Below are 72,089 nucleotides of genomic sequence, written 5' to 3' on the forward strand. Positions count from 1 at the left end.
GTTTTGAGTCCATAGGAAAGCCAATACTATTAACAGAGGGTGAGGTAGTAAAATGAACTGATTGCTCTAATGCTCAAACTTAGCCACCAAAACACTCAGTCATTTTTCCCACATATCCACTCTATCAATATCCACATACACAAATTTGGTGTCACCAGCATTTCCATATCGGACCCACGAGTTTGACCTCAGACAGAAACCCTAACCATTCCCACGAAATCAATGCAACCAAAACCAAGTCGGTGCTACTGAGTTCAGTGTGACCAACATTCTGTTGTCAAGATACACAAAATCAAAATTTCCGAGTTTAAGTATCGGTGCCACCAAGCTTGGCCATCTGACCATTAGTCACCTTTCCGGTGCCACCGAGTTTCACATATCGGTCCCACTGAGATTCAAAAGTTCACACTTATAGTGATAATCGGTACCACTGAGTTTTCATCTTCGGTGTAACCTTGTTTTCCCTTTTGTGTGTAACTATTGGATTTGGCTGCTGCCTATATATACCCTTTCACCCAACTCTCATTCATGGGAGAAGCATGCTGCCTCTTGAGCTTGCGTTGGTTTTCCCTTGAAGAGGAAAGGGTGATGCAGCACAGGAGCAGTAAGTATTTACCTCAGTTGGAGAACCAAGGTATCAATCCAGTAGGAGAATCGCGCCAAGTCCAAAGTACCTGTGCAAACACAAAAGAGCTTGCACCCAACGCTATAAAGGTGTTGTCAATCCCTTCAAGATTGATTGCCAAGTGAGATCTGAAGGCGGAAAGTGCAACGAAGTAAAAGTGTAAGGCTGAAAATATGGTGTGAAGTAGACCCGGGGGCCATAGTGTTTACTAGAGGCTTCTCTCAAAATAGCAAATAATACGGTGGGTGAACAAATTACTGTCAAGCAATTGATAGAACCACGCAAAGTCATGACGATATCTAAGGCAATGATCATACATATAGGCATCACGTCCGAGACAAGTAGACCGATACTTTCTGCATCTACTACTATTACTCCACACATCGACCGCTATCCAACATTCATCTAGTGTATTGAGTTCATGACGAACAGAGTAACGCCTTAAGCAAGATGACATGATGTAGAGGGATAAAGTCAAACCAATGATATAAACCCCATCTTTTTACCCTTGATGGAAACAACATGATACGTGCCTCGCTACCCCTTCTGTCACTGGGTGAGGTCACCAGACGGTATGAACCCAAAACCAAGCACTTCTCCCATTGCAAGAATCATAGATCAAGTTGGCCAAACAAACCCCACAATTCGAAGAGAATTACAAGGATATGAAATGATGCATATAAGAGATCAGAAGAAACTCAAATAATATTCATAGATAATCTGATCATAAATCCACAATTCATCGGATCTTGACAAACACACCGCAAAGAAGATTACATCGGATTGATCTCCATGAAGATCATGGAGAACTTTGTATTTAAGATACAAGAGAGAGAAGAAGCCACCTAGCTACTAGCTATGGACCCGCAGGTCTATGGTGAACTACTCACGCATGATCAGAGAGGTCATGATGTTGATGAAGAAGCCCTCCGTATCTGAATCCCCCCTTCGGCAGGGCACCAGAACGTGCCCTAGATGGGATCTTGCGGAGACAGAAGCTTGCGGAGGCGGAAAAGTATTTTCGTGGATCTCTTGCGCAGTTTTGGATTATTTCTGAATTTATAGGCGGAAGAGGTAGGGCAGACGAGCCACAGGGGGCCCACAAGCCTGCTAGGCGCGCCCCCCTGGCCGTGCCTAGGGGGCTTGTGGGGTCCCCTGGTGGCCCCTGCCTTGGTTCTCAAGTCTCGTGTGTATCTTCTGTTCCGGAAAAAATCTTTTCAGAAGTTTTATTCCGTTTGGACACCGTTTAAAATCCTCCTCTGAAAAGGGTCAAAAACACGGAAAAAACAGGAACTGGCACTTAGCACTAAGTTAATAAGCTAGTCCCAAAAAAGATATAAAAGGCATACAAAACATCCAAAGTTTGACAAGATAATAGCATGGAACCATCAAAACTTATAGATACGTTGGAGACGTATCAAGCATCCCCAAGCTTAACTCCTGCTCGTCCTCGAGTAGGGAAGTGATAAAGACAGAATTTTTGATGTGGCATGCTACCTAGCATAGTTGTCCTTTGTAACTTCTGTCATGTGACATGAATGTTCAAATCCGTAAGATTCAAAACAATAGTTTGCTATTGACATGAAAACAATAATACTTCAAGCAAACTAGCAAGGTAATCATGAACTTTCGAAATAACAAGGCCAAAGAAAGTTATCCCTACAAAATCATATAGTCTGGCTATGCTCCATCATCCTCACACAGCTAACTTAAATCATGCACAACCCCGGTATTGGCCAAGTAATTGTTTTCGCACTCTTACTTTCTCAAACCTTTTTCAACTCTCATGCAATACATGTGCGTGAGCCATGGACATAGCACTATGGTGGAATAGAGTGTGGTGGAGGTTGTGAGACAAAAAGGAGGAGATGGTCATATTGACTCGGCGTATTAAAGGGCTATGGAGATGCCCATTAATAGATATCAATGTGAATGAGTAGGGATTGCCATACAAAGGATGCACTAGAGCTATAAGTATGTGAAAGCTCAAAAGGAGAACTAGTGGGATTGCATCCAACTTGCTTGCTCACGAAGACCTAGGGCAATTTTGAGGAAGCCCATCATTAGAATATACAATCCAGGTTATATAATAAAGATTCCCACTAGAATATGGTGGGTTTGTGCACCGGCGAAAATTGCACGGTACTAGAGAGGCCAGCAATGGTGGAAGGTGAAAGTGCATCTATACCATGGACTCACATTACTCATGAAGAACTCACATAATTATTGCGAAAGTTTTTATTAGTAATCGAAACAAAGTGCTAAATGCATACTCCTAGGGGAAGGGTTGGTAGGTGTTAACCATCGCGCGATCCCGACCGCAAGACAAAGGATGACAATCAATAGATCAATTATGCTCTGACTTCCTAACATAGCGGTTCACCATACGTGCATGTTACGGGAATCACTAACCTCAACACAACTATTTCTAGATTCACAACACCCTACTAACATAACTCTTAATATTACCAAATCCACGTCTCAAAACTAATTGAGAGGAATCAAACTTCTCTTTCTACTCAATGCACATGAAGATGGAACTTTTTGTATCCTCTTTGGGTACCTATAACCTTTGGGACTACTTTCATAGCACAAGCCAACTACGAAGTCACGCATCGCCGTGCTCTAAAAAGATCTAAGTGAAGCACATAGAGCAAAATTATCTAGCTCAAAAGATATAAGTGAAGCACAATGAGCATTCTAGCAAATTCACGATGAGTGCATGTCTCTCTCAAAAGGTGTGCAGAAAGGATGATTTTGACACAAAAAAAGAAAAGACTCCTATGATACAATATTCTCCAAGCAAAACACATATCATGTGGTGAATAAAAATATAGCTCCAACTAATGTTACCGATGGATTGAAGACGAAAGAGGGGATGCCTTCCCGGGGCATCCCCAAGCTTAAGCTTTTTGGTTTCTTCAATTTGGCTTGGGATTCCTTGGGAATCCCCAAACTTGAGCTCTTTCCACTCTTTATCCATTTGCCCATGAGAGCATCACCCAAAACTTGAAAACTTCACAACACAAAACTTAAACAGAAACTCGTGATATCATTAGCACAAGAAAACAAACTACAACCTCTTTAGTTACTGCAGAAATCTTGATTTCTATTTATATTGGTGTTAGATTAATGTATTCTCACTTTTAAATGGCTAGTACCCCCCGATACTATCCATAGTTTCATCAAAACAAGCAACCAACTAAAAAAACAGAATCTGTCAAAAACAGACTAGTCTGTAGTAATCTGTATACTTTGTATACTTCTGGTACCTCACAAATTCTGAAACATTACGACTGACTAGGAAAAATGCATATCAACCATCACAAAAAATAATCAACACAAAATCTCTTTCTGAATAAAAATGAAAAATAATTTCGTGAGCCAAAACTTTCTGTCTTTTTCCAGCAGGATCAAACAACCATCACCAAAACTAGTCATAAAGGTTTTGCTTGGCTCAAACACAAAAAGAAACACAAAAGACACAATCATAACAGAATTATGATGGTGTGGACGCAACAAAACAGAAATAAAAAGATGAATTCATTGGGTTGCCTCCCAACAAGCACTATTGTTTAACGCCCTTAGCTAGGCATAAGGCGATAGAATCACGTATCGTCGTCTTTAGTGCTCAAACCATAAGTAGCGTGATCACTCATCATCTTAAGGTCTGCATCTCTCTTACTAGATGATTAACCACTATTTTTAGGAACAAAAATAGACTTGGTTGCCTTATTGTGGGCAAAGTTTGGAGTATTCTGCACAGCGGCAAAAGCGGAACCCAAGTTGGTTATAACATCCTCTAGTTTGCCAATCCTAGCGGAATCGTGACCTAGTTTTTGTTAACTGTGGGTTCCTTCTCCTTTAAATTTTTCAAAACCATTCCCGCCTTGGATCCGTACTGAGTGATTTAATTGTGGATCTTTTTATCCAAATTCTCAATGAGTTCGATTGTAGCAACTTTATTTTCAATGACATCCAGCCTACGCATCACATGTTCCAGAGGTAAGGTAGTTCCATTAACCATGAGTGGGGGTGAGCCTACCAAATTTGTTACAGCTCCGTAAGAATCAACGGTATGGCTACCTAAGAAATTTCCGCCTACGATGGTGTTAAGAATATACCTATTCCAAGGGGAAATACCCACATAAAAAATTGCGAAGCAGGACGGTAGTAGATTGCTTACGAGTGGATCTACTCTGAGCATTGCAAATCCTATACCAAGCGTCCCTTAAGTTTTCTTCCTCATTTTGTTTGAAATTGAGAACTTCGTTCTTGGGAGTATCATTCGAAGCGGTGGGTCTAGCTACGAGGACAGGTAGACTATCCCACACAAGCGAACAGAAAGCAGGCGGGAGAAAAGGGCGAACGAAAAAGGCAAATATTTTTGTACATTTTTGTTTTTCAGAAGTGTGGGAGAGGAAAACGAGAGGCAAAAAAGTAAATGCAAGAGATGAGTTTGCGACACTTACTTGGATGAGTTCTTGACTTGATCCTCCCCGGCAACGACGCCAGAAATCCTTCTGCTGCCTCTTGAGCTTGCGTTGGTTTTTCCCTTGAAGAGGAAATGGTGATGCAGCACAGGAGCAGTAAGTGTTTCCCTCAGTTTGAGAACCAATGTATCAATCCTGTAGGAGAATCGCGCCAAGTCCAGAGTACGTGCGCAAACACAAAAGAGCTTGCACCCAACGCTATAAAGGGGTTGTCAATCCCTTCAAGATTGATTGCCAAGTGAGATCTGAATGCGGGAAGTGCAATGAAGTAAAAGTGTAAGGCTGAAAATATTGTGTGAAGTAGACCCGGGGGCCATAGTGTTCACTAGAGGCTTCTTTCAAAATAGCAAATAATACGGTGGGTGAACAAATTACTGTCGAGCAATTGATAGAACCGCGCAAAGTCATGACGATATCTAAGGCAATGATCATACATATAGGCATCACGTCCGAGACAAGTAGAAGAATACTTTATGCATCTACTACAATTACTCCACACATCGACTGCTATCCAGCATGCATCTAGTGTATTGAGTTCATGACGAACAGAGTAACGCCTTAAGGAAGATGACATGATGTAGAGGGATAAACTCAAACCAATGATGTAAACCACATCTTTTTACCCTTGATGGCAACAACATGATACGTGCCTCGCTATCCCTTCTGTCACTTGATGAGGTCACTGCACGGTATGAACCCAAAACCAAGCACTTCTCCCATTGCAAGAATCATAGATCAAGTTGGCCAAACAAAACCCACAACTCGAAGAGAATTACAAGGATATGAAATCATGCATATAATAGATCAGAAGAAATTCAAATAAGATTCATAGATAATATGATCATAAATCCACAATTCATTGGATCTCGACAAACACACGACAAAGAAGATTCCATCGGATAGATCTCCAAGAAGATCATGGAGAACTTTGTATTGAAGATCCAAGAGAGAGAAGAAGCCATCTAGCTACTAGCTATGGACCCGAAGGTCTATGGTGAACTACTCACGCATCATCGGAGAGGTCATGGTGTTGATGAAGAAGCGCTCCGTATCTGAATCCCCCTCCGACAGGGCACCAGAACGTGCCCCAGATGGGATCTTGTGGAGATAGAAGCTTGCGACGGCGGAAAAGTATCTTCGTGGATATCTTGCGCAGTTTTGGATTTTTTTTTTGAATTTATAGTCGGAAGAGGTAGGGCAGACGAGCCACAGGGGGCCCACAAGCCTGCTAGGCGCGCCCCCTGGCCGCGCCTAGGGGGCTTGTGGGGTCCCCTGGTGGCCCCTGCCTTGGTTCTCAAGTCACGTGGGTATCTTCTGTTCCGGAAAAAATATTTTCAGAAGGTTTATTCCGTTTGGACACCGTTTAAAATCCTCCTCGGAAAAGGGTCAAAAACACGGAAAAAATAGGAACTGGCACTTGGCACTGAGTTAATAAGTTAGTCTCAAAAAAGATATAAAAGGCATACAAAACATCCAAAGTTTGACAAGATAATAGCATGGATCCATAAAAAATTATAGATACGTTGGAGATGTATCAAAGCACTCAGAACACACACACTTCATTGCCTTATCCATTTTCTAAGAGAGAACCACCTACTCATGTGTTGAGACCAAGATATTCCCATCCTATCATTTGAAACTTGATCTCTAGCCTCCCCAAACTGCTTTCCACCAAATCAACCTCTCCTACCCATGCATATTCTGTGAGAGAGTGATTTGTGTTGAGGAGACTATCTTTACAAGCACAAGAGCAAGGATTTCATTGATGTACCACATCTATTACCTTTTGGAGGGTGGTGCCTCCTATATTGGTTATGTGTCGCTTGGGAGCCTCCTACTTCGTGTTGTGGAGTTGAACCAAGATATTTGTAAGGGCAAGGAGATCACCTACTTCATGAATATCTACCGTGATTAAGGCTAGTCCTCCGTGGATGGAATCCATGGTGAAATAGACAAGGCCGCTTCTTTGTGGACCCTCTGTGGGTGGAGCCCTCCGTGGACTCTGGGAGCCCTTACCCTCCGGGCGTTGAAGTCTCCAATAACATGGATGTACGATAGCACCACCTATCGGAACCATGCCAAAAATTGCCGTGTCAACCTCATGCTTTTGATCTCCCTACCTTACTCCTCTACTTTACACTTGCATGTTTTACTTTCCAATACTATACTATTAGAATTGCATGTGTAGGGTGTACTTGACTTGTTATAACTGTCGTAGGTGCCTCTCAAGTAAAATTGGGAACAAGAATTTTTTTATCTTGTCAAGTAGTCTAATCACCCGCCTCTAGACATACTTTGGATCCTATAGCTAGGCATAAGGCTACGGCCAAGGATCTTACCAGGTGGAGCTACTCTTCCATTATCAACATAAAGGAATAATAATTGATGGCCAATGAGGTGATTCAAATACTCACGCACGGGATATCTGAGCTCTATCTGATGCTGAGTTCTAGCTTAGATGTCAACTAAAGAGGAAAGTGTTTGGATGGCATCATATGTTGGAAATATTCCCAAGACGCAATAATAAAATGGTTATTGATATGTCCATTTTTCCACAAGTTTTTCTATTGATATTTATTATATTTTCAGTCATTATTTCACTTTATTATGCAATCTTGATGCCTTTTCTCTCTTATTCTGCAAGATTTATAAAAAGAGGGAAATTATCGGAGTTGGAATTCTCGACTGAAGAAGGCTATAAAAGAGTGGATATTTTCTGTAACTCCAAATGACGTGAAAATTGATGGAGATTTGTTTTGGAATATATAAAAATTATTGGCAAAAGAGTCGCCACAGCGTGACACACTAAGTGGCCACAAGCCTGGTAAGCATGCCCTACCCCCAGGATGCACCCACCGAGCTTGTGGCCTCCCTAGCAAGTTTGTGGTGCCCATCTTCTCCTATATGATGACATTTAACCTAAAAAATCAAGGCATTGTTTTCGATATGAAGCACTTCTGTCTCGAGGCGAAAACTGGGTAGGAGCAGTTGTGCTCTCCGGTGGAGCGATTCCACGAGGGTAACTTCCCGCCAGGAGGGGGAAATCGAAGCCATGGTCATCATCAACGCTTCCTCCATCATGGGAGGACCAATCTTCATCAACATCTTTACTAGCACCATCTCACCTCAAACCCTAGTTCAACTCTTGTATTCAATCTTTGTCTCAAAACCAGAGATTGGTACGTGGAGGCTACTAGTAGTGTTGATTACACCGTGTAGTTGATGCTAGTTGGTTTAACTCGTGGAAAATTATATGTTCAGATCCTTAAGAATATTCATTATACCTGTGATATTGAACATTGCGATGATTTGTGAGTAGTTACTTTTGTTCTTGAGGACATGTGATAAGTCTTGTTATAGGTAATCTTGTGATGTTGGTATTCGTTCGATATTTTGATGATGTGTTTATTGCTCTTCCTTTAGTGGTGTCATATGAATGTCGACTACATGACACTTCACCATATTTGGGCCTAGGGAAAGCATTGGGGAGTAATAAGTAGATGATGGGAGTGATAGGAGATTAAACCCTAGTAGATGTGTTATTTTGTAAGGAGCTGATTTGGATCCATATGTTTCATGCTATGGTTAGATTTATATTAGTTCTTCTTTCATAGTTGTGGATGATGGCGAGAGGCGGTAATCATAAGAGGGTTGTTTATTCATGTAAGAACATCACCCTAGCACCGGTACACCCGCATATCAAATTATCAAAGCATCGAACACGAATCAACTAAACAATTTGAACATGACTAGACAACAATTCACATGTGTCCTCGAGAGCGCTTTACTTCATATAAGAAAATTTCAGGCTTGTCCTTTGCTATAAACATGATTGGGCCACCTTGGTGCACCCTTGTTACAATTATTACTGGCCACTTGTTATGAGTTATACTACTATAAAACTAGTTGTTACTGCTACTCTCACTACTTGTAGGAATTACCTTGCGAAAAATCACTTGTCACTTCCTTCTACTCCTCCTTGGGTTTGGCACTCTTACTTATCAAAAGGACTAAGGTTGATCCTTCATACATCTCCAACATATCTATAATTTTTCGTTGTTCCATGCTGATATATTATCATTCTAGAATACTTTTGGGATATTTATTTACTAATTTATATTATTTTTTAGCACTAACCTATTGGCCTAGTGTCCACTGCCACTTGCTGTTTTTTGCATGTTTTCACTTTTCAGGTTCTCCATACCAAACGAAGTCCAATTGACGTGAAATTTTTTGGTGATTTTTTCTGGACCAAAAGAAGAGCAAAAAGCATCAGAGGAAGGCTGGGGCCACACGGGTGCCTCATAAGCCAACCCGACGCGACCTGGGGGCACCCTGTTGGCTTGTGGGCCCCTTGAGGCCCTTAGGACTTTGTTCTATGGCTTATAAATTCTCATATACCCTAGAAACGCGGGAAGGAGTCCCAAAACACTTTTTACGTTGATTCAAGTCTTTTTCCGATGGGAGGCCATCTGGAGCTCCGTCCGGCTCCGTGCCTCTGATAGCCTGGCTTATTAGGGATGATAGACTATTCAAACAGAACTCCCAGGTTAAGCATGCTCGGCTTGGAGTAGTTCTAGGATGGGTGACTAATCGGGAACTTGATCTCGGGTGCGCATGAGTGAGGACAAAGTACGTAGAAAAGATTAGTATTGACAAGTGGGGCCAATCTAGATCCTGCCAGGAGTAACGACCGTCGGCGGGTGTGTCTGGGGCATTACAAGTTGGTATCAGAGCCAACCCTCGCGGTTACACGGATGTTTGCGGACAGCTGGGCGGTCATGTTTTTCATGACGTTTGTGACCCGTCGTGGCACACGACATGGCACATGTACTAGACTGGATCCACAACCATTTGTGCCAAGAGGTAACCCTCCTACTGCCGGAGGGGGTCGATCATGGAGGACCTCTTCATCAATCTTGCTTCTCTCACGATGATGTGGGAGTAGTTCACCACAGACCTACGGGTCCATAGCTAGTACCTATATGGCAATCTCTCTCTCTTGATCTTCAATACAATGATCATCAGATCTTTGCTTTGATCCACATGAAGTAATTCCTTTTGTCTGGTGCATTGGTTGGGATCCGATGAATTGTGAGTTTATGTTCAGATTAATCATGATAAATATATGAGTCTCTTCTGAATACTTATATGATTCTTATGTGCATGATTATGATAGCTTCGTAATTATCTCTGATGTATTGAAATAGTTTGTCCAACTAGATTGATATTTCTTTGTGAAATAGTTCACCATAGACCGGCTATGTTGGCCACAAGTCGGCTGGAAGAAGCTCCCATGTATGGAAAATGGCCGGCAAAAATAAAGTGTATGCAATGACTTAAAGCATCACACACATTCAAGATAAGCAGCGGGTGTGACATGCAGTGTTGGGGAGGAGTGTAGGTGCGAGTAGGGAAGGGAAGGGGGTGAGGGTTTTGTGAGGCGGGGACGGTGGTGAGGATTTTCTCGGCTAGAATAATACTGCACTTCACACGCGACGGTTCAGTACACACATCCGTGTGCAGTAAGTGCCACAATGGTGTGAGCGGACTGCCGTGATCCGTGTAAATCATATAGTTGCAAATGTGTGATCTGCAGGAATGTGTTCTTCACAATCAGAACATGCATGTCGTCGCACATTGTTAGTCATCGCACGCGGTTTCAATCCAGGAAAATAACCAAGTTTGTTAATGGGTTCTGAATTTCCTTTTTCGTGTGACACCTAATTTTTTTTACCATGTTCAACAGTTTCCAGGAAAGTCTATCATTTTTTACTGTAATATACATAGTGTAATAAAACTGCCAACACTCACACGTAGTTGTGCGTCTTGTGGGCAAAGGCGCTAGTCGTAAATTCCGTCAACCAAACTGATTGTAGCTCAAGACTGCCATTACATTGCTCTACGTACTAGTTCATAAAACAAAGTCTTACCAACATCTAGATCAACACATAATAAACATACTCAAGTAGAGATATACGACACACAACCTAGATAGCTAGAGTAGTGTTGGACACCAGGACATTTATATATAACTCAATCGTGACCGTAGCCACAAACAACGTAAACTTTCTCCAAGTACTCCGCGTACGAGGCGTGCGCCCAACTTCGAGAATACTTCTTCATGAAGGAGCCAATAGCTCGTTCTCTAGCATGTGCCACAACACTTGCAAACGCATATTTAAGCCTTTGGGCGTAGAACAGGCATCCGAAGCCCCCATTTCGGGTCCTGATAGGAAGATATGCTTTCCCACATAGAGCTCCCTAAGCTTTTGTTTCTTGTACCTCCTTTGGTCATATTTATGTGTTCCAACGTCATCACATAGCACCTATACATACAATAAAAAAATCATGACGTTGATGAATGAAATGCATAAAATGATATCACAAATAACTTAGTGCAACAAAATTATTAACTAATGACTATAAATGCATGAACCGATTATTGTCGAAAAAAACTAGGAACTATCACGTAAGTACTACTCCCTTTATCACTAAAGTAGTGATCTAAATGCTCATATATAGTTTTTACTTAAAAGGGGTACATCCGTAATCATCTATGTAGATGGATTATTAGCAAAATGATCATTTGTACAAATCAACCATTAATCACTATAACCTTTGATACGTCTCAAACGTATCTATAATTTTTATTGTTCCATGCTATTATATTATCATTCTAGGATACTTTCTAGGTATTTATTTACTAATTATTATTACCTGTGAGCACTAACCTATTAACCAACTGCCGAGTGCGAGTTGTTGTTTTCTGCATGTTTTTAGCTTTTGAGGTTTGTAGTACCAAACGAAGTCCAATTGCCCCAAAGCTTTTTGATATTTTTTTCTGTACAAAAAGAAGACCTGGAAGCTTTTGGAGGAGACTACAGGCTACACGAGGAGGCCACCACATATCAGGGCGCGCCTAGGGGGGGGTGGGGGGGGGGGGGGTTGGTCGTGCCCTGTTGTGTGCCCCCCGCGTAGCGTCTCCTAACATCCCTCTCCATCCTATAAATTCTAATAAATCCCAAAAACCCTGAGCAGCATGCCGAGACACTTTTCCCGCCACCAGAAGTCTGTGTTGTGTCGTGTGCCCATCAGGAACCCTTTTCCGGTGCCCTGTCAGAGGGGGGGTCGATCATGGAGGACCTCTACATCATCCTTGCTACTCCCATGGTGATGTGTGAGTAGTTCAACACCAACCTATGGGTCCGTAGTTAGGACCTAGATGGCTATCTCTCTCTCCATTGATCTTCAATACAATTATCATCGAATCTTTGCTTGGTTCGATCTAATGTAATACTCTTGTGCGGTGCGTTTGTTGGGATTCAGAGAATTGTGGGTTTATGTTCAGATTATTCATGATAAAAGATTTGAGTCTTCTCTGAATTATATATTTGATTCTTATTCGCATGATTATTGTAGCTTTGTAAATCTCTCCGATATATTCATTTAGTTTGGCCAACTAGATTAATCTTTCTTCAGTGGGGGGTGTGCTTGTAGTGGGTTCAATATGGCGGTGCTATATATCCCAGTGACATAATAGGGGACAAGACATATATTTGTATTGTCTCCACTAAGGATAAAATGATGGTGTTAATTCATATTGATTGAGTTATCTTTGTCTATATCATGTCACTGTTCTCCAAACATTACTTTGTTTTACTTAGTACTCTAGATGAATGATGGATTGCGGTCGATGGGCGGGGTAATAGTAATAGGTGCAAACAAGAGTCGGCCTATTTTCTTATGGACGTGATGCCTATATACACATGATCATTGCCATGAATATCACATAACTATAAGCTTTTCTATCAATTGCCCAACAATAATTTGTTTACCCACTTTATGCTTACTTTTTGAGAGATGCCACTAGTGAACTATGGCCCCCGGGTCTATTCAGTAATATATCTACAAAAGCTAGAATTACCTCGCTGCCTTCATTTACTTTATATGTATTTTACAATGATCAACTATCATCTACACACTTTACTTGCTTGCAAATAATGTGTCCAAGGGGATTGACAACCCTCTTGCCCACATTGGGTGCAAGTGTTTGTTTCTTTGTGTGATGTCACTGAAGAAGGTGGTTGTGTGTTACTCCTATTGGTTCGATAGCCTTGGTTCTAATTGAGGGAAATACTTATCTATGTTGTGCTGCATCATCTGTTCCTCTTAGGAAAATCCAATGAAAATAACAAGTATCAACCTTAGACAAAATATTAGCATAATCATTTGTACGCACGTCGCTTATCCAAGTCACTTAGCATTTACCTAACAGATAGTCAATACATACACTCCACAGATCTATCAAATCTTACTCTGATTACATGCATTGAAATAACATGATTTCTGGGCTCTCCATTCCAAAAAAGGCGGAAACAAAACTAATGAGAGATACCCTATGATATAGTTACCAAAATAGGGGGTCTAACTAATTCTCCATCATCGTCGGAGTCGTCGTCGTTGGAGTGGTCATCAGAGAGGTCATAGTAGTCTCTATGTAGCACTGCCTCTTCCTTGGGAGTCATGACGGGGCCTACGACGTCATGGCCATGCTTCTGTCCGTGCAATACCACATCGGCGGGAAGGGAAACCTCATCACCCAACATCAAGAGATGCTTAGGTGCTTCGCCGGCCCCGGCTTCGAACTCCGCGTCACCACTCCCTTCGATGGTGCGCTTGGTTGAAATCCGATACACTTTCAAAAGCGTTTATGACTGGGAATGGAGGCGAGGATGCAGGTGATATGTGGAGAGTGGGGAGTGCACCCACCTGTTATAACCAGCGGCACGAACGCGATTAAATAGTGGTTGGGAGCTAGGCGGGAGGCGGTTAAACGGCTCGCCTCCCGATGATCCTACGCAATGGTGTTCTCGCATGTCTCCCATTATTTTATGCCCCTGATCGCACGTCTCCTTGTGAGCCTCCGTAGATGACTCCTCGCACATATCCCATCAATTCATAGATCTACTCACACGTCTCCGGTGAGCCTCCGTAGATGACTGCTCACACGCATGTGATACGTCTCCAATGTATCTATAATTTTTGATTTTTCTATGATGTTATGTTATCATTCTTGGATGTTTATAATCATTTTATAGCAATTTATATCATTATTGGACTAACATATTGACATAGTGCCTAGTGCTAGTTGCTATTTTTTTCCTTCAGAGGAAATCCATATCAGATGAGGTCCAAGTGCCACGAAACTTTACGTAGATTTTTCGGACCAGAAGGAAACTTGGGGGGCCAAGATTGATCCACAGCCAAGGCCGAGAGTTCCCACTAGACACCACGGTACGCCAGAGGCGCCTCGTGTGGCCTGGTGTCTAGTGGGACCCTTTGGAAGCTTATACACTGGCTTTGAGCTCTATAAATACCCCAATATTCTAGAAACCCTAGAGGAGTTGAAGAAAATATTGTTTTAGCCGCCGCAAGTTCCACAGTCATGAAAACCAATCTAGTGCCTTTTCTAGAGAAGAACATGATCATGGAGGGGTTTACCATCTTCGTTGGCGCTCCTCCGATGATGCGTAAGTAGTTCATATTAGACCTACGGGTCCGTAGGCAGTAGCTAGATGGCTTTCTCTCTTGTTTTGTTTCTCAATACAATGGTCTCTTGGAGATACATATGATTCAACTCTTTCTTTTGTGGTGTGTTTGTTGGGATCCGATGAATTGTGAGTTTATGATCAGATCTATGAAAAGATATTCATGCTTTATTATTATAGCCTCGCATTTCTTCGCTGATATTTGGTTTTTGCCTAGCCAACTTGATATTTTATCTTGTAATGGGAAGAGGTGCTTTGTGATGGCTTCGATCATGCAGTGCTCAGTCTCAGTGATAGAAAGAGACATGACATGCATGTATCGTTGCCATTAAGGATAAAACGATGGGGTTTTCCTACATGAATAGATATTGTCTAATCACGTCATCGTGCTTAAGGCATTACCCCATTTATCCATGAACTCAATAAACTAGATGCATGCTGGATAGCAGTCGATGTGTGGAATAATAGAAGTAGATGCAGGCGGAAGTCGGTCTACTTATTTTGGACGTGATACCTGTATACATGATCATTGTCTTGAATATCGTTATAAATATTCGGTTTTCTATCAATTGCCCAACATTAATTTGTCTACCCACCGCTTGCTTTTTTCTCGAGAGAAGACACTAGTGAAACCTACAGCCCTAAGGTCCACTTCACATCATCTATTTGCAATCTCAACTTTGCTATTTGCTTTTCTACTTTATTTGCTCTTTTGTTTTTAGGTCTATATTATCAAAAAACCCAAAAATACCTTGGTGTGTTCTATTTTCTATCACTCCTATTTGCATCTATCAATTTCTCCTTACTTTACTCACGAGCGATTGACAACCGCTCTACGCCTTGGGTTGCGAGGATTTTCTATTTCTGTGGAGCTGCTACTTACATAGTCTTGTAGATCTTCCTACTGGATTGATTCCTTGGTTTCTTAACTAAGGGAAATACTTGCCGTCGCTGTGCTACATCACCCTTTAAGCTTGGAGGTAAACCAACGCAGTTGCAAGGAGTCCAGATTTTTGGCGCCGTTGACGGGGAAGATAAAGTCAAGAACTATTAGGTTCCTACATACAAATGTCATCTCCTTGCAATTACATTATTTGTCATTTTCCTCTCATTTCCTCTCTCCCACTTCGCCAAAAATTGCCTTTATATTTTCCATCTTTCCTTTGTTGTTTTCTTGCCGAATATTTTATGTACTTATTTCTATGGCAAACTCCTCCCTTACTACGAATACCCATGAGATTGAAGTTCTCAATTTCAAGCAAATGAGAGGAGAAAGTTTGAAATATGCTTGTTATAGGAATTGCAATGCTCATGATATATCTATTCACAAGGGAATTTACTTCCGTTCTTCTTTGAAACTTTTATGTGGGAATTACCATTTGGTATAGATTTATTCTTGATACTATCACCAGGGGAAATTTCTTAAGTTGTCCACCCCCCAATGCTCTCAATGCCATGAGAAGTTTATTGGGGTCTCCACCTATCATTATAAATGAAACATTTTTAACTCTTGATCATGTTATGAAAAGGATAGATGCTATTGAAAAGAAAATTCTTACCAAAGAACATGTGGAAAATTTGGATAAAAAGGTGCAAGATCTTTTTATCGTATTTTCTCAAGGATGGGAGACATTATTAAGATGCTAAAAGAAAAACAACCCATAACCAATGAAAGGCTAGTAGAGAGTCCCGCTCGTATTGATAAATTAGAAGAAATTTTTAGTAACTTGAGCACAACTTTTGCTTTTGTTGAAAATATTAAGAAAACCTCTTGCCAAGAAAACTACCCGAACTCCCAACAACAAGGGCACCTCTTCTAGCAACAATGTAGATCTTAAGATGATTAGGGCTCGCTTCAACTTGAATGAACCTCTTCATATGAATGAATTCTTTAACTTTATACCTAGGAATGTGATTTTTCATGCATGCCAAATATCTAATAAATCAAGGATGTGTGATTGAGGAGTTGGAAACTAAGGATAACGATACCTAAAATTATGCTATATGCCTAGCTAGGGGCCTACAATGACACCGCTTGTTGGGAGGCAACCCAATAAATAAGGTTTATTTCCATTTTTGTTTTATATTCTTGATTGTTTGCAAAATTATGGTACTGTTATAATTTTGTTTTGTTTTATTTAGTGTTTGTACCAAGCAAAACATTTAGGACCATGTGGGGTATTAGTTGTTGTAATCCTGCTATAAAACAATTTTTTTTGCATCCAGTAGAAAATTCCTAAAAATCACAGAAACTTCAAAAGTGTGCGAATTTTACACACAAGATTAATATAAAAATTCCCTATGTTTTCCTATTTTTTAGAATTTTTGAAGTTACAGAAGTATAAGTAAATTTGGAATCTTTACACACTATTCTGTTTTACTGATTCTGTTTTCTTTGTGTTATGTGCTTATTTTAATGATTCTATGGTTTATATCGGGGGCATAAGCCATCGTAGAGTCAGAATACAGTAGGTATAATGCAAAAAAAAATCATAATAGGTTTTCAATAATACCTGTAGTAAAGTTTGGTTTTCTTATACTAATGGATCTCACGAAATGTTGAGTTTTCTCTAATTGAAGTTTTCAAGTTTTGAGTGAGATCACGATGGATGATGGAATAAGAAGTGATAAAAGCCTAAGCTTGGGGATAACCATGGCACCCCAAGGCAATATCTAAGGAGTACCAAGCAACTAAGCTTGGGGATGCCCCAAAAGGCATCCCCTCTTTCTTCTAGAAACCATCGGTTATTTTACGTGGAGCTATATTTTTATTCGTCACATATCATGAATTTTGCTTGGAGAGCCTTGTATCATTTGTGTCTTTGCTTTATTTTCTGATTAGTTTTTATAATAAACCTTGCTGGAAACACCCATTTAAGAGAGCTAAATTATGCTATGATTTGTTAGAATCGCTCTTTATGCTTCACTTAATTTTTTTTGAGCTATGCAATTGCTCAAGTACTTCATTTATATACTTTTGAGCATGGTGGTGCTATTATTTTGAAAAGATTTACTCTCACGTTTCACTTAGATTATTTTGGGAGTTGCTGAAATTTTGAAGAAATCCTCTCTTGTTTCACTTATATAATTTTGATAGTTGAAAATTTTAAAGAAACTTTTGCTCTCGTGCTTCACTTATACTATTTTGAGAGCTCATTATTTGCATTGGCAATTTGCCTTAAATGAAAATTAGTCCCAAATGATGAATGTCGAGGAAAGATATAATAAAAACTTTCTTGAAGATCATTAGTTATTAAACTTGATTCTTTGCAATAGTTTTGCGATATGATGATAGTAATATTTGAGTTATGTTGATCAGTAATTTTGCTGTAGTAAGAATATTGTTGTTAAGGTTTGTGATTCCCTATGCATGCACATGAAGTCAATAATTATGCTATGAATTTACATCCTACTTGTGTTGCCTTATTTGGTGTTAGTTATGTTTAATGTTAGGTTATGATGATTTTTGTTCCTAGGTTAGGTGCTTCTCGATCTATTTGCTAGCCTTCACTTGTACTAAGGAGGAATGTTGCTTGTGCAACCAAATCCTAAATCGATAGTTGTGCCAAATGAGTCCACCTGTCACACCCTGTTTTTTCAGTATCAATTTTTCTGTAATTCAAAAATCTGAGTTTATTCAAAAAAAATTCAAATCTAATGTTGTGAGTGCCATGATTGTCATTGTATGCTTGTATGCTTGATTATGTGATATAAAAATGATATTTCACCTAACCTATTTATTTAAAAAACCTTTTTCTTATTTCTGGTGTTGCAAAACCCTGCTTTGGGTTGCGCTACAAGTACTTGATGGCAAGAAGTGCTCTTACCCAAAGTTGGTGATTTGGTTCTAAAACAATTATAGCTCACCAAAACCATAAAATTATTATTTATGAATTATTTCCCTATTTTATTTGCATGTCCATTTGTGAGGCCACAAATGGTATTCCTATATGGAAAAATACTTTTCTGCCTTAGAAAAATCTGAGAAAATTTGGAGATACTCAGAAGGACATATATTTTCCATACATACGGTTTTCAACCCCTATTTATATTATAATTAATTGAGTAAAACCCTGAAAACCTTTTTTTCTGTTTTAAACTTTCGAAATATTTCCAAAGGAAATATTCTCAATAAATTCCTAGAAAATTCCAGTGGTATCCTAAGCCATATTCGGTGCCCATATAATGTTTCACCTTGATCTAAGGTGGTTAAGGTCACCAAATAATTGCAAAACCCCTTCTGTCCAGAATGAAGTTAGAGTAACTCTACATAGCAAAGTTTATCCAATGGAGCTAAAACTTTGCACGAGTGTCTAATACCTCAAATGAAGACTCCATGCAAAAAATGGGATTTGTGGGACTTGATTTGCCTACACTCCCTTTGGAAGGAACACATCTGGACATGTAGGGATGCTTTCAAGTTTTCAAAGCTAAACTTGTTCAGTGGAGCTCAAACTTGGTGTAGCCCCATGTTTTAGCACCAAACCCAATCCTCTTAAGTTGCAAAGCGAGTGGTGGGGTGAAACCACCCCAAACCACTGTGGAGCACCTTCTGAAAAGTTTGGTAAAACCCCTCCTAACCTTAGCTAAACCCAATCCCTTTCTCCCAAACTCATAGATTAGGTGGCTGACATCACTGCCTAACTCCAGTCAAGTGGCCCCTCTCTGGTTCAAAGTAGATAAACCAAAATCTCCAATTTGAGCTTGAGTCCAAGGCTGACAACACCTGTTTCCATGTCTTTCTTTGACCAGCCGAGGCTCCCACGGGACTCCAACGGCTAGGCATCTCCAAGCCAGTGCCCTGGACTCGCTAGACACGTCCAAGGCACCCCAGAGCGCGCCAGCATGCCGTGGCATGCCAAAACTATGCTCTGGGCATGCTATAGAGAGCAAACGAGGTGGGGGCGACTCCCTCTGCCAGTTCCAGCCTCTAACGGTGTCTCTCCTCTCCCCCGACAGCCTCCTTGCATCAGGCAGCCCTCAGGGCCCCTCCTTTCCCGCGCTAAGAGCCGGTGTGACGCGTGCTGGCGCACACCAAAAGCGCCAGAGGAGCGGGGCCACCATAGCTTGCTTCCCCTCTCTCCCTCTCTCTCGCAACGAGTCCTGGAGGTCCAAAACCACGTCCCAAGACCGTGGTTTCAACCCCAGCCTCTCTCTGCAACCCCATACACGCCACAGTGGATCACCGGCACTGCCGAGTCGGCTCAATGTGGATTGCCCCTCCCCTCGCTCCAGAACCCCTCTCTCCACCTCACCGAGACCTCAATCACCTCCCTAGCCACCCCATTGAGCAAGGAGAGCCCGAGTGCTCGAGATCGACCGAGGCCCCTCCGCCTTGGAGCTCCGGTCGATCTCCGGCTACACATCGGCTCTTGCGTCCCTCTGCCCACTAGAACACTCCCCATGACCCTAGGAAGCTTTCCCCCTCTTCCCCAAGCTAATCCGTGCCCGTAGCATCCACCTCCACCTTCACCAGAAACCCGTCCACCGCGGCTACCTCGTCGCCGGTGAACCAGAGCCCCTCCTTCGTCGACTCGACCACTAGTACGTAGGCGACGACGAACCGGACCCATTCCTGTCATCATTAGGGCCCGAGGACATCGGTAGCCACGCCGGCATGCTCCTCCTCCTCTGTGGCCAGAGGTAGGAGACGACCACGACAGGTGTGCCCCACCTGTCGGTGGCCCATCTCTCTCTCCATCGCTGCCCGCATCCACTTACCAAAGGGGCCCGCGCGTCAGGTTCAAACCTGACGGGCGGCGCAGCTACCTCTTGAGCTTGCATTGGTTTTTCCCTTGAAGAGGAAACGGTGATGCAACACACTAGCGATAAGTAATTCCCTTAGTTTGAGAACCAAGGTATCAATCCAGTAGGAGTATCAAGATGAGGCACCAATGTACCTGCGCAAAACCAGACAAATTTGCACCCAACGCTATAAAGGGGTTGTCAATCCCTTCACGATTATTTGCAAGGTGAGACCTGAAGGTGAAAAGTGCAACAAAGTAATTTTGTAGATCTGAATATAGGATGTGAAGTAGACCCGGGAGCCTTAGTGTTCACTAGAGGCTTCTCTCATGATAGCAAGTATTACGGTGGGTGAACAAATTACTGTCGAGCAATTGATAGGATAGCGCAAAGTCATGACGATATCTAAGGCAATAATCATACATATAGGCATCACGTCCGAGACAAGTAGACCGATACTTTCTGCATCTACTACTATTACTCCACACATCGACCGCTATCTAGCATTCATCTAGTGTATTGAGTTCATAACAAACAGAGTAACAACATGATGTAGAGGGATAAATTCATGCAATATGATATAAACCCCATCTTTTTACCCTTGATGGCAACAACACGATGCGTGCCTCGCTACCCCTTCCGTCACTTGGTGAGGACACCGCACGGTATGAACCCAAAACCAAGCACTTCTCCCATTGCAAGAATTATAGATCAAGTTGGCCAAGCGAAACCCATAACTCGAAGAGAATTACAAGGATACGAAATCATGCATATAAGAGATCAGAGGAGACTCAAATAATATTCATAGATAATCTGATCATAAATCCACAATTCATCGGATCTCAACAAACACACGCAAAAGAAAGTTACATCAGATAGATCTCCATGAAGATCATGGAGAACTTTGAATTGAAGATCCAAGAGAGAGAAGAAGCCATCTAGCTACTAGCGATGGACCCGAAGGTCTATGGTGAACTACTCACGCATCATCGGAGAGGCAATGGTGTTGATGAAGAAGCCCTCCGTGTCCGAATCCCCCTCCAGCAGGGCACCAGAACGGTCCTTAGATGGGATCTTGCGGAGACAAAAGCTTGCGGCGGCGCAAAAGTATTTTCGTGGCTCTCTTCTTTGGTTTCGGAATTTGAGAGAATTTATAGGCGAAAGAGGTAGGGAAAATGAGCCACGTGGGGCCCACAAGCCTGCCAGGCGCGCCCCCTAGGCCGCGGCCAGGGGGCTTGTGACGTCCCCCGAGGTCTCCTGCCTTGGTTCTCAAGTCTCGTGCGTATTTTCTGTTATGGAAAAAATCACCCCGCAGGTTTTATTCTGTTTTGACTCTGTTTAATATTCTTCGATGAAAAAGGACAAATCACGAAAAAATGGCACTTGGCACTGAGTTAATAAGTTAGTCCAAAAAATAGCATAATCATGCATATAAAACATCCAAAGTTGACATGAAAATAGCATGGAACCATAAAAAATTAAAGATACGTTGGAGACGTATCAAACATCCCCATGCTTAACTCCTTCTCGTCCTCGAGTAGGGAAGTGATAAAGACCGAATTATTGATGTGGAATGCTACCTATCATATTTGTTCTTTGTAACTTCTTTCTTGTGGCATGAATGTTCAGATCCATAAGATTCAAAACAATAGTTTACTATTGACATGAAAACAATATTACTTCAAGCCTACTAGCAAAGTGATCGTGAACTTTTGAAATAACAAGGCCAAAGAAACTTATCCCTACAAAAGCATATAGTCTGGCTATGCTCCATCATCACCACACAACGAATTCAAATCATGCACAACACCGATATTGGCCAAGTAATTGTTTTCGCACTCTTACTTTCTCAAACTTTTTCGACTCTCGCGCAATACATGAGCTTGAGCCATGTATATAGCACTATAGGTGGAATAGAGTGTGGTGGAGGTTGTGAGGCAAAAAGGAGGAGATGGTCACATCGACTCAGCGTATCAATGGGCTATGGAGATGCCCATCAATAGATATCAATTTGAATGAGTAGGGATTGTCATGCAACGGATGCACTAGAGCTCACGAAGACCTAGGGCAATTTTAAGGAAACCCATCATTGGAATATACAAGCCAAGTTATAGAATGAAAATTCCCACTAGTATATGAAAGTGACAAAACGAGGAAGTCCCTATCATGAAGAACATGGTGCTATTTTGAAGCACAAGTGTGGAAAAAGATAGTAGCATTGTCCCTTCTCTCTTTTTCTCTCATCAATTTTTTTGGGCTCTTTGGCCTCTTTTTTTTATTTTTTTGGTGGGCATCTTTGGCCTTTTTTTATTTCCTCACATGGGACAATGCTCTAATAATGGTGATCATCACACTTTTATTTACTTACAACTCAATACTTAGAACAATGATGACTCTATATGAAATGCCTCCAGCAGTGTACCGGGATGTGCAAATGATCTAGCTTAGCGTATGACGTTAAAACATCTTGCTAGCTATCTTACGATCATGCAATGGCAATATGAAAGTGACAGCACATGTCATGAGACGGAACGGTGGGAGTTGCATGGCAATATATCTCGGAATGGCTATGAAAATGCCATAATAGGTAGGTATGGTGGCTGTTTTGAGGAAGGTATATGGTGGGTTTGTGCACCGGCAAAAGTTGCGCGGCACTAGAGAGGCTAGCAATGGTGGAAGGTGCAAGTGAAATTATACCATGGACTCGCATTATTCATGAAGAACTCATATACTTATTGTGAAAGTTTTACTAGTAATCGAAACAAAGTGCTAAATGCAGACTCCTAGCGGAAGAGTTGGTAGGTGTTAACCGTCGCGTGATCCCGACCGCCACACAAAGGATGACAATCAATAAATCAATTATGCTCCGACTTCCTAACATAGCGCTTCACCATACGTGCATGCTACGGGAATCACTAATTTCAACACAAGTATTTATAGATTCACAACACCCTACTAACATAACTCTAATATTACCATATCCATATCTCAAAACTAATTGTGAGGAATCAAAATTCTCTTTCTAATCAATGCACTTGAATATGGAAGTTTCTATTATATCCTCTTTGGATGCCTATCATATTTAGGACTAATTTCATAGCACACGCCAATTACCAAGTTACTAAGAGAGAGCACTGTCAAAAATATATAAGTGAAGATCGAGAGTTTTTATTTCTTCAAAATATGACACCACCGTGCTCTAAAAATATATAAGTGAAGCACTAGAGCAAAGTTATCTAGCTCAAAAGATATAAGTGAAGCACATGCGAGCTAAATTGCCTAACTCAAAAGATATAAGTGAAGCTCATTGAGTATTCTTGCAAATTCATAATGAGTGCATGTCCCTCTCAAAAACGTGTGCATCAAGGATGATTGTGACAAAACAAAAATAAAAGACTCATATAATACACGACGCTCCAAGCAAAACACATATCATGTGGTGAATAAAAATATAGCTCCAAGTAACGTTACCGGTGGATTGAAGACGAAAGAGGGGATGCTTTCCCGGGGCATCCCCAAGCTTAGGATTTTTGGTGTCCTTGAATTTGGCTTGGGATGACATGGGCATCCCCAAGCTTAAGCTCATCCCACTCTTTATTCCATTGTCCATGATAACATCACCCAAAACTTGAAAACTTCACAACACAAAACTTAAACAGAAACTCATGATATCATTAGCATAAGAAAACAAACCACCACTCTTTATGTACTGTAGTAAACTTGATTTATATTTAGATTGGTGTTATATTACTATATTCTCACTTTTCCATGGCTAGTACCCCCCGATACTGACCATATCTTCATCAAAATAAGCAATCAACACAACAAAAACAGAATCTGTCAAAAACAGACTAGTCTGTAGCAATCTGTATACTTCGTATACCTCTGTTATCCCAACAATTCTGAATAATTATGACAATTAGGGAAATTTGCATATCAACCAGAAGCAAAAATAATCAACTCAAAAGTTCTTTCTGGATTGAGACTAAAAATAATTTCGTGAGCACAAAGTTTCTGTCTTTTTCAGCAAGATCAAACAACGATCACCAAAACTGATCATAAAGGTTCTACTTGGCACAAACACAAAAAGAAACATAAAAAACACAATCATAACAGAATTATGATGGTGTGGACACAAAAAAACAGAAGCAAAAAGCAAAAATAAATTTATTCATTGGGTTGCCTCCCAACAAGTGCTTTTCTTTAAAGCCTTTTAGATAGGCATTGACAATTCAGTGATGCTCACATAAAAGATAGCAATCGGACACGAAGAGAGCATCATGAAACATCTGAAAAACATGTGTAAGTCTAACATACTTCCTATGCATAGGCATTTTATTGGAAAACAAATTATCAAGAGAACCAATAGCTACCATATGCAAGGAAGAAGAAAGAGACAATAGCAATCTCATCATAACGAGAGGTGATTTAGTGATATGAAAATTTCTACAACCATATTTTCCTCTCTCATAATAATTACATGTGGGATAATATTCAAATTCAACAATATAACTATCACATATGATATTCCTTTCATGATCCACATGCATGCAAAGTTGACGCTCTTCAAAAATAGTGGGATTATCATCAACTAAAGTCATGACTTCTCCAAACCCACTTTCAATATTATTGCAAACATTATTATCAATATCATATTCATCATGAGGCTTAAAAAAAATTTCAAGATCATAAGAAAAATCATCACCCCAATCATGATCATTGCAACAAGTAGAGGACATGGCAAAACTATCATCCCCAAGCTTAGGGTTTTGCATATTTTTAGCATGATTGACATTAATAGAATTCATAGTGAAACCATTACAATCATGCTTTTCATTCAAGGAGCCTTCATGAATCACTTCATAAATTTCTTCATCGCAATTTTCAGATTCATGCATCTCAAGAAAAACTTCATAAAGATAATCTAGTGCACAAAACTCACTAGCAATTGGTTCAACATAATTGGATCTCTTAAAGAGATTAGCAAGTGGATGAGGATCCATATCAATAGATTTTCAGCAAGCAAATATGCAAGCATATTGAAGGCACATAGCACACAAGCAAAGGAAAGGAAAACAAAAAAGGAAAATATTTTTGTAATCTTTGTTTTTTTAGAAGTGGGGGAGAGGAAAACGAGAGAAAAAGGCAAATAATGTAAATGCAAGATATGAGTTTGCGATAGTTACTTGGTATGCTTCACTTGAATACTCCCCAGCAACAGCGCCAGAAATTGGTACGTTGACAGGAAACTATTCTTGACATGATCCTCCCTGGCAACGTCGCTAGAAATCCTTCTTGCTACCTCTTGAGCTTGCGTTGGTTTTTCCCTTGAAGAGGAAAGGGCGATGCAGCACGGTAGTTATACGTATTTCCCTAACTTTGATAACCAAGGTATCAATCCAGTAGGAGTATCAAGATGAGGCACCAATGTACCTGTGCAAAAACAAACAAACTTGCACCCAACACTATAATGGGGTTGTCAATCCCTTCAAGATTATTTGCAAGGTGAGATTTGAAGGTGAAAAGTGCAACAAAGTAATTTTGTAGATCTGAATATAGGATGTGAAGTAGACCCGGGGGCCATAGTGTTCACTAGAGGCTTCTCTCATGATAGCAAGTATTACGGTGGGTGAACAAATTACCGTCGACTAATTGATAGAATGGCGCAAAGTCATGACGATATCTAAGGCAATGATTATACATATAGGCATCACGTCCGAGACAAGTAGACCGATACTTTCTGCATATACTACTATTACTCCGCACATCGACCGCTATCCTGCATGCATCTAGTGTATTGAGTTCGTAACAAACAGAGTAACGCTTTAAGCAAGATGACATGATGTAGAGGGATAAATTCATGCAATATGATATAAACCCCATCTTTTTACCCTTGATGGCAACAACATGACGCGTGCCTCGCTACCCCTTCTGTCACTAGGTGAGGACACCGCACGGTATGAACACAAAACCAAGCAATTCTCCCATTGCAAGAATTATAGATCAAGTTGGCCAAACAAAACCCATAACTCGAAGAGAATTACATGGATACGAAATCATGCATATAAGAGATCAGAGGAGACTCAAATAATATTCATAGATAATCTGATCATAAATACACAATTCATCGGATCTCGACAAACACACCGCAAAAGAAAGTTACATCGGATTGATCTCCATGAAGATCATGGAGAACTTTGTATTGAAGATCCAAGAGAGAGAAGAAGCCATCTAACTACTAGCTATGGACCCGAAGGTCTGTGGTGAACTACTCACGCATCATCGGAGAGGCAATGGTGTTGATGAACAAGCCCTCCTTGTCCGAATCCCCCTCCGACAGGGCACCAGAATGGTACCCAGATGGGATCTTGCGGAGACAGAAGCCTGCAGCGGCGGAAAAGGATTTTCGTGGCTCTCTTCTTTTGTTTCAGAATTTTAGAGAATTTATAGGCGAAAGAGGTAGGGGAAAGGAGCCACGTGGGGCCCACAAGCCTGCCAGGCGCCCCCCAGGCCACGGCTAGTGGGCTTGTGACCTCCCCCGAGGTCTCCTGCCTTGGTTCTCAAGTACCGTGGACATCTTCTATTATGGAAAAAATCATCCCGCGGGTTTTATTCCGTTGGGACTCCGTTTAATATTCTTCTCTGAAAAAGGTAAAAAACACGAAAAAAAACAGAAACTGGCACTTGGCACTGAGTTAATAAGTTAGTCCCAAAAATAGCATAATCATGCATATAAAACATCCAAAGTTGACATGAAAATAGCATGGAACCATAAAAAATTATAGATACGTTGGAGACGTATCACGCGCACGTGGGCAGGCTATTTGGGTGGCCACTAGGACGACCCAGTCCCACGCCAAGCCAGGCCGGGGCTGTAGCCTTTTTCTTTTTATTGAAAACCTGATTTTAAATGATTTTTGTAAAAAAGATTTATGCAGTGAAAAATTATAATTCTTCCACTGTTATTTTTATAAAAATGTGTAGCATTTAACAGAACCAGAGACTAATATTTTGTTTTTGCAACAACTATTTTGTTTTCTAATAATAAAAAGATATATTTGGAATAGTTTTGCTTCTGTTAAATTTATTTTAAAAATATTCTTTCACCAAATCCGGAGACTAATATTTTTAAAATAACAATATTGATTTACTAGAATTAAACAACATTTTTATAGTGACTTTGTTATCTGTTTTGGAGTGAGCCACTTATTGCTTTTTATTTATTACGATGATAGAAAACCTCTGTGACGAAGGAGTTGGACTTGAAAACCCCGAAGACCCTGGATACCTAGCTAACCAAGGCAAGCAGCCCTTTGACCATGTCTGAGCATATGTTATATGACATGCTAGTTAATTAAATATTTACGATGCATGTGATCATAAGTATCGGTAAATCATTGAAGTGATGTTACCGATGGCTCCTCCGGAGCACTTGCATTTTGAGCATGATCCTACCACATATGAGGGTCACACTAATATCATGTTGACAAATAGAGCTAAGCATAGTAGCATGAGCATGATGATGGTATTATCAAAGGTTTACGAAAACCCCGTCGGGTGCCACTAATGCCCGAGGGTGATGATGAGTTAGGTGTCCACTTTTGGTGAAGTGGTGCACCGGGTATTTTGAGTGTGTATGGTTTCGGAAATGGGAATAGATATATGATGTGTAGACCATCCGAACCTTACATGTACGACCACGTTACCCCTTTATGGGCTGGGCCTTTATTGATTACTCTGGTCGGTGCTAGCAAAGAGCCACATTACTGGTGGCGGGAGTGATGTGTGGTCACTCTCGTGATGGGGTCGTGCCAGGTAGGGCGACTATGCCATTTTTACGTGTTCCAGGCACACCGTTGGTCCCCGCATGGTTGATATTGTCCAGAGTCGGTGCTCGTAACATGTACAACATGTGGGCTCGGTACCAATCGAGTGGACCTCATTGTCTAGTATCGTCACGGGAAAGGCATTGATCAGGTACTTACCTCGGGTATGTTATATACCGTGAGTCGTGGATGACACATAAGTTTTTCGGATCTCGTGGGTCTAGCATACTACGTCTGCAGAGTGTAAAACTTTTATAATAGTTGTGTCCACGGTCAAGGACAGTTGGGTGGTGCTGCTTAAACTACGTCCAGTCGTTTCCGCGTAAACCAAGAGTGTGTGTGTGTTTAAAGGTGTTATTATGAAAGAGTTGATATGACCAAGTTTGGTGACTTGGCATATAGGGTGAACCCGGAGTGTTCAGCCCTTGACAGACGTGTTGATATCTGTAACCTGTTCTTCAAATTAACATGCAGTTTATGATGCATATCCATGATCAAGTTTATTCATAGATAAGATGCTAGCCACCAAAGATGCATATTACTTGTTATCCTTTCAATTGCATTGTTCGTATCATGGGCTATTTGCGAGTACATTCAAAAGTACGCATTGGCTTGCCACTGATTATATTATTGACCAGACAAGGAAGGACCGGAGTTTGGAGAAGAGTACGTCTTCGAAGACGGCCCTGCAAACTAGGACGCTTCCCAGTAAGAATGCCTGTTGGTGTAGGATGATGGCATGGGCACCCGCTTAGCCCCAAGATTTCCACCGCTAGTTGTATCTGTGTGAATTGGCCTTATAGGCCCCACCTTGTGAACTTGACCATTCAGTCACGTGATGTAATAATTCGGTACTTGGATGTAAGACTCTTAATATTTAGTATATGTGTGTTCGGTGAGCATTGATCTGTGGGATCACTGAGCACGTTTATTGGGAGATCTCGACTCGTAAGTCGGGGTCCCCACAGAGATGGTATCAGAGCCATCCTGACTATAGGAAGCCTTAGGTAGCATGGATGATAGCCGAGACGATTAGTGCACCTAGTCCTTTCCGTGAGATTTTCTGCACCCACTAAAACTTTCTAACCCTCTCCCTTACATCTTTGTAGATGGCAGCCGTACCTGAGATGCTTCTAGAGACGGGCTTTCCCCTACTTTTGGGATATAGCCTCGAGAAGTGTCAAGTACGCCGCACGCCCATCTTCCTCTTGCACGAGCACTAGGTCAACACCGTCACCAAGGAATATCACGTGGACGTGATAGTGAAGGCTAATGAGTCCCTAACTAGTTGGTTCTTTGAAGGACCACAAATGGAGGATCTAGTGTTGGCAATGGAGGCAGCCGCATGAGAGGCGCTCGTGTGTCTCTGCGACATCCTTCCCGAGATGTCTAATGAGCCAGCTACTCATCACCTACCTTTTTTTATTAAGGATGTGATTGACGGGAGTTGGACACTCAACCCATCTTCAGAGGACGGGACGCGCTAAGGTTTCAGACCTACTTCAGTCTCTCCTCTGACACTTTGACACACCTATTGATCAAGGAGTTGACAAAGATTTTCCAAGAACTGCACCAAGTCAAGGACCTACTTCGCGTGGAGAGGATGAAGACTCGCAAGGTCAAGAAGGATGGAGCACCCAGAGGGCGATCAACCATTGCCTTCCGAGGAGGAGTACCACCGCTTCAAGCCACTCCTATTCAGAGCCACCGCCTCACTGCGGAAGAGTACACTGAGCTCCTCACTTCTTTGCCTACTAAGAGACGTTGTGATGGACCGCTTCCTTCTCCTACTCCTCTGAAGGAGGAAAGCATCAATGAAGATGAAGAAGAAGACCCTGCAGAACCCGCGTACGAGACCGAGCAGTCCGCCGCTTAGGATTGCAGCTTAGGCAACTAGAAGTCTCCCTAAGCGTAGTGAGTTCATGTATCGGTTCATGCGAACCATGAGTGTTGTGTAAGCATGTTTGATGCAAGCCGCATTTTTTCCTTAGGCAGCTTGTAAGCGACTACATCACTTGTTTTTAATCTAATGCATTAGCTATAAAAATCTCACAGTAGCACGACACCAAACCCCCTTAATAGAGCATCATCCCTTATGTTTCCGGCCAATTCGGCATATTGACCTGTCTACTCCCGTGACAGGATGGTGATTTCAAATCGCACCAGCACCTTCGGCAACCCCGGCTCTGCCTCTTCAGGACAACAACAGGGAACCGGAGGAGACTCTCAAGCTGGAGATCACCACAAGCAGCAGCAAGGCGATATTCCATCGCCACCGCCGCCTCCATAAAGCTTAACTATGGCTCAGTTCCTTCAAGCTCTCCGAGAGGAACGTCAAGCCAGTAATGCCGCTATCCAGGAGCTGGCTCAAAGTTTGGTGAACAACCCACCGCAGAACGGGAATGGCAATGGTCGCTCTACTCTATTTGAGTTTATGCGGAGTACGCAAACCATATTCACGGAGACGACTGAACCTTTGGATGCCAATGAGTGGATCCGTACTATCGAAGACCTCCTCGTGCTGGTCAAATGCACTAATGATCGTGAGGAAGTCCTTTATGCTTCTCACTGTCTCGGAGGCACGGCGAGAGCTTGGTGGGATGGGTTCCAGATCATGCGAGAAGGACAAGTCATCACTTGGGCAATGTTCAAGGAAGGATTCCGCACGGCTCACATTCCTCCCGGAATGATGACCATTAAGTAGCGGGAATTTCGAGCCTTAAGGCAAGGTAGTGGAACAGTCAAGGAGTATTTGTAGATGTTTAACCTCTTGTCAAGATATGCACCAGAGGACGTCAACACTGAGGCCGCAAAAGTGGAGCGCTTTATGGAAGGACTGCAGCAGGCACTCCAGTATCAACTGGTTGTTTGTGAATGCCGAACCTTCTGTGACCTGGTTAATAAGGCCCTTATGTTGGAAGATAAGCGTCGTGCAATGGACGACACCCGTAAGCGCAAGATGATGGGTAGTGGAGGACCTAGTAATCTGAAGCCTCGACCATGGCAGTCAGCTCCAGCAAGACCCAGTTATCAACAACAGCGATATAAGGCTCTAACATTTCGCCAAAACTACCAGACTCAGCAGCAAGTCAACACCAAGCCAACATTCAACCCACCGAACAACATTGGAGTCAAGACCAACCTTCCAAGACAAGTTACCTGTTTTGGATGTGGACAGACTAGGCAATATTCCAGGCAGTCTCCCAACAAGAAGCCCGACGCAACGCGCCCCAATGCACCTCATTAAGGTCAAGGAGCACCAAGCAGGAACCAAGCTCCCCACAATCAGCAGTATCACATTAGGGGATGTATCAATCATATCTCCATTGAAGAGGCATAGGAAGACCCAGACTGCATCCTGGGTACGTTGCTCATCAGCTCCACCCCAGCAACAATATTGTTTGATTGTGGTGCTTTGCATTATTTTGTTACTCAGAAGTTTGCAGAAAAGTGTGGTCTGAAGCCTACCATGCTTAACGGGCAAATGGAAGTACATACCCCAGGAGCAGTGTTAAGAACCAACCTTGGGTGTAGAGGAGTCGGGATTGTTATCAATGGCATAAGCTTCTCAGCAAATCTCATCGTCAGTAAGTCGCAAGGCCTAGAAGTAATTCTTGGTATTGATTGGTTGGCCAAACACCAGAGAATCTTAGACTGTGCCACCAGGACCATTACCATGACAAGCGACCAAGGGGTCAAAGTCAAGTATGTCTCTGAGCCAATTTCCACTCGAGTACCGCAGGTTAATAGCCTGCGGGGAGAAGAGCTGGACCGAGTGCCGATCGTTTGTGAGTACCCGGACGTCTTTCCTGATGAGCTACCAGGGATGCCTCCCGACCGAGATATCAAGTTCATCATTGAGATCATGCCCGGATCAAGTCCTATCTATATGAATCATTATAGGATGGGATCCGAAGAGCTAGCACAGCTGAAGAAGCAGTTGTATGAATAACTCAGGAAGGGATTTATTCATCCGAGTGCATCACCTTGGGGATCACCTGTTCTGTTCGTGTCCAATAAGGATGGTACTATCCGACTATGTGTCGATTACCGTTCTCGCAATGAGGTCATGATCAAGAACAAGTATCCTCTCCCCAAGATTGAAGACTTGTTTGACCAGTTAAATGGAGCCAAGGTATTTTCCAAGATTGATCTCTGGTCTGGATATTACCAGCTAGAGATCCGACCTGAAGATATACCCAAGACATCGTTTGTGACTCGATACGGTCTGTACGAGTGCACTGTCATGTCTTTCGGGTTGACAAATGCCCCAGCTTACTTCATATACCTCATGAACAAGGTCTTCATGGCATACCTGAATAAGTTTGTCGTCGTATTTATTGATGACATATTAATCTTTTCCAAGTCCGAAGAAGAGTATGAGAAACACTTGAGGTTAGTGTTGGAGAAGCTTCGAGAGCACCAACTTTATGCCAAATTCAGCAAATGCCAATTCTGGTTGAACGAAGTTGGATTCTAGGGTCATACCATGATGACAAGTGGATTGGCGGTCGATCCCTCCAAGATTACTACGGTAACCAAGTGTAGTTGCCAATCAATGTGAAGGAAGTCAGGAGCTTCCTCGGACTCGCGGGATATTACCACAAGTTCGTAGGGGGATTCTCCCACATTGCTCGACCCATGACTCAGCTCTTGAAGAAAGCAAGAAGTTTGAATGGACGTCGCAGTGTGAAGCAAGCTTCCAAGAGTTGAAGAAGAGATTGACTACCGCCCCGGTATTGGCTACTCCAGATATCAGCAAGGAGTTTGTGATATATTGTGATGCCTCCAGAATCGGACTCGGTGGAGTCCTAATGCAAGACGGCAGGGTCATGGCGTATCTGTCACGACAACCGCGCCCGCATGCGAAGAATTATGCCACCAATGATCTTGAGTTGGCAGCAGTAGTGCATGCCCTGAAGACGTGGCGACATTACCTTCCGGGGAAGCGATGTGAAATATACACTAACCACAAGAGTCTGAAGTATATCTTTACTCAGTGGGAATTGAGTATGAGGCAACGAAGATGGTTGGAGTTAATCAAAGACTATGACCTCAACATTCAATACCACCCCGGTAAGGCCAATGTAGTGGCTGATGCCTTAAGCAGGAAGTCCAGCACCTTGAATGTTATTCTCAAGGAAAGGCTACCCACCTTACACGAAGAGATGGAAAGCTTCGAATTGGAGCTAGTTGAACCAGGATTCCTGGCTAATCTCAAAGTCAAACCAACACTGGCTGACGATATCAAGGAGGCCCAGAAAGGGCACAAGAGCATTGAAGGCATCAAGAAGAAGATCCAGGAAGGCAAGGCCCCAGGATTCTCGGTGGATGGGCAAGTAGTAGTGTGGTTTGGGAAACATTTATGTGTACCCAACAAGGTAGAACTCAAGGACTTGATCCTGCAGGAAGCTCATGACACACCCTACTCTATTCAACTCGGTGGTACCAAGATGTATCAAGATCTCTGAGAAAAATTCTGGTGGCATGACATGAAGAGGGAAATAGCATCTTATGTTGCCAAGTGCGACGTGTGCCAGCGAGTCAAGGCTGAGCATCAATGACCATCTAGACTGCTACAATCTCTCCAAGTGCCTGAATGGAAGTGGGACAAAGTCGGCATGGACTTCATCACTGGGTTGCCCAGGTCAAGCAAAGGGCATAACTCCATATGGGTTATTGTCGACCATCTGACCAAGGTGGCCCATTGAAAGTATGTTATATCGACTAGAGGGGGGTGAATAGGTGATTTTTAGAATTTCATCACTGAGGAAATTCCTTTTGAGGAAATTCCTCACGGATGACTAACTCACGGCGGAAACAATAAAGGATCAGGAGTGCAAAGTTTCACTACAATAGTTTTTCAGGATGAAGAATGTGAAAACAGATTGGACAGTAAGCAGGCACGCAGAAAATAGATGAGGATTAACTTGTGTGAAGAATTTGGGGTTGAGGAATTTTAGAGAAAGTCTTCAGCAAATTCTTCAAACAGTGACAGTGAAAATCATCAACACATAATTTGAGGAATATAAAGAGTTGAGGAATTAGAACCCGTTTCACAGCGAAGACAGTAGTTGATGACCCAGTTCCAACTGCTGTGACAGTTGTACATCTGGTTTGGAACGGCTTGGTATTTAAACCAAAAGACACATAGTCCCTACCGTATTCTCCTTGGGCTAAGAACACACAGTCCTCGCCCAACACTCGTGGTAAGTCTTTAGGGCAGACTTCCAAACACTCACAAACTTGGTCACCCGGCGATCCACAATTGACTGCTGGATTGCTCTAGACCATGACGCCTAACCGTCTGTAGGATGCACAATCCTCAAAGGTAAAAGGCTTCAGTCCCACACAAGAACAACTTCTTCAGTGATGCTCAATCACTTGGTTCTCGGTTTGTGGTTTGGTGTTTGGGGTATTTCCTCACTGATGAATTACTCTCGAAGACTCTGAGGAATTTGGGTTGCTGTTATGACAAGTGTCAGTTTCTAACGGAGCAACCAACCAACTAATGGTTGTGGGGCGGCTATTTATAGCCTGGGAGCATCCCGACATGATTTGACACTAATGCCCTTAAATAATATGACCGTTGGTGTGGATAAGACCAATGATGTGGCGTGGCTATCGAGACGGTCGGGACCCTCAACTGTGAGAGTCCACATGTCACTCATATTCCTCACTTTAGGCTTTTGGTAGGATTAGGCTTGGGTTGAGCATCATGAGGAAATTCATTCCAATGTGTTACCTCGACCCCCTTTAACAGTACGGTGTTCCTATTAGTCAAGTGTGAAGAAAACAAAAAAAAGAGTAAATCTTCATGCTTCAAAGTCTTCAGAATGATTTTCTTCAGGACACACCGAATTCCTCAATTTCAATATCTTCATGAGGAATATCAATTTCATCGCAGATTCTTCACGATTCAAATCTTTAGCTTCAGACCAATTTCTTCAACCGAAGATGTACATTTTTAGGGGTCTATATTCATCGAATATTTCAAACTCCTCATCTACTTATAGGTCCTGTGTACACTCATGAACACATTAGATACTTAACCTATAAGTCTTCAAACCACAAAAATCACTAAGGGGCACTAGATGCACTTACAATCTCCCCCTTTTTGGTGGTTGATGACAATTAGGTTAAGTCTTCAACAGGGATAAAAATATGAAGTGTAAGTACTCATTTGAGGAATTTGAAATCAAGATTCAGAGAGACTCCCCCTGAAGATGTGCATATCTTGAGGATTTTGCTTTTCACAGCAAATGCACATTGATGATTTATATCATGGAGATCTCCCCCTGAGTCTTGTAAATCACGCATACATATGGCATATAGTATGAAGAAATTGAAGATGCATGATGACAAATGTTATCCGACGAATTCCAGCATGCGTGCATTAAAATTTTGAGGAATAAGCATGCGAAGAAAAACATTCAAAAGCGTCAGAGTACCATCGGGCTTAAGTTACAACTTATTACATAAACACTTCAGAAGAGCCAAGAGTTTGTAACTTAAATATAGTTCATAAGCCCCCAAAATATCCCACGTGAAGACTTTCACTCCTTGGCAGTTGATGAAGACGCATGAGGATTCTTGGGAGCAGTCTTCTTCCTTGGACCGGTGGCAATGTCTTGTTGTTCTTCATAAGATTCAGCAGTGTGGAATGAAGAAAAAGAACTATCCTCAAGGTCTGGAACTGGAATTGTCCTGAATTTCTTCTTGGGTGGCCACGACTAGTCAAAGTCTCGCTCAAACTCCAATTATTCAAGTTCTGCCGGAGTCTTCAGATGAGCAAGTGTAGCCCAGGTGCGATCAAAAACCTCATGAAGATAATGATGGTTAAGCTTCACATCATTCTGCGTTTCATTGAGGGTTTTCACAATGGCGCTGAGCTGGCGTTTGACCCACTTGTGATTTCGATCCACCTTCTGGTGAAGACTGAGAAGAAGTTCTCTGGTATTCAGCACACGAGGAGCAACAGTACTAGGAGGATGAGTCGCAGTATCATCCCATGAAGAATATGCTTCAGGCTCTCTAAACTGGCCATCAAGGGGCCTACGGCCTTCATCAATGACAGACTTGCCTTTTCCTTCAACAGGCTCGAAAGTCTTCTTGTTGACCCTGATAGGAGGCATATAACCAACATGGTTGTTGAAATCAGCGTGAAAGTTGATGCCTGTCGTTGTCCTGATGAATCTCATGATCCATGGAGCATATATCTTGTGGTCAAAAGGACACATTGCATTGTCGGCCAAAGTCCTCAAGAAGAAATCATGGATGTTGATAGGAATACCATGGATGATGTTGAAGAGGATATTCTTCATGATGCCTACGACATCTTCTTCATCATCATGGCCCTTGATCGGCCCAAGAACACTGCAGAGGATTCTGTAAACTATCCTTGGTTCATATTTGAGCTCATGGATGAGGAAAGTCATTCTTGGTGGTTTCCCTTTATCCAAAGGCTTCATGAGGACTTCCATCATCTTGTTAGGCAGCTCACATTCATCATAAGCCTTCACGGCTTGCTTTCAGGGAATTGGCACTGGTAGTTCACGCAGGAGCTCAATGGCAGGAGCCTTGTGGTGTGTGTTTTGCGTCATCCCGTCAACCACCCAGGTGTTGATATTTGCAGGATCTCCAGATATGTGAAGAGTGGCATAAAATTAAAGAATAAGCTCACTGTTCCAGTCACAGATATCTGAGCACATTGGGAGGAGTCCAGCATCATGAAGGACGTTGAGGACTGGAGCCATGCATGGTATTTCTTAAAGCTCAACATGAGGAACATGCCTGTGCTGGAAAATCTTGTTTCTTCCACACAGCACAGAGGCATAGTAATTGAGATGTGTCCTCGTCCAAAACTTCAGATGCCTGATGCGAGGCTTGTCATAGGGATTTTCTCCGATGAAAAACATGCGTTCTTCAAAGAAGGACTCCTTTTGAAACATTGGCCGCTTTGAGAGCGGCTGACGCTGCATGGGCTGAAGGTTTGGTTGTTGGACCTGAGAGGAGACAACAATTGCCGACTCTGGGTTGAGGACGACGAAGGCATTGTCTTGGTCGGGTGCATTTTCCTCAGCATGGTCCTCAGTGTGAGGAATTTCATCTGCTTTAGCTTCAGGCTGAGGAGCATGCTCTTGTTGCGCTTCAGGTTGAAGAATGGGATCTGGCTGATCTTCAGGCTGAGGAATGTCGTCAACTGGAGCACCTGCTGAGGGTTTTGCTTCGGAGGAGGAATGGGTTCATCCTGAGCCTCAGTTTGAGGATCTTGCTGAAGAGGAGTTGGGTCAGCCTCATCCTGAGGTTGAGGATTTTGCTCAGGACTCTGACTTTCATTAGCTTGAGGATTTTCACTTTGTTCTTCCTGAGCTTGCTTGGTGACGGAGCCTGATTCATCAGCCGGTGCAGCTGATCCTTGTGCAATTTATACATGAGGAATGGAGGGCTAAGGACTGTCGTTAATGCGAATTTCTTTGTCAGTATGTTCCTCAGATGCAGCATACTTCATTTCCACATCAGGCCCTTGCTCCTAGTCTTCTCTTGCGAAGGTAACCATTTCAAAAGATGGAGCGCTGTTAAGTGGCACAGGATCCAATGGAGCATTTTCTTCAAGTGCTTTGAGGCGCTTAGCCTCAGTGTGTTCTTCTGCTGAACAAGCCTTTCTCTTCTTGGCTTCCTTTTCAGCAGCCCTTGTCTTCTTCACGTCTGATGCAAATGGAGTCATCTTCTTCACCTTTGAAACTTTTGGTGAAGGTGTTTTCTCAGAAGATTCATCAACTGGCTTTGAGGAACCAGCTGGAGCAGAGTCATCAGCTGGCTTTGAAGCAGCAGCTGACACAGATTCATCAGCTGGCTTGGAAGAAGCAGCTGGAGCAGGGTCTGTCTCACCAGCTATAGCAGATTCATCAGCTGGATTTTCAGTGGTGATTTCCTCAATTGCCGGTTCATCCACACGGCTTCGTTGAGGGATTTCCTCACCTTGAGCAGTTTCATCAACTGGTTCTTCAATCAGAGGCTGAGGAGTTGGTACTGGAGGGGCAACTTTCTTGTTGTAGTCGTTAGCAGCTTCAGTAGCAAGTTTGATGAAATTGCTTTTGAGACTTTGATGGTCAGAAAGCTTGGAGTACTTATCTCTCAAAGTCTTCAACTCTGCCTGTGTTGACACAAGGTCATCAGGGGTCAGGTTGAGGAGATTCTGCTTGAGGAATTTCTCCTTCTTGAGCTTAGCCACCTTGTCTTGTTTAGCTTGCTGCACCTTCCACTTGGCCTCGTTGATGAATGTGGACACCATGTGTCTGATGCCTGGGGGAAGTTTCAAATCATCAAGTGGAGTGTTGGGGTCATCATACCAGATATTGATGTAGTCGAGGAGGACTTTTGGGTCCATGGCCAGAGGAATGGAGCTGCGAGATGCTTGAGCTACCCTCTCTTGCTTGTCTCTGATCATTGCTTGCAGAATTTCATCATCAAATTCATCACTACCCTCTGATGCAGAAGGAACCGTGATGATTTTGCTTCGGCTGGGTCTTGTTCCTCTCCCAGCGGTCACCTTAGTCTTCAGGGGAGTTGGTGACGACTTAGTCTCCGATCTTGTTGCCACTAGGAGTGAGGAGCTGGAGGTAGCGAGCAGTGGCTTCACTTCCGGCTTCTGTTCAGGTTTTGAAGCCTATGGTGGTGCTGAGGATTTTGGTGCTGAGGGTTTTGGCGCTGATGGTTTTGGAGCTGATGCTGGAGCTGGTTTCTCTTGAGGCTTTGAAGCCTTTGGTTTTGGTGGCACAGACTTTTGTTGAGGAATGGCCGTACCAGAGGTCTCAGCAGCAGAGGAAGTAGCTGCAGTTGATGCAGCAGCAGATGATTCGTTGAATTTCCTCACAGCAGCCTTTGTCTGCTTCTTGAGCTTTGCCAAGTGTTTTTCCTTTTCATCAGGATAATCATCAAGTTTCTTGAGGCTTGAGGGATGTGCTTCTTGATAATCCTCAAGTGGAGCCCGTTTGCCAGGAGGCTTCAAAGCGAATTTCTTTACATATTTGGGAGTGACAAATTTGTACTCCTTCCACTCCTTAGCCCATCGGCGTTCTATCTTCCGAAGCCGAATCTTTCTCTTGGGCATAGTTTCATTTTCATCGGGAGTGCAGTAATCCAGGTATATATCCTCAAGGATATCTGCGGCTGTATTCTGCTCAAGTTTCGTGCCTCCCTTTTGCTTCCTACCATCCTCCATTTTCTTCAGCTAAGGATTTTGCTGATGAGATTGAACTCTTGAGGACTCTGATGAGACTTTAAGATTTTCTTCAAGAAACGCTGATAATGAGTTAATTTGATGAGAACCGAGAGATTCATCAGCTGACATGTGTGTACCTGTGAACAGAGTATAGTTGCGAGGAATTTGGAGAGGTCATATGCGTTCTCAGATTTGAAGAAAATGAAAAAAAATTGACAGTTGAGGAATTTGACCAGTGGTTGAGGAATTTGCCTAAGCATATTGTTCTTGGGTTCCAGAGTTGTACAGATCCGAAAATTCGCACAACTGAGGAATCTAGTGAAAATCTTAGATGCTTAGTGAAGTTCATCAATAGTGTGGTGATAGGCAGTGTTTGAGGAAAAGAAACGGATGAATTCTTGAGGAAAAACAGATTTCACATCTCATAGGTAAAATAGTAGATAAAACTTGCTGTAAAAACAGGGTTTTTATTTACCCTAGATGGCGCGCACGAAGAACAGAGAAGAGTAGCAGGAGAAGCTCTTTCAGTGCGTGTCCAATGCGCCCTCACTTGGCAGCAGAGGACGTCTACGGCGGCGGCGGACGAGGATGGTCCGACTCCGGCGTGGTTTAGGCAATGGAAAATCGAGGGGCAGTGAAGCTTTTCTTCGCCGGCGTCGAGACTTCCCGCGGTGGCGCTAGGGTTTGGAGCTTTGCTGTTGCAGGAGAGCGATGGAGCGAAGAAGTGTTTACCGAGGGGGATGGGGACATATTTATAGCCAGGCAGTTACTGTTGGCGCGAGGAAATCGGACCAAATAGCCCTTGCCTCCACGTCTCCGCAGGACACATGTAGCTCACGAGAGAAGCGGTGGAGATCGTGGTTATCCGAACGAGGAAAGTGGGGTTCAATTAGTGTTCATTAAAAAGCATTTTTGAAGATTTGAGGATTTTGTTACAAAATCATCAGCTGACAAGGACGCAGTGAGGATTTCGAACAAAGTTTCAAGTAGAACGCATATGAAGAATTGAATAGACTAGATGAGAATAGCATAGAGGGAAAGTAGGGCCCGATCACATTCACTTAGATGAAATATCAACTTGAAGAAATAGCTATAAGTGAATGTTGTTGAGGACTTGAAATCACAGTCTATCTAGGTAAACAAAAGTCATCAAGTGTTTATGAAGATTTGACTAACTTGAGGGTTTTGTGATAACTCGTCACAATGATGAATTTCAATTTTGAAGGAAAACTATTTTGAAGAACAACTGATTTGAAGAAAATCAAATTTTTTTAAGAAATGATACTTTGAAGAAATTCAACTTGAGGAATTTCACGTTGGGCGGTGGCGTGACCCACCATATAAGAATGTTGATTACAGATGCCGCGTACAATTATTGTAGGGCCGTGAGAATCAATTTCTTCGTTGATTTCTTCACACTCAGAGTGATATTCTTCATCATTTGAAGAAAATCGATTCATCATGTGTTGCACATCTAAGTCATCAATTTTGCATAAGTGTTAGGATGTGTGCATGTTTTTACAAAACATTTGAAAATTCTAAGATATTTAGCTCACACCGCAAATTGCAAAACCTTTTCTCATCCAAGGGCTTAGTGAAGATATCTGCCAGTTGATCATCAGTCTTCACATGGTCGATGAGGATATTGCCCTCGAGGACATGGTCCCGAAGAAAATGATGATGAATCTGGATGTGCTAGGTCTTCGAGTGTTGTACTAGGTTGTATGCAATCTTGATTGCACTCTCATTGTCGCAGTAGAGAGGCACATTATTCATGTTGATGCCGTAGTCCTTGAGGGTTTGCTTCATCCACAGCAATTGAGCATAGCATGAACCAACAGCAATGTACTCATCTTCGGCAGTGGAGAGTGATACGTAGTTCTGCTTCTTTGAGGACCAGCAAACTAGTGATCTTCCGAGGAAATGGCATGTGCCAGATGTTGACTTGCGATCCACACGGTCACCAGCATAGTCAGAATCGGAATACCCTAACAGATGATGATTTGAGCCCTTGGGGTACCATAATTGAAAGGACACGGATGTCGCCTAGAGGGGGGGGGTGAATAGGCGCTTTAAAATAATTACGGTTTAGGCTTGAACAAATGCGGAATAAAACTAACGTTTAATATGTCAAGCACAAAACCTCGAACAACTAGGCTCACCTTTGTGCACCAACAACTTATGCTAAGCAAGATAAACAACTAAGTGATAGCAAGATATATGACAAGAGACAATATGGCTATCACAAAGTAAAGTGCATAAGTAAAGGGTTCGGGTAAGAGATAACCGAGGCATGCGGAGACGATGATGTATCCCGAAGTTCACACCCTTGCGGATGCTAATCTCCGTTGGAGCGGTCTCGAGGCACAATGCTCCTCAAGATGCCACTAAGGCCACTGTAATCTCCTCACGCCCTCGCACAATGCAAGATGCCGTGATTCCACTAAGGGACCCTTGAGGACGGTCACCGAACCCGTACACGTGGCAACCCTTGGGGCGGTTACCGGTACCCATACAAATTGCTCGGGGCAATCTCCACAACCTAATTGGAGACCCCGACGCTTGCCCGGAGCTTCACATCACAATGATTGAGCTCCAAGACACCACCAAGCTTCTAGGACGCCAAAGCATCCACGAAGAACAATATCTAGGGTACTAAGTACCAAAGGTAGTAAGATTCTCAACTTCTCACTTCCACGTATCACCGTGGAGAACTCAAACCGATGCAACTAATGCAATGGAAAGAACACACGAAGTGGTCAAGTCCCTCAAACTCAAATCCCTCCACAACAACAAAAGCTATGGAGAAATATGAGAGGAAGAACAAGGAGCTCACAAAGAACTCCAAGATCTAGATCCAAGGGGTTCCCCTCACATAGAGGAGAAATTGATGGGTGGAGATGTGGATCTAGATCTGCTCTCTCTTTTACATCAAGAACAAGCAAGAATTATTGGAGGGATTGAGAGTAAGCAAGCTCTAAGAATGACAACAATGGAGGTAGAACAAGAGCTCAACGGATGGATAAGACCAAGGGGGAAGAAGACCCCCTTTATATAGTGGGGGAAGGAATCAGACCGTTACCCCCACTTACAGCCCGAGCCCAGCGGTACTACCGCTGACCCTCCGGGGGTACTACGGTTGGCTGCAGCGGTACTACTACTGACCCTCCCGCGGTACTACCGCTGGCTGCAGCGGTACTACCGCTGAGCCCATGGTAGCACAAAGATACTACCGGGCCAACCACCGCCAAGAAAGTCTTCGCAAAAATGTCCGACGCAGTACAACCGCAAAGATGACGGTACTAAAAACTTGGAGCGGTACTACCGCTGGCCAGGGGTGGTACTACCGCTGGGACAGCGGTACTACCGCTAGCTCTAGCGGTACTACCGCTAGGGCCAGCGGTACTACCGCCAACTCTAGCGGTACTACCGCTAGGTCCAGTGGTACTACTGCTAGGTCCAGCAGTACTACCGCTCGCCACTGAAACAGCCATAACTTTCGCATACGAGCTCCGAATCGAGCAAACCCAAGCTTGTTGGATTCAGGACGACAAGCTTGTTGGAAATCTTAAGACCATGCAGATATGAAAATGCCAATGATATAGAGATGTGAGTCCTCTATGAATGAAGAACCGGCAAAAACTCCAACATCGAAAACATCATAGTAGATGCATATGGACTCCATTTTTGATGAACTCGAGCTTGTCACGAAGATGACCATAAGCTCTAAAACTCACAAAGAGAAACACCAAACAGGAACCAAGAAGTATGATGCAAGGATGAAAATGGTTTGGGATCTCAACGAACGATACGATCAAGCTACTCACTTGAGAGCCCCCCTTGATAGTACAACAATCTATCCTAAACAGAAAACCTATCAAGGGCAAACCTATACCTGGCACCTCGTCCTCTTGAGCTAGATGATGATGATCTTGGCTTCCTCAAGATGGACCACCTTTCTTGATTGCGTTGGCTTGATGAAGACTAGTTGATTGCTCCCCCATACTCACTATGGGTGAGCCACTCTTCAACATATCATCACAAGTCCATTTCCACCACAATGGACGGCAAGTTTCAATCATGATATCTTCGTGCTGATCCACTTGAACTTGCACATCGCAATCTTGATGACGATCAAAACTTGACGTCATACTTCATGGGTTGTATGAGATCTTACCTTTGACGCAAGACCATGGAAACACACCTAACCCCCACATAGAACTCTCACGAAGACCATGGGTTAGTACACAAACACGTAATGGACAATTCTTACCATACCATGGGATCACTTGATCCCTCTCGGTACATCTTGTATGCTGTGTGTGTTGATCATCTTGATTTACTCTTTGTCTAAGATCTTGATCAACCATGTGTCTCTATGACCATTCTTTGGATAATACCTTGAATACCATCTTGGTCATCATATAAACTCCTTGAACCCAACAGATGGACTTCAAGAAGTGCCTATGGACAAATCCTATAAATGTAACTTAAGGCAACCATTAGTCCATAGGAATTGTCATCAATTACCAAAACCACATATGGAGATATATGCTCTAACAATAATCCTAGTGTTGGTGTGTGAGCTAAGTATCAAACAATATGCTTCACAGCATTATGGTCTGATTCCTACGGTTTTGCTTGAAACGTGCACACATGCAAACACTAAGCATTATATCTGGCCTAGATGCACATAGATACAATAAAGATCCAATCATAGAGTGATATACCTGCTGATCGAATTATTTACCATTTTCGTCAGTGTCGAGGTGGCCGTTGGTAGGCATTGGAGTCTTGGCACCTTTGCATTCATGCATGTCGAATTTCCTCAGAACATCCTTGAGGTATTTCTCCTGTGATATGAAGATTCATTGCGTTGTTGAAGAATTTGAAGACCTAAGAAGAATTTCAGCTCCCCCATCGTAGACATCTGATATTCTTCACTCATCATGTAAGAAAATTCATCACTTTATCGTTTGTCAGTACATCCAAATATAATATCATCGACATATATCTGGCACACAAATAGCTCATTATCATAGGATTTAGTGAAAAGAGTTGGATCGAGTGAACCAGGTTTGAAGCCTTTCTTCATGAGGAATTCCTTCAATGTATAATACCATGCCCGAGGGGCTTGCTTGAGACCATAGAGCGCCTTTTTGAGTCTCAAGACTTTGTCTGGATTCTTTGGATCCTCAAAACCTGGGGACTGAGCAACATATACTTCTTCCTCAAGCTTACCATTCAGGAATGCACTTTTCACATCCATTTGATATAAGATGATGTTATGATGATTAGCATAAGCAAGTAGTATTCGAATAGCTTCAAGCCTAGCAACAGGTGCAAAAGTTTCACCGAAATCTATTCCTTCAACCTGGGTGTGAACCTTGGGCTACAAGTCATCCCTTATTCCTCACCACTTGACCGTCCTCATCTTGCTTGTTTCGAAAAATCCACTTGGTTCCGATGATATTGTGCTTGCGAGGATCTGATCATTTGACGAGCTCCCATACGTCATTCAGTTTGAATTGAAGAAGTTCGTCTTGCATAGCTTGGATCCACTCCGGTTCCACGAAAGCCTCAGCAAATTTTGAGGGTTCTGTGGTAGATACAAAGGAGAAATGCCCACAAAATTTAACTAAGTGTGAAGCTTTTGAGCGAGTGAGAGGACCTGGCGCATTGATGTCATTGAGGATTTTGTCAAGTTCCACTTCATTTGCAATCCTCAGATGAGTTGGTTGAGGATTTCGTCTGGGCTGAGGAAGTGGTTCTGGAGCAATTTCCTCAGGAGCACCTTCTTGATTTTCATCAGTGATGGGGATGATTTCTTGATCAGTTTCCTCAGTGGGAACAATGTCTTCAGTAGGTTTGAGCTTTATTGCTTCCTCGGGAGACATCTTATCTTGATCAGAAGGCAATTGCTCTCTTTGCGAGCCATTAGTTTCATCGAACCGCACATCTATAGTCTCAACAACTTTGTTGTGATAGTTGTTGAAGACTCTATAGGTCTGTGAGTCCTTTCCATAACCGAGCATAAAACCCTCATGTGCCTTAGGTGCAAATTTTGAGCTATGGTGAGGATCTCTAATCCAAAATTTTGCACGGAAGACTTTGAAATAACTTACATTGGGTTTCTTATCAGTGAGGAGTCATATGAGGTTTTCCTAAGGAATTTGTGAAGATATACCCTGTTGATGATATGGCATGCAGTGTTGATTGCTTTAGCCCAAAAGCGACGAGGAGTCTGATATTCTTCAAGCATGGTTCTTGCCATCTTAACCAGAGTCCTGTTCTTCCTTTCGATGACACCATTCTGTTGAGGAGTACAAGGAGCAGATAATTCGTGAGTAATACCAAGTTCATCAAGATAATCATCAAGACCAGTGTTTTTGAACTCTGTTCCATTATCACTCCTGATATGTTTGCTCTTGATGCCGAAGTTCGTCGAGGCCCTTGAAGAAAATCGTTTGAAGATTTCCTACACTTCAGTTTTATATAAGATGATATGCACCCATGTATATCTGGAATAATCATCAACTATAACGAAGCCATATAAAGATGCTGCATTTGTTAGTGTGGCATAGTGAGTAGGTCCAAATAGATCCATGTGAAGCATTTCGAATGGACGAGTAGTGGTCATGATAGTCTTCGAGGGATGCTTGGATCTGGTCATCTTCCCAGATTCACATGCACCGCAGAGATGATCCTTGAGGAATTTGACTGATTCAATGTCGATGACATGCTTCTTCTTCGCGAGCGTGTGGAAATTCCTCATGCTTGCATGACCGAGTCTTCGATGCCACAGCCATCCTTCTGAGGTTTTTGCTAGTAAGCAAGTGGCTGGTTGAGAACCTGTAGAGAAATCAACAATGTACAAATCCCCTCTTCTGACACCTTCAAATACTTTGGATTTGTCAGATTTCATGATGACAACACATCTATATCCACCAAAGATAACAATCATATCAAGATCACAAAGCATTGAGACTGACATAAGGTTAAAACCAAGGGATTCAACCAGCATCACTTTGTCCATATGCCTATCCTTGGAAATACCCACTTTGGCAAGTCCCAATACCTTGCTTTTACCTTTGTGAGCATATGTAATTTGCTTCAGAGGTGATGGAGTTAGTGGCATATTCATCAGCAAGTTTTTATCACCAGTCATGTGATGTGTGCAGCCACTATCAAGAACCCACTCAGTACTCTTGGGTTTGTCATTCTATAGATGAATTAGTACAGCTTACTATCTCATATGCTTCAGAGTTGAAGAATATGATATCAATTTCATCAAATAGGAATTTCATAATAACAGAATTATAAGGACGTGTGAAATATTTCTATTTCATCAATATTAGCTTGCGTCCTATCAAGTATTCCCTCAGGTCTCCAGCAACTTCTTCAGATGATGATTTTCATCTCGAGACCTGACTTGCAGAAGTGATTAGTTCAATTTCTTCACCACCCACATCTGAAGGGGTGGTAAAGCATTCATCATCCTGCGAGCACCATATGAGAAAGGAGGCATTGAAGCTAATGCACTTATCTTAGCAGTAGGGGGTTAAAGTACTCATATGAATATGCAGAGAACTGGTTTGAGGATTTATGAACATAATGATTTGAAGAGTACCGCTCATATTCAGATTCCTTATAGTTTCCCTGCATGTTAGAAGCATTAGCACGGGTACGAGCATAATTTTGACCAGTTGAGGATTTTGATCCTCTTGAGGACTTTGGTCCTCCTGAGGAATTTGATCTGGGGTTCATATTCTTCATTGGTGGTGTCATGAGGACATTCACCTGAAGATTTTCAAGACAACTTTTGGGAACCCAGATTTTCCTCAAGGGAGGGCCATTCCTGCAGTTAGTTCCAACATATCGAGCAAACACTTCACCAAATTGATTTTTGAACAGTTTATAGTTGGAGTCAAATGAATCATCTGAGGAAGAGGATAATTCACATGAAAAGCCAGTTAGATTGGATGGATCAAAAGGAGGCCCAGTAGCAGCAACCCATGAGGTTTTGGGATACTGCTCAGGTTTCCAATAAGATCCATCAGCATTCAATTTCCTCTCAAAGGCAATTCCTTCTTTCCTTGGGTTCCTGTTCAAGATCTGCTTTTTGAGCACATCACAAAGGGTTTGATGTCCTTTGAGACTTTTGTATATGCCTCTCACATACAATTCCTTCAGCCCTGCATTTTCATCAGTGACATTTGTGTTTTCCTCAAGTGAGGAATTTGACACTACAGGAGCAGTTGAAGAATTTGTAGCAATAGAAGCATTTGATGATTCTGGTGAAGAATTAGCAGTTTCACATTCAATGCATTTCAGACATGGAGGAATGAATTCAGCTTGAGCAGCGCTGATCTGTTGAGCTAGTAATGAATCATTTTCCATACGAAGATCATCATGAGAAATCCTCAACTTCTCTAGATCAAGCTTCCTTTGAAGAAATTCATAGGAAAGTTTCTCATGATCAGCGAGGAGTGTGTCATGATGATCTTGAAGATTATCAAGTCTAGACTGAAGACTTTTCACATCTTCAGTGAGGATTTGGGTAAGATTCATTTCATCATTCAACAGGTCATCGCTTCTATCTAGCAGTTTCTGAAGCTTTTCCAGGGCAGTTTGTTGTTTAGTGGCAATGATAGCAAGTTTATTGTAATTGGGTTTTTTACAATCATCAGGTTCATAGTCACTTGAATCAGAGGAGGAAGCATCATTTGGTACCTTTGAACCTTTTGCCATGAAGCAATAGGTTGGAGCAAAGTCATCAGCGTAGTCATCAGTGTGGATGGTGTTATCATCTTCTTCAAGGTTGAAGATTGACTTGCAGACGAAAGTGGTTGCAAGTGCAAGACTGGCCTGTCCGGGTTCTGAGTCTTCATCAGAACCCTCCTCTTCATCACATTCCTCTGATTCTGCCTCAGAATCCATTTCCTTGCCAATAAGTGCCCGAGCCTTTCTGAAACTAGTCTTCTTGTGCAATGAGGGCTTTGAAGATGAGGATTTTGAAGATTTCTTCTTCTTCTTCGAGTCATCAGAACTATCATCCTTGTATTTCTTCTTCTTTGATTCCTTTCCCCAACGGGGACAATCTGCAATGTAGTGACCTGATTTCTTGCGTTTGTGGTAGGTTCTTTTCTTGTAGTCCTCAGATGAAGATTCTGATTTCCTCATATCTCTTCTTGAAGATTTACCAAACTGGCCACGTCGTGTAAACCTGTGGAATTTCCTCACGAGCATTGCAAGCTCCTATCCAAATTCTTCAAGATCACCAATGCTATCATCCGAGTCTTCTTCTTCAGATGAGGAAATTGCTCTAGCCTTCAGTGCACGTTCTCTAGAATAGCTTGGTCCATATAGATCTTTCTTTTCTTCTTGCTGGAATTCATGAGTATTGAGTCTTTCGAGTATATCAGCTGGATCAAGCATCTTGTAGTCTGGTCTTTCTTGAATCATCAGGACTAAAGTATCAAATGAAGATTCCAAAATCTTAGCAGTTTCTTCACAACTTCGTGACCAGTAATGTCTCGAGCTCCCAGTGCTTTCAGTTCATTTGATATGTCAGTGAGGCGATCAAAGGTATCTTGGTAGCTTTCATTGTCAAGCCTCTTGAAGCGATTGAAGAGATTGCGAAGAACATCAACACGAGAATCATGCTGGGTTGATACTCCTTCATTTACTTTGCACAGTCTCTCCCAGATAAGTGTCGCTGAGCCCAAAGCACTCACTCTTCCAAACTCGCCTGGGCTCAGATGGCCACAGATGATATTCTTTGCTTGAGAATCAAGTTGCTTTAATTTCTTAACATCAGCATCAGAGATACTAGCAGAGATGATGGGGACACCATGTTCCACAATATACCAGAGATCATTGTGAATAGCTTGTAGATGCATCTGCATCTTGGTCTTCCAGAAGGGAAAGTTATTTCCTTCGAAAGTAGGACATGCTGCAGTAACCTTAATCATGCCTGCAGTTGACATAACTAAAACTCTAGGTGGTTAAACCAAAATCACACCGAACAAGGGACTACCTTGCTCTGATACCAATTGAAAGTGCGTTATATCGACTAGAGGGGGGTGAATAGGAGATTTTTAGAATTTCATCATTGAGGAAATTCCTTTTGAGGAAATTCCTCACTGATGACTAACTCAAAGCGGAAACAGTAAAGGATCAGGAGTGCAAAGTTTCACTACATCAGTTTTTCACGATGAAGAATGTGAAAACAGATTGCATAGTAAGGAGGCACGCAGAAAACAGATGAGGATTAACTTGCGTGAAGAATTTGGGGTTGAGGAATTTCAGAGAAATTCTTCAGCAAATTCTTCAAACAGTGACAGTGAAAATTATCAACACATAATTTGAGGAATATAAAGAGTTGAGGAATTAGAACCTGTTTCACAGCGAAGACAGTAGTTGATGACCCAGTTCCAACTGCTGTGATAGTTGTACATCTGGTTTAGAGCGGCTTGGTATTGAAACTAAAAGACACACAGTCCCGGGACACACAGTCCCTACCGTATTCTCCTTGGGCTAAGAACACACAGTCCTCACCCAACACTCGTGGTAAGTCTTCAGGGCAGACTTCCAAACCCTCACAAACTTGGTCACCCGGCGATCCACAATTGACTGCTGGATTGCTCTATACCATGACGCCTAACCGTCTGGAGGATGCACAGTCCTCGAAGGTAAAAGGCTTCAGTCCCACACAGGAACAACTTCTTCAGTGGTGCTCAATCACTTGGTTCTCGGTTTGTGGTTTGGTGTTTGGGGTATTTCCTCACTGATGAATTACTCTCGAAGACTCTGAGGAATTTGGGTTGCTCTTATGACAAGTGTCAGTTTCTAACGGAGCACCCAATCAGCTAATGGTTGTGGGGGGCGGCTATTTATAGCCTGGGAGCATCCCGACATGATTTGACACTAATGCCCTTAAATAATATGACCGTTGGTGTGGATAAGACCAACGATGTGGCGTGGCTATCGAGACGGTCGGGACCCTCAACTGTGAGAGTCCTCATGTCACTCATATTCCTCACTTGAGGCTTTTGGTAGGATTAGGCTTGGGTTGAGCATCATGAGGAAATTCATTCCAATGTGTTACCTCGACCCCCTTTAACAGTACGGTGTTCCTATTACTCAAATGTGAAGAAAACAAAACAGAAAGAGTAAATCTTCATGCTTCAAAGTCTTCAGAATAATTTTCTTCATGACACACCGAATTCCTCAATTTCAATATCTTCATGAGGAATATCAATTTCATCACAGATTCTCCGCGATTCAAATCTTCAGCTTCAGACCAATATTTCAAACTCCTTAGCTACTTATAGGTCATGTGTACACTCATGAACACATTAGATACTTAACCTATAAGTTTTCAAACCACCAAAATCACTAAGTGGCACTAGATGCACTTACACCCATTTCATTCCAGTCAACGCCACTTATGATGGAAGCCAGTTGGCTAGTCTGTACATCTTCATCGAGGACCTATCGAACCCATTAGGTGGAAGATTTGGAACTCAAGGAGCGCTTGTGTCTTCCTTAACAAAGACCAACCCTTTGGCCTCACTTCACTCTGTAGTCCTTGAATCTCGTCGAGGTTGTGGGCTATGGTGTTTGGAGTTCGACCGACGCTAGTTGGTGGAGGAGCAAGCCTTGTCCACTTGCCAAGCACCATCCGGCCTTCTTAATTGTGAGACATCACGATATTGTTAGCATTGTCATCGATGGATGACGATGTAGTGACATGAGGGCCATCGGGTGATGGGGCATTGGCTTCAACCCCAATATCTTCAGTAGGTTGGGTTTTAGGAGGGATCAACTGGTTCAGCATGAGTGTCTTCAACAGATTTAGTTTCAACTTTAGTGTTTTAGCTAGAAGTATCTTCATCCATTGTTGTGTCCGTGACTGATGCAGATGGTTTAGCATGTACTACCTCCCCTGGAATGCTTGTCATGGATGAGACTGAGGGCCTAGGGCCTTTTGCGAAGCCTTTTCAGAGGCGACACATGTTCATGGGTGTTAGCCTCCATGTCTTCAAAAGGAGATCCCGATGACTCAAGCAGGGTGTTGCAAGGGAGACATGAGAAGTGCGGGGAATGACTTCATACAATGCAGAATTTGGATGGGCTTGTTCCCAAAATGCACCTTGGACAATTGGAGTTCCACGTGAACCAATGTCCACATGTTCACTGACCTCGTACAGTAGCCATGATACAGTAGTTGCATTAGTCCGAGGAACACGCACTGGGTCTAGTTTCACATTAGCTTCAGGAATGGCTTCATTTGGAGCAATGTCTTGAGCTGCGGTTGGGTCAGCAGTTGTAACCTTTTCAGTAGCATGAGCATCTGAGGAAGCAGGCTGACGTCTCCATCAACAAACCATTAATCAATGAAATGGTTGAGGATGTCTCCATGAAAGAGAGGCTGATCTTCAAGACGTTTGTCCTCTTCGTCCTTTTGTTGGATGAGATTTTTAGGAGTTTCGTCATTAGATTCATCATCACACGGGTCAATTATGTCATCGCCATCCATCGGGGTGATGGATGGCTTCGCCCCTCGGGCAACAGCTTGCTTTCTCCTAGCCTTGGGAGAATGATGAGATTCATGCTTAGTTTGCACACTTGTTTCACGAGGTTCTTCTTGGTCTGGACGTGATCTCGAAGACTTTGGTGTAGTTAGGACATGCCTAAAAGTCATTGCTTCTTTTGGATGGAGAACCTTCTTTCCTTTCTTGTGGTTTTTACTTGAAGCAAGTGCTTTATGATCAACGTCTTCAGCGGCAGCAACCCTGGTAGGATTGACTTTAGCCTGATGATCCAGGTAGACTTCATAGTTCTCCCATTGCCTTGTAACATTTGGGTTGGCCTGGCAAGAGCCATTAGGCCTCAAAGCAGCAAGGCCGTAGTTGAAGTTGACACCCAAATCTTTCTTGTTCATCTCAGCAGAAGCGTTTGCTTAGGCATAGTTGGCTTCAAACAAATCATCTTCACGACACCATCTAATGATGGGTCGGGGTGTTCGGGCAATGCATATCTGACCATGCAAGGATAGAAGCCAAGAGCTATGGCTTCAACTTTTTTATTCGGGTGCATATTACGGTATACTATGTCATTCCAAGGAGACTGGACCACATTCTTATGTAAGAATTCTCTCATGACAAAACAATAAAAAAACATTCCTCTGCCCAATATCTTTGAATCCATTGGATTCGGTTCTTGCGATGTGTGTAAATCTCATCAGGATCTGACTTGTAGATTTAATACTAGTGGAGTATTTGAATGCCTTTGTTTTCCTCCCTTCTTTGGGGTAGGATCATGTTCTTTAACCATTGTACTCAACTATTTGAATGGCTTCGCAGAATAGGCACTCGTGCAACGACCTGTTATACAAACAGTTTTTAACCCCTTTTTATGACGTAGTTTTAAATTAATGTCTTGCATGTGTGGGCGATAGGGGGGTCCATCCCACACGACACGGAAATTGTTTCAACGATGGTGACCAATGAACGCAATTTTTTGGCAAAACTAAGCGTATGGGATGCCCGCATCTATGACAAATGAGAGTCATCGGTCAACCATTTGAGATTAATCATACTTCCCATACGGCTCATCTTTGCTACTCGTCTGAGATTGCATTACCAAAGCATGGGCTAGTCTGTATTGTGCCATTTACGATACATGTCTTATCACAAACAATTCAAGATTGGAAATCATGTAGGATAAGGAGTATATCACAAACACATACATTTTCTGACCTGCTTGCGATTTGTAGCTGAGAACATAATGGAACCATCGTATGAGTCTCAGAAAAGTTTGAGAAACGTCTGGATGGCGTACTCATGTTGGACAGGATAAATATCGCACGCGCAATTCTGTGGTGCAACATTTACGATGCGTATTGCATCATAGACAATTTATAATTGTGAATTGTCTACGATAGAGATTCTATCACTGATGTTGAATTTGGTTGCACCGTTTGCGATATTGTATTTCACCACACACGGTTTGCAAACGGCAATCGAGTTTGTGGTCACACGTTTTCTATTTGTGAAACATGTCAAATCATGAGGTATTTCACAAACATTGAGATTTATAAAGGTGTGTGGTGTAATGACCCAAAAAGCATCTTTTTTTATTATAATCACTCCAATTTAAAATTGTACATAATTTGAATTTGAAAGTAGGGAATACCATTTTGCGTATCCATCATATCCATAGATAGATAGGTTCAACAACCAATGCATTATTAAATTCACAAGTACAGAGTTCAAGAATTAAGTCAATAATAGAATTACATAAGCACCAAATAAATAATGATGAATGACGGTTGAATCCTTATATTAAAGACGATAAAAAAAAGAGATAAAAGATATTCGGGTTGCTATAAAAGGTGAAGTGGAATGCTCGTACTGTTCCCTCCTCCATGTCGAATGCACACATGACTCTAGCCCATCCTTCAATATCTTCATGAGGACTTCCACATAGTCATTGTAATCTGGTAAAAATACATGTACATTCGCATGTCCAACAATCATGTAGTTTGAGAGGTGGTCTTGGGTAAACTGCATTCGGAACCACTGTAAAGGAAAAATGTACATACATTGTGAGCTAACAACTCATTATGGGCAGTAAAAAGGCTACACAGTTCTCAGTTCATATACTGCAAATCAGTGTTGTCTTGGACAAACTATAAATAAATAGTTTAATTGCCACATTTTGGCCCATTGTCCTATCAATCATTATTACTTACCTCGCACAATGCTGGTTCATGAAGATCTTATTTCCCCATACTCAAAAAGGGTCTAAGCACGGATATTACGAGTGAGATATGTACCTACAAGCACCAATTAATATTAGAAGCTAAACTGCAATTGCATAATGATGCAGTACAATACTCTCTCTGAAACACTATATAAGATCTAATTACATCAAACATACAAACATATTGGATGTATTAACATCTTATGTTATGGGCGGAGGGAGTATAACATGGGAAACAAATATAGCAATGGAACCAAACACCAAAATAGGCATATGCTCACTACAATAGGCTTAACAACAACCAAATATAGTCATTCATAATGGTATTGTAGAGATTGCATAGAACAAAGCTTGTACTTAAACATCAAATTTTACAATTGAACATCACAGTGTGGAAAAAACAAGCAAACTATGCAAGAAAAAACAGGATGATGGGATGGGATGCTTTCATGGACCATTGAACTAGTATTGACCAAATTGTACTGCACATTATGAATAACTAAATAAACAAGGCATACTAAAATCAACCAAATATAGCAATTGAAACTGGACAAATACTAATCACAAACAAGCAAAAAACCTTTTAAGGGGGGCATATGCTCACTACAACAGAGTTAACAGCAACCAAATAGTCATTCATATCGGTATTGTTGAAACTGCATAGAACATACCATGTGCTTAAACATCAAATTGTATGATTGAGCATCACATTATGAGAAAACTAAAATAAACACAGACGTTTTAACTACACCAGCTTTAACAAGAACCAATTATATGAATGCAGAACCAAATCTAGCAATTGAAACTGAACATATGTTTAGTACAAACAGCAAAAAATAGCTAAACAATGTATATGCTCACTACAGACAACCAAACATACGCATTCGTGGAATTGAATTGAATAATTCATACTCCAGCATATCAAATTGCATTATGCATGACCGAAAAAGTTTAACACGACATAGTTAAAACCTAGTATAGCAAAAGCTACTAGCACGATCAATTGAAGTTCCCCCCTTTGAGTATGCACGGCAAACAAATCATGGGTTTCCTCAATTGTCACATATGGGCTCATTCCCCTTGGAAGATCCCGAATGGTGGGTGCACACCGTTCTCTCCCTGTCCCTGTTCTCCAGCTTGGCTCCTTCCCTTTGGAAGATCACGGCTGCAGGGTGTCGTCCCTAATATCGTGGATGGGCTATTTCCCCTTGGAACATACCGATAGGGTGCCCTTGTCGTCGTTGTCATCGTCGTTGAGGCATGACTTGGCCGCTGACGATGACGAGACACCACCATGGAATTCAAGCTTCAGAAATGAAGGCAAATTCCTAACAACATAGGAGAGTGGATCAGCGCTGTGGACATGGAGGAGTTCCACGGGGGTTGAACCCCAGGGGTGGGGGTGCGCCACTTAACCTGTGGGATAGCTCGCGTCAAGCCATCGCCATGGGCGAGCTCGATGTCGTAGCCGGTTGCCGCGACATATAGACATGTGCGAGAGTCCAACCCCTTGTGATGGATCTTCACGAGGACAGTTGGGCGTGGCAGCGGTAGCGAGATAGCTAGGGTTTAGGTGATGGAGGAGTGGTGTGTGTGTGAGGGGATGTTTTCCTCTTCATTTTTTGATGTAATCTTAACCAAGTTTGTGTGGTTGTGGTGGGGAATTGTGTTTGAGTAAATGACGTAGCTACTGAAAATTTTACTTCGCAGGAGTGTAATGTTGGGATGCCGAGGCTACTGCAAATTTAGATTGTGGGGTTGAAGCGGCACAGCCCGCGCGGGAGTTACAAACATCTCAGACTGCCCAAATAAAATAAGTGTGTGCTATAAAATAGGAAAAACTAGCGGAACCGCCATTTTTCAAATCTCTCAAGGAGGCAGATATGTTTGAGATTGTGAGAGAGGCCTCATGGATCCCAATCGTGTGTCTGTGCTGGTGTGAAAGGGCGCGACCATGGCACACAAGTAGTCGGAGTAATGGTGTATGTTGAGTGTACAATCGCAAAAATCATTTTGTATGAATCATCTACTATTTACTCCTATAATATATATAAGTGACCATTTTTTCCAAAATGCAGGAAATGGGCCAGAACACAAACACGCCTGCATGTGGAACAAAAATATGTATGCAAAGGGTGGTTTGATATGTTCAAATACCTAATGCGCAACTTCGATGTGGCACATGTGTCGTGTGCCGCCAGTTCGTGTCGATGAGAGGGAATCCTAGCTACTAATACATGCCCCCAACTAGCTCTGACGTCTCACCGTGCCATAAAATGAAAATGAAACCTACATGAATCCAAAATGGTCAAACCATCCCCGTTTCGCTTCTAGTCGAAGGTGGATGGTGGCACATGCGCCTCGTAACACGGACCTCCCTCACCCCACCAAGGTTGATGATGTACATACACATTATAGCCCCCCACACACAGAGAGAGAGAGAGAGAGAGAGATAAAGAGATGCCCCGAGCTTAATCATAGGCTAATCATACACGCAAATGTGTACGATCAAGATTAGGGACTCACGGGAAGATATCACAACACAACTCTAGACACGAATTAAAGTCATACAAGCTTCACATTATAATCAAGGGGCCTCGAGGGCTCAAATACATAAGCTCAAAAACATACGAGTCATCGGAAGCAAATAATATTTGAGTACAGACTTAGAAACAACTTTTTCCTTAGAGAAGGCTAGCACAAAATATACATCGATCAAAATATGGTGAAGCCTCCTACCTGGGAACCTCCTAAACTACTCCTCGTCGTTAGCAGCCTCCATGTAGTAGTAGGCATCGTCGGGGTAGTAGATGAAGTTAGCGGGATATGCCATCTCCTGGGCTCCATCGTCTGGTCGCGACAATCATATCAAGGGGAAAAGAGGGAGCAAAGCAATGGTGAGTACTCATCCAAAGAACTCGCAAGACTCACATCAGAACTGTGCTAAGTATGCATCGATATCAAAGGAATGGGATTATATCTGGACTGACTGCAGCAATGCGAGAATAAAGACGATGTCTAGTCCTATCAAAGACTATCATCTTCAGTGTCTTGCAGCATTAGAAGAGTGTGAATCAGTAACACATATATAGTCATATTGTTGCAGCAAATTAAATTAAGTCACACCCAAAGATTCTTCCTCGACTCCTTGTGAGAAAGCAATCTCGGAGCCAAACATTCCAGTTAAGTCACAGTTCTAGTTGTATTAGATCGGGATACAATTCCAAGTCGTGGTGTTACCATGTGATACGTCCCAAACGTGTCTATAATTTCTGCTTGTTCCATGATCTTTTGGGTGACATTGTTATATGTTTTGCTACACTTTTATATCATTTTACACATATTTGGACTAACCTACTAACTCAGTGCACCCAGTGCCAGTTTATGTCCGCTGATGTCTACTTTGCAGGGGCTTTTACCCAATTTTACGAAGCCCGAAAAAATCCAGAAAAAACACATAAAAAATCAGCGAAACAGAAGCTTCCGGATCACCGAAGGAGGGACAGAGGTGAGGCAAGGGCCTCCGAGGCGGCCTGCTGGCGCGGCCAGGCCCTAGGCCACGCCAGGACGTCGGTTGGGTGGGTCCCACCTCCTCCGGTGCCCTCCTTTGGCCTATATTTAGAGTCCCGAGAGGAAACCCTCGAAGAATTTACGAAATCGTGAATTTCTCAATCGTTCCACCGTCGTAACGCTTCCGAGATCGGGAGTGTCAAGAGACCTCTTCCCGGCACCCTGCCAGACGGAGGATTGACCTCCGGAAGCTTCTCCATCGCCATGGACGCTTCCCGGACGTGCCGTCAGTAGTCCTCCTTGGACCATGAGTCCATGACCAGTAGCTGTGTGATGTCTTCTCTCCAATCTTGTGCTTCAATGGTTAGTCCTTGTGAGCTGCCCTACATGATCAAGGCATCTATGTAATTCTCTTGCTTTCGCTATGCTCGGTTTGTTGGGACCAATGGATTGTGAGATAATGTTCAAGTTCTTATGAGTTATATATTTGATTATCCTTTTATATTATGTTCCTTAGTGATTCATGCATGTTCTCCGTTGCTTTTTATTGCTTTGGCCAAGTAGTAGATCGTAACTCCAAGAGGGAGCGTTATGCATGATTGTGGGTTCGGGCCCCTCGATGTCTAGCTTGAGTGACAGAAACATGAGACTAGGGGATGTGCTTGTTGCCACCAGGGAGAAAACAACGGTGCTTGTTACCACGGTTGCAAGGATTGTTTACCTTACACATAGTTCATTAATGCAGTTGTCCGTTGCTTTCAGTTTACACTTTGGGTGGGGCTCGCAACTTAATACCGGAGGGATGTTCTGGATAGATATCTCAAGGTGGATGATTAGTAAGTAGATGATGATGAATAAACAGTCTACTTGTCTTGTCGTACTGCCCATTACTATTGAACCTCTAACTATCAAGGAGCATAATTAGCATTGCGGTCCGATCATAATTCTGTCAATTGCCCAACTGTGATTTGTTTACCCTAGGATAGTTGTTTATCGTCTTTTGGGAGAGAGACATCACTAGTGAACATCATGTGACTCTGGTCCATATCACCATCATTGTTACACCTCCATAATTTACCGCTTTCTTTTACTTTTCCGTTGCAATCACTATTACCTTCCCGCTTGTGTTTTGATCATTTGCAAACTACAAGGCCGGAGAGATTGACAACCTCTATGTACTCGTTGGGAGCAAAGTTATTTGTTGTGTGTGTAGGTCCACGTCTTCTGCTAGCACGAGGGTGGGAGACACCTACTTGTTGAGCCTAGGACTCCTCTTGGTTCGATAAACCTTACAGCCTCCGTGTAAGGGAAATTTGTTGTTCACTACATATCCACCTTCCACTTGGGGTATCCAACGAGGGGCGAGAAGTATATACATCAACTCGTCATCACGCGAATTTCTGGTGCCGTTGCTAGGGCCTCCAGTCTTCAAGATAGGGGAGTTGCACACTATCTTTTACCTTTACTTTTTTAGTCTTGTTAGTTTGCTTTTTAGTTTTTGCTTTAGAGTCTTATACCAAAAACCACAAAAAAATTAGTTGCTTTGTTCTTGCTTGCTGCCGTTGCTATGGGTTCCACTGAGAACACCAAGTTGTGTGACTTCACTAGTCACAGCAACAATGACTTTATCTGCACTCCTATTGCTAAACCTGCTTTGCTGGACATGATGCTTCTTCGCACTTGAGGCCACGTCCTATGAGATTAAACCTGCTTTGCTGAACCTAGTTACGAAAGATCAATTCTCCAGTGCTGGACATGATGCTTCTTCGCACTTGAACAATTTTGTTGAGCTCTGTGATATGCAAAAATATAAAGAAGTAGATGGTGATATTGCTAAACTTAAGCTTTTTCCTTTCTCCTTGAGAGGAGGAGCTAAAGTGTGGCTTCAATCTTTGCCTAGGAATAGCTTGGATTCTTGGGATAAATGCAAAGATGCGTTTACTCGGAAGTATTACCCGCCTACTAAGATTATCCAGTTGAGGAGTAACATTATGAATTTTAGACAATTGGATAATGAACATGTTGCTAAAGCTTGGGATTGTATGAAATCTCTTGTTAATAATTTCACTACTCATGGTTTGACTACTTGGATGGTTATCCAAACTTTTTATGCAGGATTGAACTTTACCTCACGGAATCTCTTAGACTCGGCCGCGGGAGGAACCTTTATGTCAACTACACTTGGTGCTTCCACAAAGCTATTGGATGACATGATGAAAAATTATTCTCAATGGCACACCGAGAGAGCTCCAATAGGTAGGAAGGTAAACTCTGTTGAGGAAATCTCCTCCTTTAATAATAAGGTTGACATGATTATGACTCTAGTTACTAAGCAAGCTCCTATTGATCCTCATGATGTTCCTTTAAATTCTTTGGTTGCTCAAGAAAGAGAGCACGTGGATGTTAATTTTATTTCTAGGAACAACTTAAATAACAATGTCTATAGGAGTAATTTTGGTAGCAATTCTAGACCGTTCCCCTCCAACAACTATGGGAACAACAATAATTATCCTAGCACCAAAAACTCCACTTCTGAATTAGAGAGCATGCTTAAAGATTTTATCACCTCTCAAAAAGCCTTCAAGAAGAGTGTAGAAGAGAAACTAGAAAAATTAGATAGTCTCTCTTTGAAGGTGGACAACATAGCTCATGATGTAGAGATGCTTAAAATTAGAACTTCCCCACTTGATGAAAGGAATACCACACCTATGAATGCTATCCAAGTCCAAATTAATGAGAACATAAGAATTATAGGCAAACTTAAAGATAGATGGGCTAGAGAAAAGGTAGCGGAAGAGAGAATTAAGAGCCTTACTACACACACTACCATTGCTACTATACAAGTTGTTGAGGACCTCAAAACTTTTAGCACCCATCGCACTCCTAATCCAAATGGACCTATTAATGGTGATGCTAATACCTCAACTATAGGACAAGAAGGTCCTATGAATTTAGAGACTACCAAAAGAATGAGCTTAGATGACATTACTACCACTTTAATTAATGGTAGTAACCTTGATTTTGACAATTGTAGTCTCTCTGAAGTTATCACCTTCTTGCAAAGAATGGCTAACGACCCCCACACTAGTACGCTCAATATTGCCTTCACCGAGCATATTACGAATGCTCTTATCAAAGCTAGGGAGGAGAAGCTCAAGCTAGAGACTTCTATTCCTAGGAAGCTAGAAGATGGTTGGGATCCTATGGTCAAAAAATTTTGAATAATATCTCTTGCTTTGCTTTGCGTGATGTTGGAGCTAGTACATCCGTTATGCCCAAAAGAATGTATGATATGCTTGATTGGAAACCTTATCATCCATGTTCTTTTAGTGTTCTTCTTGTTTATTATTCCATAAGGAAACCATTAGGGATAATTGATGATGTTTTTATCATTGTCAATGATAATTATGTGCCCGTTGATTTTCTCATTATGGACATTGAATGTCATCCTTCATGTCCAATTATTTTGGGACGTCCTTTTCTCTGCACCGTTGTTGCTATCATTGACATGAAAGAGGGAATTATTAAATTCCAATTTCTTCTTAAAAAGGGAATGGAACACTTCCCTAGAAAGAATATTAATTTACCTTATGAGTCCTCTTATGAGTCCGTTACGCGGGCAAGATATTCTTTTGGAGTTGATAACACTTGATATTCTTGCATTGTGCCTAGCTCAAAGGCATAAAAGAAAGCGCTTGTTGGTAGGCAACCCAATTTGTTTTTACTCTCTTTTTTAGTGGTCTTGATGTGTGTTACTACTGTAGCAACATCATTGTATCTTTATTTTTAAGCTTTGAGCCAAGTTATAGCCTCCCATTGCAAGAAAGTTCAAAAGTTCTGACATGTTGTCCAGAAACAGATTATGTCTGTCTGACGGAAAAATTCGCCAACATCACAAGATCATCTTTTTGATCTGATATTTTTTGACAGCATGCTCTATATAATTGTATTTCTTGCATATGTTCTGATTTTATTGATTGGAGTTGCAGAAGTGTCCCGAATAAATTATTTACTACCTGTTGTTCTGTTTTTCACAAATTCTGCCATGTTTTGTGTTTTCATTGTTTTGTGAATCCTAAGCTTGCTTTTTTATTTGCAATCATGATAAGCAGTATCTTTTCATGAAAATATTTATTTCCAGAAGGTATTGAATTATTTTATTAAGGGAACTAACCACTCTAATCAGCTTATGATGAGTTTTGTATGAAGGGAGTTTTCAAGTATGCGATGGGAGAGATGATGAAAGAAGATACAGGAGTGTCAAGCGCTCAAGCTTGGGGATGCCCCCATGCACCCCAAGAAATATTCAAAGGAGACTCAAACGTCTAAGCTTGGGGATGCCCCAGTGCATCCCCTTCTCTATCAACAATCATCAGTTCGTCCATCTCCATGCTATATTTTTATCACTTCATATGATATGTGCTATGCTTGGAGCGTCCCACTAGTTAATTTCTAGGTTGTTTTAGTTTTTCTTGTTGTTCATAACAAGTTAGAACCTAGCCTACAGTGTTTGGGACAGAGACACGCTCCATTCCACTCTAGAACACAACATAGCTTTTCATGCTTATCTTTTTTGTGTGTTCTTCATCTTTTCGTAGCTACTCTCATGCTTAGCTCTTAGTTTTCATGCTTATCTTTTTAAGAGCTATTATTTAGCTTGATTTAGGAACTCTCTGGAGTTATCATGATTATCTTATTTAGAGAGTTGGCTTGTTGCACTGAGTTGTGTGTCTTGCACGAGTAGGTAATTGAGATTGCTATTTAAGTATAGTAGTAACTTGCAATAGTTTTGAGGTATTGATTTGAGTAATGTTTGAACTATTGGTGCCAAGAGCTTGATCCTATTAGTGATAGGTGTCGTATGTTGGGAAATTCGTGTGTTTTTCAAAAACTAAAAATTAGTTGAGAACTCTAGCTACTAAATTGATCGCTAACCTCTGGTGGGGTTGGAATATATAGAGTACCCTCACGTTACCATGAGTCGAGGATGCGCAAGGATAACGAAACCCCTAAACACTGCTCATAGGGGTACTTGTCTCTTTGTGAACCTCCTAACTAGATAGAGAGTTACCGATAATAAGTGTATGAGTTCTTCGGACTAATGTGAGTATTCGATTGTTGGCACTTCCACCATCCATATTTTGCTAGCCTCTTCGGTACCGTGCATTGCCCTTTCTCACATTGAGTGTTGGTGCAAACTCCGTCGGTGCATCCAAACCCATGACATGATACGCTCTGTCATACATAAGCCTCATTATATGTTTCCTCAAAACAGCCACCATACCTACCTACTAAGGAATTTCCATAGCCTTTCCGAGATACATTGCCATGCAACATCCACCATCTCATGACTTGATCTTCATGTCATACATGATTTTGCTTGATCATAGAGCCGCATGCTAGTTGGGCCTTGCCCTTATTACTGCTACATGCCGTGCTAGTATCATTGCATATCCTGCTACACTGGCAGAGGCATACATTTGCATACATCATGATAGTTTTCACTTGTCTTTATGTTGAGTACTTATAAAGTGTGATGATTTTTTTTCTATTCATGTTAAACATAAAGTGTTGCCCTTAAGTGAGGAAAATATCCCAAAGTGGACAAAACAAAAGATTCCAAAGAGGACAAATGAGAGATAAAAAGAAAGAGCCAAACAGTCTAGAAAAAAAAGAGAAGGGGCAACACTACCATTCCTTTTGAAAGATCCACACTCGTACTCCATTGCTATATTGGTACTACATAGAGATTATCATTCATCCATTGCTATAGAACTTGGTTTGCATACTCCAATGATGAGCCTCCTCAAATGAGCTCTACATCTTCATGAGGAAACATGTTGGATGCACCCCCACTAGTTCCATTGGAGAGCTTACCTTAGCTCATATGTGCATCTGTTACATGGCAATCCCTACTCCTCACTTCATATCTATCATTTGGCTTTCTCTCACCTATGGTTATCCTCATTGATGTGAGCCTTTCACACCTTTTTGTCTTCATTCCCCATCATTATTCTATTTGCCATCCTAAGTGCCACCACATCTTGCTTACACTCATCCATTGCATGAGTGCTCAAAATCGAAAGGGAGAGGATCATTCTGACTTTTGCCTGACAAGTGGTGTGGGGATGAGTCAAAATAAGATTCCGAAGGAGACTAAGTGTGATGTTTAGTAGATTGAGTTCTCAATTAGAAAATATTTTTTGATCTCAACTCATCCCCAACTTCTTGCATGCATACACCATTCGGAAACATTCGAGTCACGGACAGCGAGAGCTCTTGCACCTTTATGTTCTTACTTTGCTAAATTCAATACTATATATAGACTCTTGCTTGTTATTGTCTTGACTTGAATTGCATATCTCACTTGCTTTAATTTGAAGTTCTTATATGTGTGTTAGCATGTCACCACATAAATTATTGTGTTATCATTTATCTACTTGAGGACGAGCAGAAATTAAGCTTGGGGATGTTGATATGTCCCAAACGTATCTATAATTTCTGCTTGCTCCATGATCTTTTGGGTGACATTGTTCTATGTTTTGCTACACTTTTATATCATTGTACACATATTTGGACTAACCTACTAACTCAATGCACCCAGTGCCAGTTTCTGTCAGCTGATATCTATTTTGCAGGGGCTTTTACCCAATTTTCCGAAGCCCGAAAAAATCAAGAAAAAATATATAAAAAACTAGTGAAACAGAAGCTTCCGGATCACCGAAGGAGGGCCATGGGGGCTAGGGACCTCCCAGGCGGCCTGTTGGCGTGACCAGGCCCTAGGCCGCGCCAGGAGGTCGCCTGGGTGGATCCCACCTCCTTCGGTGCCCTCCTTTCGCCTATATTTAGAGTCCCGAGAGGAAACCCTCGGAGACTTTCTCGAATCGCGAATTTCTCATAGTTTCGCCACCGCAGTGCTTCCGAGATCGGGAGTGTCAGGAGACCTCTTCCCGGCACCCTACCGGAGGGATAATTGACCTCCGAGAGCTTCTCCACCGACATGGACGCTTCCCGGACATGTCGTGAGTAGTCCTCCTTGGACCATGAGTCCATGACCAGTAGTTATGTGATGTTTTCTCTCCAATCTTGTGCTTCAATGGTTAGTCCATGTGACCCGCCCTACATTATCAAGGCATCTATGTAATTTTATTGCTATTGCTATGCTCGGTTTGCTAGGATCCGATGGATTATGAGATTATCTTCAGATTGTTATGATTTATATATTTGCTTATCCTTTTATAGTATGTTCCTTAGTGATTCATGCATGTTCTTCATTGCTTTTTATTGCTTTGGCCAAGTAGTAGATTGTAACTCCAAGAGGGAGCGTTATGCATGATTGTGGGTTCGGGCCCCTCGATGTCTAGCTTGAGTGACAGAAACACGAGACTAGGGGATGTGCTTGTTGCCACCAAGGAGAAAACAACGGTGCTTGTGACCACGGTTGCAAGGATTGTTCACCTTACGCATAGTTCGTTAATGCAGTTGTCCGTTGCTTTGAGTTTACACTTTGGGTGGGGCTCGCAACTTAATACCAGAGAGATGTTCTGGATAGATATCTCAAGGTGGATGATTAGTAAGTAGATGCTGATGAATAAACGGTCTACTTGCATTGGCATACTACCCATTACTACTGAACCTCTTACTATCAAGGAGCATAATTAGCATTGCGGTGCGATCATAATTTTGTCAATTGCCCAACTATGATTTGGTTACCCTAGCATAATTGTTTATCGTCTTTTGGGAGAGAGACATCACTAGTGAACATCATGTGACTCCGGTCCATATCACGATCATTGTTACACCTCCATCATTTACCGCTTTCATTTACTTTTCCGTTGCAATCACTATTACCTTCCCGCTGGTGTTTTGATCCTTTGCAAACTACAAGGTCGGAGAGATTGACAACCTCTTTGTACTCGTTGGGAGCAAAGTTATTTGTTGTTGTTCATGTTCACGTCTTCTGCTAGCGCCAGGGTGGGAGATACCTACTTGTTGACCCTAGGAGTCCTCTTGGTTCGATAAACCTTACATTCTCCGTGTAAGGGAAATTTGTTGTTGACTACGTGTCCACCTTATACTTGGGCTATCCAACGAGGGGCGAGAAGTACATACATCAACTCATCATCACCATCGACACGACCAATCGAATAGTTCAATCAATCCCTGCAAGGGTGCAGCACATTTCCCAAAATGCTCGATCAACTCTCACCAGACACACTTTCTTGGGCCATGCCCGGCCTCGGAAGATCAACATGTTGCATCCCTACCTATGCTCAATAGAGAGGCCAGCCCGTCGGTGTACATCCTAACCATGCAAGAGTCTTGGGCTAATCACCTTTTGCACTCCTGCATGTTGTGTGGGCGATCGAGGTCAGTCCTAGCACCTCTAACACAAGATCAATGCTTGTGGAAACCACTCATGCGCGTGTTGCTCAAATGCTGACATCCAAAGAGCTTTGGCTGATAGAACGACGCCGAGTACCCATAACTTCTCCCACGTGAAGGTTAGTGCGAAAGAGGTCAACGACCAACTCACATCAAATACCCAAATCCCATTAATGTTTTAATTAACTTGCAGCGACGATCAACAACCCACGATATGTGGTCCCGTCTCCCCGTCTCAAGGATGTGTGACAAGGGCCAAGAATGCTCGGCCACACCTCTTCAGAATCACATGGGAATAAACTTGCAACACACATTTCATCATGTTCCCAGTACTAAGGCCAAGTAACCGTGTGGATGTAACATCAGAGGAATCCAAGGTATCACCCTTGATGGATTCCAATCGATGTAACCGTCAAGGTGGCCAAGGAGGAATCACCCTCGATGGTCCACGATTGAGGGCTTGCACGACAGAGTCGTTATCAAAAGTGGTGAAGGAGGAATCACCCTCCGTAATCCACCTCCGGTTATCTTTACTACAAAGCTAACATCAGGAGTACAAAATGAGGTGTCACCCTCGGTACTCGATAGTAGCTTCACAAAGTCGTAAAACTAAGGGGGTGTGAAGTGATGTTACGGGTGTTGGCTCGGCGATTAGTTGATCGAGTCTTTGATGATAAAGCAGGGGAAAATGGGATTAAGCGGTCAATGGGGATCACTGCTCCGCCTATACTAAGCATTTAATGTGAAGTAGAGTATAATAGCAGTTTATCAAAAACAGGCTATGCATCAGAATAGGAACTATCTACAACAATAGAAAAATATAATGCAAGCACGAGGGAGAAAATAATGGGCGATATAAGAATGGTCAAGGGGGGGGGGGGTTTGATACGTCTCCAACGTATCTATAATTTTTTATGGTTCCATGCTATTATCATGTCAACTTTGGATGTTTTATATGCATGATTATGCTATTTTTGGGACTAACTTATTAACTCAGTGCCAAGTGCAAGTTTCTGTTTTTTCCGAGTTTTTGACCTTTTTTAGAGAAGAATATTAAACGGAGTCCAAACGGAATAAAACATGCGGGGTGATTTTTTCCATAATAGAAGATAGGTAGGGTACTTGAGAACCAAGGCAGGAGACCTCGGGGGAGGTCACAAGCCCCCTAGCCGCAGCCTGGGGGGGCGCGCCTGGCAGGCTTGTGGGCCCCACGTGGCTCCTTTGCCCTACCTCTTTCGCCTATAAATTCTCTAAAAATCCAAAAACAAAGAAGGGAGCCACGAAAATACTTTTCCGCCGCCGCATGCTTCTGTCTCCGCAAGATCCCATCTAAGGACCGTTTGTTGGAATTATGCCCTAGAGGCAATAATAAATATAGTTATTATTATAATTCCTGTATCAAGATAATCGTTTATTGTCCATGCTATAATTGTATTGAATGAAGACTTATATACATGTGTGGATACATAGACAAAACACTGTCCCTAGCAAGCCTCTAGTTGGCTAGCCAGTTGATCAAAGATAGTCAGGGTCTTCTGATTATAAACAAGGTGTTGTTGCTTGATAACTGGATCACGTCATTAGGAGAATCACGTGATGGACTAGACCCAAACTAATAAGACATAGCATGTTGATCGTGTCATTTTGTTGCTACTGTTTTCTGCGTGTCAAGTATTTGTTCCTATGACCATGAGATCATATAACTCAGTGACACCGGAGGAATACTTTGTGTGTATCAAACGTCGCGACGTAACTGGGTGACTATAAAGATGCTCTACAGGTATCTCCGAAGGTGTTCGTTGAGTTAGTATGGATCGAGACTGGGATTTGTCACTCCGTGTGACGGAGAGGTATCTCGGGGCGCACTCGGTAATACAACATCACACACAAGCCTTGCAAGCAATGTGACTTAGTGTAAGTTGCAGGATCTTGTATTACGGAACGAGTAAAGAGACTTGCCGGTAAACGAGATTGAAATAGGTATGCGGATACTGACGATCGAATCTCGGGCAAGTAACATACCGAAGGACAAAGGGAATGACATACAGGATTATATGAATCCTTGGCACTGAGGTTCAAACGATAAGATCTTCGTAGAATATGTAGGATCCAATATGGGCATCCAGGTCTCGCTATTGGATATTGACCGAGGAGTCTCTCGGATCATGTCTACATAGTTCTCGAACCCGCAAGGTCTGCACACTTAAGGTTCGACGTTGTTTTATGCGTATTTGAGTTATATGGTTGGTTACCGAATGTTGTTCGGAGTCCCGTATGAGATCATGGACGTCACGAGGGTTTCCGGAATGGTCCGGAAATGAAGATTGATATATAGGATGACCTCATTTGATTACCGGAAGGTTTTCGGAGTTACCGGGAATGTATCGGGAATGACTAATGGGTTCCGGGTGTTCACCGGGGGGGGGAGGGGGCAACCCACCCCGGGGAAGCCCATAGGCCTTGGGGGTGGCGCACCAGCCCTTAGTGGGCTGGTGGGACAGCCCAAGAAGGCCCTATGCGCCATAGGAAGAAAATCAAAGAGAAAAGAAAAAAAAGAGGAGGTGGGAAAAGGGGGAAGGACTCCTCCTTCCAAACCTAGTTGGACTCGGTTTGGAAGGGGAGGGTTCCCCCCTTTGGCTCGGCCGAACCCCTTGGGGGTCCTTGGACCCCAAGGCAAGGCTCCCCCTCTTCCCCCTATATATACGGAGGTTTTAGGGCTGATTTGACACAACTTTGCCACGGCAGCCCGACCACATATCTCCACGGTTTTACCTCTAGATCGCGTTTCTGCGGAGCTCGGGCGGAGCCCTGCTGAGATAAGATCATCACCAACCTCCAGAGCACCGTCACGCTGCCGGAGAACTCATCTACCTCTCCGACTCTCTTGCTGGATCAAGAAGGCCGAGATCATCGTCGAGCTGTACGTGTGCTGAACGCGGAGGTGCCGTCCGTTCGGTACTAGATCGTGGGACTGATCGCGGGACGGTTCGCAGGGAGGATCGAGGGACGTGAGGACGTTCCACTACATCAACCGTGTTCACTAACGCTTCTGCTGTGCGATATACAAGGGTACATAGATCGAATATCCCCTCTCGTAGATGGACATCACCATGATAGGTCTTCGTGCGCGTAGGAAATTTTTTGTTTCCCATGCGACGTACCCCAACAGTGGCATCATGAGCCAGGTTCATGCGTAGATGTCTTCTCGAGTAGAACACAAAAGTTTTTGTGGGCGGTGATGTGCGTTTTGCTGCCCTCCTTAGTCTTTTCTTGATTCCGCGGTATTATTGGATAGAAGCGCTTGGACCGACATTACTCGTACGCTTACGAGAGACTGGTTTCATCGCTACGAGTAACCCCGTTGCTCAAAGATGACTCGCAAGTGTTAGTTTCTCCAACTTTAGTTGAATCGGATTTGACCGAGGAGGTTCTTGGATGAGGTTAAATAGCAACTCATATATCTCCGTTGTGGTGTTTGCGTAAGTAAGATGCGATCCTACTAGATACCCATGGTCACCACGTAAAACATGCAACAACAAGATTAGAGGACGTCTAACTTGTTTTTGCAGGGTATGCTTGTGATGTGATATGGCCAACGATGTGATGTGATATATTGGATGTATGAGATGATCATGTTGTAATAGATAATATCGACTTGCACGTCGATGGTACGGCAACTGGCAGGAGCCATAGGGTTGTCTTTATACTAACGTTTGTGCTTGCAGATGCGTTTACTATTTTGCTAGGATGTAGCTTTAGTAGTAATAGCATGAGTATCACGACAACCCCGATGGCGACACGTTGACGGAGATCATGGTGTGGCGCCGGTGACAAGAAGATCGTGCCGGTGCTTTGGTGATGGAGATCAAGGAGCACGTGATGATGGCCATATCATGTCACTTATGAATTGCATGTGATGTTAATCCTTTTATGCACCTTATTTTGCTTAGAACGACGGTAGCATTATGAGGTGATCTCTCACTAAAATTTCAAGACGAAATTGTGTTCTCCCCGACTGTGCACCGTTGCTACAGTTCGTCGTTTCGAGACACCACGTGATGATCGGGTGTGATAGACTCAACGCTCACATACAACGGGTGCAAAACAATTGCGCACGTGGAACACTCGGGTTAAGCTTGACGAGCCTAGCATGTGCAGACATGGCCTCGGAATACATGAGACCGAAAGGTCGATCATGAATCATATAGATGATATGATTAGCATAGGGATGCTTACCACTGAAACTATGCTCAACTCACGTGATGATCGGACTTGAGCTAGTGTAAGTGGATCATGAACCACTCAAATGACTAGAGAGATGTACTTTTTGAGTGGGAGTTTAGCAAGTAATTTGATTAAGTTAAACTCTAATTATCTTGAACATAGTCTAAGTCCACTTTGAATATATTTGTGTTGTAGATCATGGCTCACGCGACACTCACCCTGAATTTTAATACGTTCCTAGAGAAAGCTAAGTTGAAAGATGATGGAAGCAACTTTGTGTTGGAAATATGCCCTAGAGGCAATAATAAAATGGTTATTATCATATTTCCTTGTTCATGATAGTCGTCTATCGTTCATGCTATAATTGTATTAACAGGAAACAGTAATACATATGTGAATGAATAGATCACAATGTGTCCCTAGCAAGCCTCTAGTTGGCTAGCTCGTTAGTCAATAGATGATCAAGGTTTCCTGATCATGGGCATTAGATGTCATTGACAACGGGATCACATCATTGGGAGAATGATGTGATGGACAAGACCCAATCCTAAGCCTAGCACTAGATCGTATTGTTCGTATGCTAATGCTTTTCTAATGTCAAGTATCTTTTCCTTCGATCGTGAGATTGTGCAACTCCCGGATACCGTAGGAGTGCTTTGGGTGTATGAAACGTCACAACGTAACTGGGTGACTATAAAGGTGCACTACGGGTACCTCCGAAAGTGTCTGGTGGGTTGGCACGAATCGAGATCGGGATTTGTCACTCCGTGTGACGGAGAGGTATCTCTGGGCCCACTCGATAGAACATCATCATGAGCTCAATGTGACTAAGGAGTTAGTCACACGTCGACGTGCTGCGAAACGAGTAAAACGAGATTGAACAAGGTATAGGTATACCGACGATCGAATCTCGGGCAAGTTCTATACCGATAGACAAAGGGAATTGTATACGGGATTGATTGAATCCTTGACATCGTGGTTCATCCGATGAGATCATCGTGGAGCTAGTAGGAGCCACCATGGGTATCCAGACCCTGCTGATGGTTATTGGCCAGAGAGGTGTCTCGGTCATGTCTGCCTGTCTCCCGAACCCGTAGGGTCTACACAATTAAGGTTCAATGACGCTAGGGTTATAGGGAATTATTGTATGAGGTTACCGAAAGTTGTTTGGAGTCTCGGATGATATCCCGGACGTCACGACGAGCTCCGGAATGGTCCGGAGGTAAATATTGATATATAGGACGGATGGTTTTGGACACCGGAAGTGTTTCGGGCGTCACCGGTAATGTACCGGGACCACCGGAGGTGGCCCCGGGGGACCACCGAAGGGGGGCAACGACCCCGGGAGGCTAGATGGGCTAAGTGGGGAAGGGAACCAGCCCCTAGGTGGGCTGGTGCGCCCCCACCCAGCCCATGCGCACCAGAGAATGGGGGGGGGAACCCTAGGCGCAGATGAGGCCCAAGGCCCACCTAGGGCGCGCCCCCCTATTTCCCTGCCTTGGCCGCCGCCCCCCTCCCATCTGGTGGCTGCCGCACCCCCTAGGGGGGAACCCTAGGGGTGGCGCACCCCCTCCCCCACCTCCTATAAATATAGAGGGGTTTTGGCTTTTGGAGAACACACTTTGCCCTCTCCCTCGGTGCAGCCCTGCACTTCTTCCTCCTCCTCTCCGCCGGTGCTTGGCGAAGCCCTGCCGGGAGACCTCGTCTCTCCACCGACACCACGCCGTCGTGTTG

This window comes from Hordeum vulgare, chromosome 6H, assembly GCF_904849725.1.
Source record: "Hordeum vulgare subsp. vulgare chromosome 6H, MorexV3_pseudomolecules_assembly, whole genome shotgun sequence".
Taxonomy (NCBI): domain Eukaryota; kingdom Viridiplantae; phylum Streptophyta; class Magnoliopsida; order Poales; family Poaceae; genus Hordeum; species Hordeum vulgare.